This window comes from Ambystoma mexicanum, chromosome 13, assembly GCF_040938575.1.
Source record: "Ambystoma mexicanum isolate Mex_15411 chromosome 13, UKY_AmexF1_1, whole genome shotgun sequence".
NCBI lineage: Eukaryota > Metazoa > Chordata > Amphibia > Caudata > Ambystomatidae > Ambystoma > Ambystoma mexicanum.
In genome coordinates, this window is record NC_090938.1 from 73,407,256 (window position 1) to 73,479,344 (window position 72,089).

At 45.1% G+C, this 72,089-nt stretch overlaps 1 protein-coding gene across 1 annotated transcript; it reads left to right on the forward strand.

The window, feature by feature from the left end:
- The first annotated feature begins 4,122 nt into the window (after nt 1-4,122).
- Nucleotides 4,123-53,602, forward strand: ATP5PB (ATP synthase peripheral stalk-membrane subunit b). Its single transcript, XM_069633297.1, has 7 exons — nt 4,123-4,272; nt 20,907-20,943; nt 28,412-28,557; nt 42,818-42,981; nt 44,264-44,389; nt 52,316-52,495; nt 53,423-53,602. The coding sequence occupies exons 1-7, from the start codon at nt 4,245-4,247 to the stop codon at nt 53,492-53,494; spliced, it is 753 nt and encodes a 250-aa protein (XP_069489398.1). The 5' UTR covers nt 4,123-4,244; the 3' UTR covers nt 53,495-53,602.
- Nucleotides 53,603-72,089: the final 18,487 nt, after the last annotated feature.

The window sequence follows — 72,089 nt, forward strand, 5'->3', positions numbered from 1 at the left end:
GTGTTAGGAAAGATTTCGTAATTGTAGGTAATTTTCCTTCCATGTGGCAACCCCTAAACTTTTTGCTGTTGTTTTTCACCTTGTTCTTGACTTTGCCAGAGAAGTGCAGCCTTCTGCTGCACTCCTCTGGGCTTTCGCTCCTTTTCTTATGGGGAAACTGACATGCCCTTAAGACAGTCAGTACCGGGGAACGCTGTTTCCCGTAGTTTCTTTTATCATGTTGCGGCTTTAGTGCAACATGACACAAGAGGGCACTGTAAGCTAAGTTACAGCTCTCTTGGGTCTCTAGCCTTCTACAGGCCCTAGATACTCGTTTAGGATGGTATTTGATCGGTGCAAGTAATTCAGGGACGGGAATGGTGGCAGCGATCGTTTCTTTATATTTTGAGCTCCTTTTGGCATTCTAAGCACGTTTTTTGTGCTTAACCCAAAATGGTGGCCTGGCTCCCAAAATGGCCAGACCACGAGGCTCCTTTGTCCTGTCCGCTGACCGTCTTGCTCCCTTCACCTTCCCCAGGTCGAGCGACCCGGGGCCTTCCTTATTTGGGCATGTACTTTCCCGCGAAACACGGATGCTTTCGCGGGCTTCTACATGTCTTTTGTGTGCCTCCAGGGTGTGGGCTGGGATGTCTGGTCCCAATACACATCCTGGGTGCCAGAGAGTCTAGGGTGGTGTGAATGCCTGGGACCACCGTGGTCCGTGATTGGTCCACGAATGGTGTGTGTGTTGATGAGCGGATCTCCCATTGGCTCCCCTCCGTTTTGGCGCGAAGGGAACCGTGGATAAGAGGGGGCTGAAAACACCACTACCATGTCGATCTCCTGAGTTCTCACGAATGAAGGAATACAGGAGCCAAGTATCCTGCAACCAAGAGGCTGGACCGAGGAATCGCTGGTGACCCGCTGAAGGACTCCTCCTTTGCACTGCTGTCGTCCTGTGAAACCCTTTCCTCCTTTGATCGAACCAGAAGGCCTGTACTGGTGCTTCGACCTTTGGAATAGCAGGAACAGCTATTCTCGGCGACTTCATTATCTCCTGCCAGTAAGCCTTCGGAAGCGTCTCTGGGCCATCCAGTTGACTGACCAGCTTACACGGGAGTCTTGCTCTGTAACCGCCGCCAGGTTGTGTTGTATTTCGAGTCCTGGTCACTCTCACACGCTTCGTACACTTGGCGTTCCCAAGTCTGAAGTGAGTAGTGTACATTTGGCTCAGATACACACGGCCGCTCCGTTGCCCTGCTGTGGTGACAAAACTGTGCAGGTTTCTTCGATTGGGACGTCTTTTTTCTCTACACGACGACGAGGCATTCCCGGCTCTTCTGAACCTGCCAGCTGCTGAAACTAACGTGGAGAAGCCTGGGTCTGCTTGCATCGGGGACCGGTGAGTAGTTTAGCTAGGATCTGGTCGCCCTCCTGCAGGAGTCCATTGCTTTTCCCCGCTGTGTAAAACAGCACCCTTTTGCCGTACTCGCGCTCTGCTTCTGCCCACTGTGGAGGCTGCGCTTGAGTCGCGGAACTTGTTCTCCTTCATTTGTGCACTGAACTGAACTGCCTGATTTCCTTAGAAGAGACTCCCCTTTTGCCCGTTGGCACCAGCGTGTGCAGGTACTTTTGAGCACAAGGCTCCACTCTTCGCAGGGCTCGGACTTCCATCTAGTTAGGTGCCTCTGAGGCGAACTGAGTCTAAAGCATTGTATCGCACTGCCTGTTTTCCTTCCCTTGCAGGTGGACTACACATTTCGTGCATATAACGCTTGCGACTGTCGTATTTGTATATATATTGTATTGGTATGGTATGTGTTGGCTTAATATTGTGATATTGTGATTTTCTCGCTACGGTCATTGTTTTAAAGGCCTTAAAATAAATGTGTATATATTTTTGATATAACAACTGTTTGGAGTAGTTTGTAAGTGATCTTGCTTTGTGTGCTCATTGCGGGCTTTCAGTTACCCTCACCCCTCTTGAGACCTAGTCTTGACCGCCGCGATCGCTACCTTGATTGGTCTGGCTCGTCCAGAGGTTACCCTGTTCCAAGTAATTAGGTTGGCCTTCTGAACTTCTGCGCCACCAGGACAGAGTTCAGAAATCCGTCTTAACAGCATCAGGGTGCCGCCAAGACTAAGGCAAGGCTGCGGATGAAGGTCTGGTTCCCGGAGCTGGAGAAAAGGGTTGACGACTTTGTGGCAGCCTGCGTATGGTGCCAGGCAGCCTCCCCGGTGCAGAGAGAACCGGCCATCGAAGCCATGCCTCGGGGGACCCGGGCCTGGGAGGTCGTTCATGCGGACTTTGGGTCCACGTCCGTGGGCACCCACTTTCTGGCCATAGTTGATGAGTACTCCCGGTACCCCGAGGTGGAGCTTGTGGAGTCGGTGGCGTTCGAGCATGTGGTAGTCGCCGTGGAAAAGATATTTGCAACCCATGGATTTCCCCTGACGCTATGCTCGGACATCGGGTCGCCATTTCAAAGCGAGCGGTTCTCAGAATTTCTAGCCAGCTGTGGAGTCAAACATCGGAAGATATCCCCATTGTGGCCTCGAGCCAACGGTGACGCAGAAAGGCTGATGCGAACCCTGAACAAGACATTTCAGATTGCGCAAGGACAAGGTCAGCCTCTCCAACGGGCTTTGTATCAATTCCTGAGAGTGTATCGCACCACTCCACATGCATCCACGGGGGTCGCCCCGGCGGAGGCGTTATTCCGGCGATGCCCCCGGGGGCTACTGCCAGAGGTACAGGAGAAAGAACCCGGTGTGATCAATGGCCAGCAGGTTGAGGCCGACCGGCTGGCCAGGATCAGCCAAGAGAACTTGCGCCGGGGTCTTCGTCCCCAGCGGCTGGAACCCGGGGATGAGGTGCTCATCCGGAACCGACATCCTCACGGGAAGCTGTCCCTCCCTTACGAACCAGAGCCCCTGGATGTGGTCGCCGTGAAGGGGTCGATGGTGACGGCCTCAGATGGGCGATCGGCTGTCACCCGAAACGTCAGCTTCTTCAAGAAGTTGGGGGACTCGAGAACTGAACCCCCTCTGGACCCTGGTGTCGCTGAGATACCGGAGGATGATGGGCCCCCTCTCGGTGCCCTGGCCTCTCCGGTTCGAGGAGCTGCTGCTGATGGACTGCCGGTGCCGGAGGTGAGCGGGAGGTACCCCCAGAGGGCTGGGCGAGGGAAACCCGCATACTTCAGCGAGTATGTGTTGGGACAGTTGGAGAGTCATCCGGAGTGAGGGGACCCGGGTGGCTGACATTAAAGGGGCATGGGCTCAGGACGGGCAGTTTTGTTTTGTTGTGTGATGTGTCGTGTTTGAATAATGTTGCAATTGTGTTTCCTCCTGGAAAAGGAGGAGTGTGGCGTTGCCCCGTAAGGGCTGCGCACGCGGCGGCGTGACGTTGCACGTCGCCGCGTGCAGCTTTAATAAACGGGGCGTTCCCGGAAGCCGGCAGAGCGACCGGGGAGCCCGAAGCCGACAGACGTGTGTGAGTGTGCTCTGTCGGGTTGGGGGCTCACGGGCACGCATGGGGGGCCAAGGACCAACCCCCAACAGGTGGGGCGTGTAGGAGTATCCGTGTGCAATTGGGTGGAGTCTTGTGTGGCTATGGGCGGAGCATCACATCAGAGTTTTTGATTTTCAAATGTAGGCAGGTATGGTTCAAGGGTTAATTTATGAAGGTGGCCTCTTGGCTTTCCAATACCAGAAGATCTACACTCTGTGCTCTCGTGCGAGTATCTCGGGTAGAACTGAAAGAAAGATAACGGATGGCTCACATGTAGTAAAGAAAATATGCAAGGGGGTGTATATTCAATTAACCGGTTTATAGTTTAGATGATAATGGATGAAAGTACATGCAATCTACTGTTTAAAAAAGAAAACGCGGTACTATTAAATGATTGAAAAATTAAATAATTTCTGGATCCTATTTATTTTTTGACAAATACGTTTTTAGTAACACATCCAATACCTGTAAAATATCAAACACAAAAGTGTGATGCTACACCTCCTTTCGAGCCTTTCCTTTTTAGTTCACAAAGCCGTTCCCTCTGACTCCATGGCTAAACTTGAGTTCCAAGATGGCGGCTAGCCTGCCCCGCCAGCCTTCTTCGGGTGTAGTCGTCCTTTCTCCATGTCCATGGCGCTGGGCGTCCGCCATCTTGTCTCCCCTTGGCCGGCTCGCTCAGGGACACTGAGGGCGTTGAGAGGTGTCAGTGCGTCCGGCAGTAACAGCAGCACTCAGTGGATTGACAGCCATGCTCTCCAGGGTGGCCCTACGCTCGGGTGAGTACTCCGAAAAGATAACGGGGTAACTAAGAAGAGATTCTGGGAGGGGCTGCTTTGCACAAAAAGGGTATTGAGGTTCACAGAGAGGGTTGGCTTTGTGGGGTTCAATGGGATCACTGCGAGACGACCCTAGACTGACAAGCCATTGGGTGGCAATTTGTACCCATGCAATTCCTATAGCGGGTGGGGGCAGCTCGTTATGTGATGGTCTGTCGGTACTCTGATCTGGTACTGGTAATGGTTCTCCCTAAAGCTGAATCACAGGAACGTTTGGTGTGCTTTCCGGATAAGCAGGTGCTGTTGTAAATGTCAAGCACATTAAGCAGACACAATCGGACCATTGGGCTGGCCTGTTGAAGGAACTCATTAATCTTGAACCTGATGACCCATATCTTTCTATTCATTCTCTTCCGATCCATAACTTCTTTCCAGATGCCTTCGTCTTCAGGAGAAGAATTTAGTTAATTGCCTCTGTTTTTGCACTACTTTCTTCATCAATTCCACGAGGTCGAGTTTCCCATAGTCGAGGTGGTTGGGGGCTGCTTTAAACTCTGGTTGCCAACCTTGCTTTACAGTGTTAAGGACTCCATAACCTCTGTCTTCCGAACATGAGAAGAAAGGCGTGCGACTTCCAACTTGGTATTCTTCTCTCTGCCTGCTATTGTTGGGATTTGTGCAACAATTTGGGGGCTATGGTTGTTTTTGGCTTATTTTAGAATCCAGAGTGCAACAATTTAGTTGGGTATTTTGTGATCCAGAGTGGGAAGTCTTACCCAAAGTTGATTTCCTGACTTGAATGGATCGCCTGATTTATCTAGAGCTACCCGATGACCGTATCACCTTGCTCCCTGTTGAAAGTTTAGGCAACTTTTGTTCTTAGTACCCTCTTTTGCATCACTGTTGTGATTGCTCGATTACCTTGCACGGTAAATTGCGAGGGTATGTTATCGAATGCCTTCTTCTGAGAGGGTTCTAGAGGAGGCAGTTCGTGATGCCAGGAGTGCAGGAGTTGGAGCCAATGTTGCATATGTGGGGTGGCTTATCTCCATTACTTCTTTATTAAAGGAGTTAACTGAAAAACATTGTGCATCCAAGTGGTCTGTGCAACGTTGGCAGTGAGCTGCTATGACTTCACCATCACCTGTGTGTGCAAGCCGGCTGCTGCCCAAACGGCAAGCAGGGCTGGACTGGGACAAGAACTTGGCCCCGTCACCCAAAAAAAGTGGCCCACCCCTTGCCTCAAAAAAGTGGCCCACCCCTTGCATCATGACCCTTGACCTCTAATGACATATCCAAAAGTGATGTCATTTGAACCCAACCCAAAGTGGCATCCTGGGAAGCGATGAAACGCGACCTTTCACCCCCTGACAAAACAGGAAGTGGCATGAAATAGCATTGTACCTATACACTAAATAACTGTGAATCCAAGCAGACGTCCAGGGCCAAATGATAATGTTATTGTATAGCACTTACGCTTAAGCTCATTTTTTATCGAACAAATAGGTATACAATAATATCGCCCAACCTGCGTTGGTACTCATTTATCCACCTAAGAAGGATGAAAGGCTTTTTGAAAAAAAAGTATAATTGTGAGAATTTTTTTCCAAACCGGCCCCCACGGCCGAGGGGCCAATCCGACCCTGACGGCGAATGCTGTTGAAGTGGGGACTACAGATCTTTCTGCGCTTGTGGATATGTGAAGTGCATCTTAATTATACCCTTGTGAGACACTGAAGAGGTACCAAGGCCTCGATGTGAGGTTGGAAGACCCGTTGCAAGAGCTTTGGCTAGAGTAGGGACCTAGCACAAGAACTGCACAGCATAAACAAAAGGAACTCCTTGCCTAGGCACCATACTGCGCTATGGTCCACAAGCGGTGAACACATACCGGTGGCAGTGTGAACTGCGGCCGTGAACGTGTTGTAACACTGCTGGGACAATGCAAGCTGAAAAGAAGGCAACACAAAGTTAACCTGGACACATGCTATTTTTCCCATCACCCCTCTCGGTAAAAATCAAATGGCCCCTACAACGGGGGAAAAAAAATCCTAAATCAACTTTGTGCAGCGTGTGGAAATTGATTCTCTATTGTTAGGACAGTTTTTCTGTAGCCCAACTAAGGGCTTAGTAAAACCATACAACTGAAACAGTACACAACTCCACTCTTAGTATAATGCTGTACTGAGTATTTGGTAGAGCAGCCAGGCTTATCTTGTGAGGGAGTGAGGGCTGTAGGAAAGTACCTAGAACTTGTACTATACCAAGGATTCAATTGAAACACAACTAGAAGTATTATACAAAATAAAGGTTTATTTTAAATAGTTAGGCCAAGTTAAGTCGTGGGGTAGGTACTTGGCATAGTAATAAACGTATTATAAAAACGCCACCATGCTTGAAGATATACACATGTCAAAGCCTAAACCTGATTCATAATACTAACAGTAATTCTAGGGAAGTCAGACCGTATATATAGGGCACACCTATTCATGGGGAGTACAACCAGCAGTTACTTTTAGATTCCTTTACTTTAAGTCAAGGGTAGTAGAGACCCTGTAAGTCATGCAGTGACACTCATTTAAGGAATCAATTAGAACACAGACCCTGTTATCAGGATATTTTTCTGTGTGGAACACTGATTCAAGGAACAGTATAAACCTATAACCACATTCAGGATAAAACTCTGTTTTACCAGGTGAGTAAGAGAGTAAGTGTAATATAAAATTACAGTTACCTCTCAGATAAGTGGAACACAGAGAAAGGTAAGCAATAACGTTCTACAATAATTTAGGATTTCAACAGGCATAACAAGGCCAGCTACACACACAGGACACTTTTTAAGAATGCCACACAGCTATTCTAGGCAGGTAAAACCTAAGGATTAATTTCTTTTCAGATCAGTGGAACACAGGCTAAGGTAAGCAATACCTCTTTAACTTCTTTTAGAGTGGCACACAGCTGTTAAAGTTGTGAAACCTAAGGTATTCTGGACTGCCTGAACAGCAGCTCAGGGGAAGCAAGTTTTTTAATCTTTATTTTCAGCTGATGGTTACATTATGACAAAAAACATTGTACATATATCTTTATGCATAGTTTATGAATACAGATCAATGTAGCCGACCTATCTTCGGTTAGTGTATATCATACAGGGCTGAGCGGCTCATTCTCCTCCTCCGTCTCTTCGTGGGAGGTACTGACGGATTGGGGCCCAAATGTCTTTTGGCCTGCATGTGGAGGACACTTCCTTAACATAAATCTCTTCACATTCGTATATGAAAATCAAGTCTTTAAGCCATGCTTGGGGTGTGGGGGCCATCCATGCCTTCCATCATTTAAGTATGTTCCGTTTGGCCACAGCACCCGCTACCGGGAAGAGTCTACACGATTTAACGGATACTTTTCCTATATCGCCCAGTAGGTACTTCAGCAGAGAAGCCGGGATGTGCATACCAAGCATGTCGCTGAGAATAGTGGCCACCACTTCCCCAGAAGTGCCTGATCGGGGGGCTTTCCCAGTACATATGTATAGAGTTTGCTTCAGGGGTGTGCATTTGGGGAACAGTGCCTGCTTGACGTGGTCAAATTTAGCCATTTTACTGGGGATTATGTGTAGGTGATTCAACATTTTGAACTGTATCAGTCTAAAATTGGCACAGAGGGAGACAGACTTGGTGTAGTGACAATATTTAGTCCATTGCGAATCCTTCATTGTGTTTTTGGAGGGGGTATGTGCCTGTACCGCCTCATATAGCATGGAGATGCTGCCCTTGAATCCCTTCTGTGTCATAATGCCAGTCCGGAACAGGTGTGGGGTTGGCATGGATGGGAAAGATGACCATTTGTTTCTGCATGCTGCTCTCAGGGGAAGATATTGTTGTAGTGTGGTAAATCCAGCCTGAACTTCCTCCAAGCTTACGTACCTCCCCTCAGGAAATGGGTCCCCAAGACACATTTCCTTCCCAGGTACCCATCTTTTCTGTAGCGCTGTGTCTAGCGTAGGTGCTATGTCTGGGTAGTGCCAGAGTGGGGATGAGGGCCAATATGGTTCCATGCATTCCACTCTACGGAGTAGTGCTGCCAAAGCCCGCACTATGCAAGATACCGGGTCTGCCTCTGCCTGTATCATGGATTCCAAATCTATGGGGGCAGCTGCAAATTTCTCTGCCTGTATGTGGGGGTATTGCTCTCTATTGTGGGTCCAGTATTTCGCAAAGTGTGCTTGTGCAGCGTGGAAGTATAAAAAGTCGGGGGCCGCCTGTATAGTATTTTTCGCATAGTTTGGGCCAGTTGATCTCACTGTGCTTCCTCCCCACAGGAAGTTGGAGGCTAGCTTCTGTAGTTTATCAAAAAATGGACGACCGGGCCAAATTGGAATATTACTAAATAGGTAAAATAATTTGGGTACCACGATCATTTTTAGCAGAGCTATCCGGCCATATATAGATATCGGGAGTTTATTCCAGACACTCAGTTTGGTCTTGAGTAACGTTAGGTAAGGTTCATAATTTGCGGTATATAGGGTGTGTTTATCCTTAGCCATTATAATGTCTATGTAGCGAGCTCAGTTTGGGGACCAACGGAACTGCGTTGTGGCTGTTGATCTCGCTGTACCCTGTGTCAGTGAGATGATCTGACTCGGCATGATTTATTTTATAACCAGAGTATTTTTTGCAAATTCATATATTTCTTGCATCAGAGGAGGGAGGTTGGTCTCGGGGTCTCTTATATACAGCATGGTGTCATCAGCGTAGAGCGAGATGAACTGAGGAGCTCCCCTAATGCAGATTCCTCGCCATGAGTGTTTGTGTAGCAAACATGCCGCCATGCCCTCCATGGTAAGGGCAAAGATAAGGGGGGATAGTGGGCATCCCTGTCGCGTGCCTCTGTGTAATGGGAATTCAGGTGATGGGGTCTTGTTAGTCCTGGTTCTGGCCTGAGGGTCTTTATTCAGCAAATGAATAAAGCTCAGAAACCCGGGGCTGAACCCCATCTTCTGCAGAGTAGCGTACATGTATCTCCAAGAGACCGATCGAATGCTTTCCCTGCATCGAGTGCGATCGCCACCGTTTTGCTTTTGGGTCAAGTTACAAGGTTATGGTGAAGAGTCTGCAAAGACTCCGGGCGGTGGATCGTGAGGCGATGAATCCAGACTGGTCTGGATGTATTCATGTATCAGTTTGTTCAACTTTCAAGTGCCTTAATAACGCAGCTCCCCCTTACCTTATGGAGGGAATAGTCAGAAGAACATTGACTCGCCCCTCCAGAGCGGCTAACTCCCACTGCCTTCAGGCACCTAGATTTAGGCTAAAATAAAAAACAGTGGAAATAGTTTCCCGGTAAAAGCTACCCAGTACTGGAATGCACTCCCACTTGATCTTAGAATGGACCAGCCCTACTACAGTTGGACGCAACACTCTTAACTGGCTACGATCCAACTACCAGTACGACTAACCATCATGCACTAGCCCCTTAACCTTCTCCTGTACTTGCTTGCACCTCTGTACCTGGTCCCTGACTGTATTTTATCTTATTTTGATTCTTGTATGTTTGAACTTCAGTTGATCCTCTGATTATGCAACATATGTATGTACCTTACCCTCTCTACTACGTAACTAAGCTTTAAGTATACTTTGTACTCTGTTGCGCCCAGTTACCTAAGGGTTCGGTGCGCCCTACAAATTAATAAACCAACATGTAAGGGAGGAGTCAATTGGCGATCGCCTTAGCAAATATTTTGCTGTCCGTGTTTATCAAGGACAGGGGGCGATATGATGTGGGCTCAAGCGGGGGCTTATGAAGTTTGAGTAGAACAGTTATGATGGCCTCTCTCATGGATCCTGGAAGCTTGCCGGTCCCATACTTCAGCATTTTGGGGGCTAATTCTGCACTATAGCCTTTATAAAGGTCTGCTGGGAGCCCAACTGGTCTGGGCGCTCACCGGCTGTTAGATCTTTAATTGCCTGTCCGACCTCTTCTATGGTAAGGGGGAGATCAAGGATCTCTTTCATCTTGTTCTAGCACGGGTAGTAGGAACGAATCCATATAAAGGTCGAGTTTGTCTCTTGTTACTTGATCTGCGTTTGCATACAGTGTAGAGTAGAACTCCATGAACACCTCATTGACTTTTTGGGCTTCTGTGTGTACTGTGCTGTCTGCCCCCTTTTCCCCCTGTGATAGGCCTTGACCCTTGTTCTGCTTTAATGAGAATAGCCAGGCATCTACTTGCTTTATTTCCCCACCCTATATCTTCTGGGATGTATCGGGTGACTAATGTACAGTACTTCCCATTCCGCTAGTGACCTAAACCTCGTTAGTTGATCCTGCAGTGTTGTGTTTCGTTCCCCGGTGCCCGCGAGTATGCTTTTTCTAGGGACTTCAATGTGTGTTCAGCTTGGTTCAGCTCTCTCCTTGTATCCCGTAGTGTTCCAAGTGAGCGTGATAGTAGATGCCCTCTTAAACCTTAAAGGATTCCGACACCTTGGCCATCGACCTCGCCAAGCCTGTATTACGGTTGAAGAAGTCGATTAGGTCTATCCGCATTAGGTCTATCCGCAGTGGCTCTATCAGCAAGTCGTCCTTCAGTAGCTCTGGTGGTATTTGCCAACATCGTGGGCTTTGGTCTATATTTGCTATCATACACGTATATTCTGAAAGAAATATTTAGGTGAAGCCAACCGCATTACATTTTGGGAAGAGGCACAACCAATTCACATGTGAGTAAAATAACATTATACTTTTCAGAATGGCAAAACACATTCGAAAGTAAGTAAAAACGTTTGCAACTGCTCACTCCAAGTGAAGTTACCAACCAACTCTTTCACAAGTAAGTACACTTTTAAACACTTGTTATCTTTTCCAGACAAAATGCCCAAGTCTTTCCCTATTCTTGGAGCATGAGTGTTCTCAGTAGCAGAAGGGGGTCAATAGGTCTCTAGTGTCCCACAAACAGGTCATGATAGGCACAAAAAGTAGCAAAAGTCAGAGTTCCTAAGGAAGACTGTTCAAACAAGTTAGTATTTCAGTTAATTAGGGTCCAGGGACTTCTGTGAAGAGTGTTGGGACAGTTTTTTCTGAAGTTCAAAGGGCTTAGTAAAACTATTCAACTGAGACAATACAAGACTCATAATTCTGTACCTCCGCAATATATGGTAGCGTAGACAAAGGATCCAATAGAAACACTTATAACCAGAAGTATAAAAAATAAAGGTTTATTATAAATACAAGTAGGCCAAGTCGAGTGGCACAGCGAGTAGAGCGCTCGCTTTGACATCTGTGCAGAGCCTGCTAACGCAGGTTCGAATCCCGGCGGGGCAAAACTCAGCCTTTCATCCTTCTGAGGTTGTTAAATGAGCGCACACAGCGCTCAGATACCTGAGGGTTCGTAGCGCTATAAAAGTGCCAAATTATTATTATTATTATTATTATTAAGTCTTGGTAAGCACTAGTCATAAACACATTTAGAAAAAACCCAACACAATGCTTGAAGGTACACAGACCGTAGCATAATCCTTCTTCAGAATACCCAACAGTAATTCTCCGGAAGTCCGACCATTTCATACAAATTTATAGGCCACACCTATTCATGGGGAGTAAAAGCCAAGTTACTTTTTGATTACTTCCGGTAATGTAAGGGTAGAAGACACTGTCAGTTATGCAGTGACTCTTGGTAAAGAAATGACTCAATCAACCAACCAATGTCAATACCCTTTGCATCGTCCACAGGGCTTTCTGGGGCCTGGTACCGCACTACCTCCACCTTTCTCTTCCTAAACATCTTCCTTTTCGAGCTCTCCGCTCATCCGCCTCCAACTCTCTGAGGGTTAGACACTTCTCCAAGCAGACTGTGGGGGTGGGAGGCCAGATCTCTCTCCTCGGCTGGGACTTGCCTCTCTCAAACTTGCAGAACCACCACCTTTTCCGGAAGCAACTCTTTTCGTTTCCGATTTCTCTCTTCCTCTCACCTGCTCATGTCTCCGGCTCTGTGCACTGGTCGACTGGCTACCCTCTGGACCTGGGCCCAGGCTCCTGCATGTCCAGTTGACCTCATATTGCCTCCGGGGCTCCCACTGCACTTAAGGGTCTTTACCTGCAAACCTACAGTCCCTTCTCTGCGCTCATGAGCCACACACTGGCTGCACTTGAGTGTCCTGCACTTCTCTCCCAACGCCTGCTTCTCTTACTTGTGCGATCTGAATGACACACGGCCTAGTAAGATTGTTCTTTTGTCCTCCCTTTGCTTCCCCATTCTTGTCTCGCCTAGAAACAATTTTGTACAGGCACGTTATAAATATCCTATCGTAACCCTGCTACCAGGATACTTTTCTGACTAGTGCAACACAGATTGAAGGAACAGCATATACCTATAACTACTTTGAAGATAACGGTTATTCTAGGTGAGTAAGGCCTTTTTGGTGCATTATACGATTAGTTGCTTTTCAGCTCATTGAAACCCAGTCCAAGATCAGCAAGAATTCCTTACACTAATTTATGATTGCCCCTGTCAGACCAAGGCTGGCTATGCCTAAAGAACACTCTTAAATAATGGTACACAGCTATTGTAGGCAGGTAAAACCTAATGATGTAATATGCTATTACAGTTGCTTTTCAGATCAGTGGAACACAGATTGAGGTAAGCAATAGCCCTTTTAACTTATTTTAGGATGGCACTCGGCGAACTCCAGTTAAGTAAAACCTATATACTAGGAGCTACCAGCAACTTGAAGGTAGGTGGATCTAGCTTCCCTGTCAAAGCGGCTCTCTTGGTATGCGTTTCCCGCTTCCTTCAGAGTGGAACAACCTTACTCCTGTTTCAGACAGAACTGGTTGCGAACTAATGACATCTAAGTAACTACTCTCAGCTGGACCCCGATTTTTCTGTATAAACTCTACATGTATATCAATCTTTACTCACCTGCCCTATCAATGTATCTACCAGTTTCTATGTATACCAAACCTAACTTGTATGTAATTTGAATGTCGTATGTTTTAAGTATTTGCCTGTACTCTGTAACCAAGATTTAAGTATCCTTGTAACTGCTGCGCCCAGCTACTTAAGGGTTTGGTGCGCATTACCAAATAACCAAACAAACATGTATAACCTAAGGCAGACTTATTCTAGACAGGTTAACATCAAGTCAGGGGAAGCAAGACCCAATTGGGGACACTCATACGTTTATATCCTAACAGGAATAGTAAAGTGAAACCAACAACATTCATTTTGGGGAAGAGGCTCAACCAATTCACAGGTGAGTAAATTAACCTTATATATACTTTTCAGAATGTAACACACATTCAAGGTATTTGTAACTGTTCCATTACCAACCAACTCTTTCACAAGTATTTCTAAACACTTGTTATACTTAAAACAGAATCTTTACTTATGCAGTCCTTCCCTATTCTATTGCACGAGTTCATTCAGGGGCAGAAGAGGGACTCTAGTGCTCTTGGAGCCAGTTGTAGGCAGGGTGAGCTAGGTTTCTGTTGCAGGCAAAAGTCAGAACTCCTGTGAAAGACTGTTCAAACAAGTAGCAGTTCACTTTAAAGTTAGATAGGGTCGAGTGACTTCTGAGAAGACACCCTAGGAAGATTCCAGCAGTGGGCCTGGGTGCACTGGAGGAGAGGACTCCCAATCCCAAGAACACCCCAAAGCTTTACAGAAATCACACAGGCTTATGGTAAGTAAATACCCCAGCCAACACAGTACCTTAGCACGTAGGAAGAGTACCAGCAAGAAGACTTCATGATCTGCAGCCAAAAACCTGGTAGGTGAATTCCTTTGAAGACAGAAGACTGAACACAAGAAGGACCTTTGCAGCAGGGATCACGGGGAAGGTTCTAGGCAAGAGGATCTTTGCATGGTTTACTTGGCACAGAAGAAGAGGTTGCAGCAGGGGAGACTTCAGGATCTGCAGCCAAAAACCAAGTCACAGAATTCCTTGTCATGGAGATTGAAGACGGGACACTGGAAGGGCTTTTGCAGCATCGATCAACTGTGGTTTTGGTGCCCTTTTCAGGAGCCAAAAGAAGATTGGATTCTCGTCGTTTGTAAGGGCCAGCATTCTGCTTAGTGGACTTTTCAGACTCCATTCACGTCCCCGGAGGTCCAGCAGGATGTCCACAAATTTTCAGCAAGATTTGGAATTTGGAAGACCATGCACCGCAAAATGACTTGAGGTCATTTTGGTATTGGAGTTGCTTAAGTTCGCAGCACAATGTTGGTAATTCAATATAGCTGGTCTTCTTGAGTCTAGTAGATCTCACCAGATTCTGGGACGGGGTTGTCTCGTTCGGCATCTCCAGGTCGATTGGCAGGAAGGGTAACAGCGGGCTCTCTGGAAATCGCTACAGCCGTCTTTTCTTCATCTTCCTCTTCGGTTTCAGCTCCAGTGGTCGACTTGTCAGCAGCTTCCAGGGAGCATTTAACAGGAACTACAGCACAACTTCTGCATTCGGGACGGCCAGCCCCCCATTGAGACTGTTTCTTTCAGGCAATGTGAACAAAGGGCTGCTGAGTTTTGGACTCCATCTTTGCTTCTTTCCTTGTCAGGCACTCTGGAACCTTGGTGGGGAATACAAAGGATTCCCGCCGAAGACACTCGCACTGAGGTCTATCTTGCCTAGAATGACAGGGGAAGACCTCAAACTACAAGCGAGCAAGAAATGGCCAAAGAAGGAGCCCACCATTTTAGAGAAATGGTGGCCCTTCTGCGCATTACCGAGGCTGAATTACAGCCTGCAAGTAAAGATGATTTGAGTCATAAAGGTAAAACTACTGCCACTAGCCATTCATGTGAACTTGCAATTGTAACAAAATGTTAACTGGTAAGTAAGAAAGGGGATACAATGTATCCCCCGAGCACTCTCCATATTGTGGGGGTGCTGGCTCACTTATAAAAAATGTCAAGGGGATGACAATCCTGCTTTACTACTTGGGAACAGTAGTTCACCCAAGTACATCAGAAAATTAACAGAGAAGCCCAAAGGGGCAACACAGCCTAAACCCAAAAGTTGTTAGAAACTATAACCTCAACCATACACAATGGAGAGACATAAAAACGTCACCCATAAAGAGTAAATGACTAGGTGAGGGGTAGAAAGATTCACCTTCACCCAGGGACAAGGTCAAATAGTTACCTAGTCAAAGCAAAATGTTCTGGGATTTACACAGGCCAGGTAGATGTATCATTGTTATGATAATCTTACCTAACATCTATACACAGAAATATCTGTCAATTCACTTTTTGGACTTTGAAGAGTATCACATATGTGGGACAGCTCCAGATTTGCAGGATGGTGATCCACCTTTTGAATGCATTGTGAGAACTTCGTTTCCACTTCAGTCCGAAAACTAGCACCATCCTAGAGCAGTATAATTGTGCAAAACTGATGGTAAAACTTAGGTTGTCCTAGAGGGGTAAAGGAGAACTGGGAGATGTGATGTAGAATGCTATGCAAGTGGTTCTTCACAAAGGAGAGCAAGGAGGTTGATTTAAATAGAGATTGAGTGGGAATAGTGCAGAGTGGAAGAACATTGCAGAGAAGGGAGCGAGGAGATAAAAGCCTTTGAGCAGCAGATATGTGACCAATTTGTGATTGATTGAAGTGACAAAATGTTCCATGATGAGTTGTGGCTGAAAGGCGACCTGGTGCTGTCATTCTAGAAAATACACATGGAACGGTCTTGTCTTGTGTTGCCTGGCCTTTAAAAAGGACCAAGTAAGGAGGTGTCAAATCACTGTTCAAATTTGCTAGGAGATATTAGCTCCTGCTCCTAGCTTGAAACCAACAGCTACCGAGAGCTACTTTTGGCTCCACAGGCCAACTGGTGCCTTAAACTTGTGCAATTAATGTTGACCATTAGGGAATATTAATAAAGAAAAATTGGGAACCATCTATTACGCATTTAAAAATAATGGATCATACATAATGGGCAAACAGTTTAAAATGTGCCTCTCCTGTGGAATTTAGATTTATGTTGCACTGCGTCCTGTTACCCAACAGTAGCTCCTGTCTACTTTGGGATGCCCATAACCCAGGAGATTGTTTTGGCTCCATTTCGAACCCTGCAAATGATAAGTGGAGGACCAAATTGCCAAGAAGACGTAGAACTGAGATTCGGAATAATGGGGTGAACCATGAAAGTAAGGGTGGGCAGAAATACCTTTTGCGACAAGGGAGTTCTACTTTTGCAAGCAGTTTCTCCATCTGCGAGCAAATTATTAGGAAGAAAAGTAACGCAAGGTAAATGCTAGCAATGGGTGCATCTTGCCAATTATTGTGGACATTTCCCTCCAGGGGGGATTTCACTCATTGTGCAACTACTCGAGGGGTATTGTTTGTATTATCTGAAGGGCATCCTGATGTGTTAATAAATGCGAGATGTGGTGACGACTGTGTGTGTTGATAAATGTGAAATGTGGTGACGACTGTGTTAGCCATGTGGCTGATGCTGGTGTGAATGGAAGGATCATGCGAATGTTGGCAGATTTAGGTGCTTTAGTGATGTGTTGATATCATGGGTTATTTTTGAGAGAGAGTAAACAGGCTGGTGGATGACCTGTTGTCCCAGGACATAATTTGGACAAGATGGATTTGCTCTGGTCCTTTTGAGTTTTGAATTTAAAGGAAGAACATTTATGGTAAGAATGTGTGACTGTAAAGACGGATTTCTGAACTCTAACCTGGTGGGCAGAGGTTCAGAAGGCCAGCCTAGTTTATTGGAACAACGTAACCTTCTTGACGAGCCAGACCAATCAAGGTAGCATTGGCGGCGGTCAAGACTAGGTCTCAGGAGGGGTGAGGTGACTGAAAGACCTCAATGAGCACACACAGTAATGGACACTTACAAATCACTCCCAGTAAGGTGTGTATATATAAAACCTATATGTACATTTATTTCAAGGCCTTTGAAAGTTAACCACACAATAATAATCACAGTAATACTTTTAGATCAATTGCAATCCTATCTAAATACATATATACAAGACCAAGTGACCTAAAGGGTTAATGTACTAAAGGGGTCCACAACCTAAAAGGGGAAGGAAGCGGGTAGTGCAAGTTTTTGGGCAATTCTGCCTCTAATACAATCCTAACTCAAAGGCAGTCCAGTCCCTAAGATGAGGGTAGCCTATTTCTCAAATGTACTTGCAATGCTGGCGCACGCGGTAGTTCAGATGGGTGAAAACAGGGTCTCTTCAGGGGGCTGTAGCAGCTCAGGAAGGCAGGTGAGGTGATGAAGAATAAGTTCCCACTATTCGAGGAGGGTCTCCCCAACAGGGCAGAGCAGTTTCCAAGACTTGGGAATAGTTCGCTAGTTCGCACTAGCAGGGGAAAGTAGAGGGACCCTCAGGGGCCACTTGTGTAAAAAGGGTTGGATGCGCTAGGGGCTACCGGTAAGGGCTGTTGTTACTTACTGCCCCTAGGGGCACTCCGGACCGACTTTGGCAGTCAAATCCACTTCGGTTGCAGGTTCAAATGTGACAATTTCTGCGGCTCTGGGGCTTTCAGTGGCGAAAATACAGTGATGATTCCCAAACTGGATAGTGGCGATTTCTCTTCTCCAGGTGGATGGATCAGGCCAGTTTCACTGCAGCAGGCTTCAGGGCCAAGAGGGGCACAAATGCAACGCACCTGCAAAGTTCGTCACCACAGCTGGGCGACGCGGTAACCGCGTTCACCACGGTACAGGCTGTCGCTCTTAACTCCAGACCTGAAAATGCCAACCGTACGAAATTCGGTGTGAGAGTGCCGTGAATACAGAGCTAGCGACGCGGTGGCGGCATCAGGGCAAATGTTGTGCGTAAGCTGGTCAGCCCACTGGTTGGCCCAGGGACACTTCAGAGAAGGCTTACTTGCAGGGTTTGATGAAGGTGCAGAGAATAGTTGGTCCCACTATTCCAATGGGGCGAAGCGTCTTCTCAGACCTTCTAGTTCGATCCAATGCAGAGGGGTCCAGCAGGACGACAGCTGCCTCAGGGTGCCAAACCTTCCAGCGGGTCACCAGCGGTTACTCAACTTGGCTTCTTGGTTTAAGGATACTTATAATCCTATCCTTCGTTCAGTGAGAGCTCCAGAGATCGATATGGTATGGCTGATTGGGGGCCTCTCATCGAGTCTACTTCGCGCCAAAACATAGGTGACCCAATGGGAGATCTGCTCGCATACAGGCACACCATTCGTGGACCAATCCCGGACCACGGTGGACCCAGGCATTCACCACACTCCAGACTCTCTGGCATCTAGTATGCGTATTGGACTCAGACAGTCCAGCCCACATCCTGGAAGCACACACACAAGGCATGCAGAAGCCTGCGAAAGCTTGGCGTTTTGCGGGAGAATGCATGCCCAAATAAGGACTGACCTGGCTCGACTCGACAAGGTGAAGGGGCAAGATGGCCGAAGGACCTTGTGGCATGGCTATTTTGGAGCCATGCCACCCTTCTGTGCCAAACGCGGTTTGCATGGCAAGAAGGGGTTAAAAATATATGAAAAGATAAGCTCCCACCACTCCTGTCCGTAGCACATCCGCACTTCTCCTAAAAAATCCTTTGAGAGTATCTAGGGCCTTTGAAAATGACTAAGAGACCCAAGTGCATTGTATGGTAAGGTACATTGTGCACTTGCAACATGTTGCTAAAAAGTTGCAACACTGACAAAGACTGAGGGAAACAGTCTCCCTGCACTGACTGTCTTCAAGGCCATGTCAGTTTCCCCATAACAAAGTGAGCAGAAAAGCCCAGGGGAGTGCAGCATAAGGCTGGGCTCCTCTGGCGAGTCAGACTATGGTGTTAAAAGCAAAAAGTTAGGGGGGTTTACAACTGGAGGGAAAATTACACATGAAATAGAAATCTTTCCTAACGGTGACTAAGAAGGGAGGTCTCTTGGGGTGGAAGGAAGAATAACTTCACTTTAGGTTGGATCGTAATCCCTTGGATTGGGTCCTACAAGCGAGTCGAGGTGGTGGAAGGAGGGATTTTGAAATCTACTTTTTTTACTGAATCGATAAGAGTGTGGTTCATCAAATAATGCTGAAAGATGTGCCAGTTGCCCGAAATTGTTCCTTTTAGTCTTAGGAGAATGTGCAGAATAAATTATTGGACAGGCTTTGTGAGAAAGTGATAATAAAAGGACTGGTGCAGTTGAGTGGCTATTACCACTGGCCGTAGTGTTGACCGTAGGAAATTAAGCAAGTGTCTGTTAGTAAAAGACACCCGTGGCCCAACATGGTGGGTAATGTTTGGTGTGGAAGGGAAAAAGGTGTTCACCAAGCTGGATATAGTTTTAACAATAAAGGCGCACATATAATTTCAGTCATTGCTCTCTGCTAGGTTGAGTTATATTAAGGGGAGGCACAGTGAAACCAATATTTTGAGACGTTTCCCTCACGTCTCACACACTTATAAATACAACAGGTGGCCTTTGTTTCCAATGGCGTCTCCTCCAAAGAAAATTTGTGCACATGCTATAGTCTTGCCATCTAATTCTGATGGGCTCCAGTGTCTAGTTATGACACAAATATCAATCTCAATAAACACTTTAGAAGATTTCTCACACGTGTCATTTTTAATGCAATTACAATTTACTAGTACTGTATTGGAGCCCTGAGTAAGAACAAAGCTTGACACGTGTTGACTCAGCAGTTGAATTCTACAAATTCATAAATGGTAATTGAATAAAAAATTGATAAATGCTTGATAAATCGTGTTTATTGGGAAGCTGGATATGGCTTCAGCTTATCTCCTTCAATTTACACCCAGTCTCGATCCCTCACAGCATTTATCTCGCAAAGATGTTTCAATTTCAGAGAATGCAGTTTGCCTTGCTATCAGCTTTGACTGTTTTTCAAAAGACTAGGCCACATTTGTTTGCAGTAAATGTGTAATAAGTTTGAAACCTCCTCATGCTTGCCAGCAAAGTAGAGTACCATGCAATCAGTATGCGCCTGTCCTAAAGTCTCCTCACCTCTGTGAGCAGTGTAGTAAATAGAGATCCAGTGATGTGTCTTAAATTTGGCATGTTTGAGCTAAATTGTTGATGGCTTCTTTCAAACTTACTGCAATTTTCAAAGTATTACTCAATCCGCGAGCTGGTTCGTGACATTAGGGAGAGCTTCGACTCTCCTCAGTTTCAAGTGAATTGGAGTACAATCGCACTTCTCAGCAGATGCAGAATGGGCAGAACCTTCTTGTTCTCAATGCACGTAGATGAGCTAGACACCACAATGCTATTGTTGATCTATAATCCAATAGTGAGAATAGTCTCACTAGCTGTCTCCCCCTGACTAATAGCAGTCTTTAGTCCCTGTCTTCTACCGTTGTTCATTAAAAATACCCTTGAATGATAAGTGAAAAATAACCCAGTCTCGCAGTATGATGTCTTTCTGCTTATGTCAACTGCTTCTATTGCCAGTAGTATGTCGCATCACAACACAAAGCCTTTATTCTGCTGTTTTTGTTTGAAACGGTTTAACGGTTAGTATTTCGTTTTACAATTTTTTGTTTCATACATTTCCTGAGAGCAGGTTCTGTGTTATTCGATGAGTAGTGTGATACCTGCCTTGAAATGGAGCTATGAGTTTGATAACTAGGGCTGTGTTCTCTGAACATGAATTTCTGAAGTTATGCTTTCTTTTGCAGCTAATGCCTTTAAAATCACAGCACCCCTCACTGTCGGGTAAGTATACTTTGTGTAGCATGTTGCAGCTTTCTGGGCTGAATCTTCTTTCCATTTGCATGTTTACGAATGCCATGGTTTTAGAGACTTCTTACTTGATTAGAAATTTGGCCATCCTGCTTTTAGTCCATCGTCTTGCCCTGTATTGTATGTTGCTCTTTCACACTTTTCTGGTGTCCACCTGCATCCCATCCCCATTGTTTGCCCTCTTGAGCAGGACTATCAAATCAACGTGATAACTTGTCAACTTGTTGGTACCCCGCCACCCATACTTTAACCCATCTTCTATTTTAGCAGAGCAGCCACCACATAGTAATCTGTCTACTTTGCAGCCCCCCCCCCCTTCCATGTACCTTTCTGAGTGGGTTCCTAATTCACTTAATATCTATTTTGTTGTACGGTTACTGCCCTGTCGTTTTCTTTCATTGAAATTGGTTTAATTGGTCGCCTCAGGCCATTAAATTGGTGGCGGGTTGTTATCCCAATTGGTGATAACCCCTCCAAAGGCTATATCCACATAGTGTTGGTAGCGAAATATTTTGGTGGTGAAGTAAAAACGTAACTTTAATAGTGAGTCAGGAACAAGACAAACTCAGTAAACTAAATGTTATATTTTGTAGTGTTCAAATAATGTTGTATTCATAAGTGTTTTAATCATAACCTTTTGTTAATGCATGCTTAACACACTGATGTTTAAGCTGTATTTTACATGGCACCTATATGCAAGAAATTGAAAGCATATTCCCATGTTTTGCTTTGTTGCTGGTGTTAAATAGGATGTTGCTACCAAAAAAGGTTCTCCCAGAAAGGAAATGTCTTGTTGAAAGAGATCTTGCTATGAAGCTGCACTGTTGTTTCCCTGTCTGCTTCTGAAGACTGAATGTTCAGAATTCAGTCCATACCAGTAGTTCTTGACTGCACCCTAAACCTTCTGATTGCCTGAGAGGTCAATAATGATCTGTTTGTTAATTTACACTGCGTACCGCTACCACCTAGGGGCAGGCTCCGGGCGTTCTATGCTAATTAGCCCTTATAGACCTACACAAGATCCTGGACAGGAAGGCAATTTTGGTTACTAATAAGCTGAGATGTTTTCGGGAGTCTTTGAATTGACCAAGTTTGTACTGATCTGGTTCCTCTGTGATGTTGCTACGGTTGCTGTCATCACGCTACTGATTGCAAAATAATGCTGCTGTTGCACAGTCAAACTTTTTAACAGATTTGCCACCTGCAATTGATTGGTCCAAGAAGTAATGACTTGAACATGAGCCAATCCTTTTTGAGTTTGCCAGACCTTTTACAGTCTTTGATGTTTGGCATATCTTGTCTCTAAAATAAATAGCCAAAGCCACTTGCTGAGCCACTTACATTGCATGTGCGTGCTCATGCCGATGACACCTCAGTGGTCCTTTTCCTACATAGAAAATCAGTGTTCAACTGTGTTTAAATTCCAACAGAACATCCTTTCTGGAGTACTGATGCACTCTTAATGTTGTATAACATTGGCAAAACTGAGGTTACATGGTTTGAGGTTCATGGTGGCTTTTTAAAACTTCTTCTTGGCCTAAGTACACTGGAAGTTACCTGTGCCTTACAAATTCATCTTTTTTTACATGTTTTTATTGGTTTTCATAACATCATATATTTAACATACAGTTGTCCCCCTACCCACACCCTCATGAGCCCCCCTCCCCCCTCAAGTGGTGTTGAGGTCCGCTCATTTTGGAGTTTGTCTTATAAAAGGACCAGTATTCTGATGTTGTGTGGGCACCATTGCATCATATAGTCACTTTGGAGATGAGTTATGATTTGTCCACAATCTGTCTGAAAAGCCTCTGGTGGTCCTTTAAGTTTATAAGTTACCCATTCCAGGGACACAAAATGCCATACTTTCTGTAGATCGTGGGATGTGATTTCTGCTTCCTTTGTTGGGCAATCGTCAGCCATGCAGCTGTCACCAGGATCATAAATCCCCCCCGTGCCCCCCCTTACCCACTTTTGTGATTTGGAATGCTTCCCGGGGCCTGGTTCCCACAGTCCAGCCATCCAAACCCTGTCACGGAGTTGGTCTGTTCCTTGTACCATTCTCCCCACCTCCCCCTAGAATTGTTGCAGAGTTGGACAGCTCCACCATATATGCTTCCAATCCCCCTTCATGGTGCACCCTGCCAACCTTTTTCGAGGGTTACTGGATACGTTGTCTGGAGCCTGTCGGGTATATAGTGCCATTGTAGTAGTACCTTTTGCCACATCTCCCTCACTTGCATCGAGCGTGTCATTTTCGGCACCATACCCCATACAAATTCCCACCGTTTCGTTGTGATGGTCTCCACCAATATCTTTTCCCACCTTTTTCATGTAATTTCATTTAACCTCTCTCCTCTGATCATTCAAGAAACTATAGATTCGACACAAGTTTTCTCGAGCCTGTCTGTTGTCATGTATACCTCCAAAGGGTGTCAGTTGTCTTGTGGCTGCTTCTCTTATGAGAGGGGATGTGGCCCAGTGTTTCAGTTGATTATACTTTAATTCATCCTTGTGCGTTAGCCCCATGGTCTGCTTGCAGTTCTGAAATGTCAATAAGTTTTGACCCTGATACATATCCCTAGCCATGCAACACCCCTTTATATGTGGTCTGTCCCATCCCTGGTTGGAAGTCTGGGTTCCCAAACAGTCTGTTAAACGGGACGGGGAGCATCGTTAAAGCCCCTCTTTTGATCGCCCTATCCCACACCTCAACTCCCACTCCCATCGCCTCACTTATTTTAATATTTGTGTGCCTACTGCCTTCTCAGCCATAATAAGCCTGATGGTGGGGAACCCGCTACCGCCCTGTCTTGCCTGGTCCATATGTGCTGTTGGGCATGTACTACCCATTCCTTAATTACCCTGTGCTGCTTCATAGTACTTGTGGTGCCAATCCTCCCTGGCTCCTCAATGCTTTTAGCGTCATCGACACTCTCTGCGGTTTCTGTTTCCAAATGTAGGCCCCTACTATTTTGATAAGGAGCTGAAGAATATTTTTGGCACTCTGATAGGTAGGGCTTGAAGTTTCAGGAGCACTATCATTTTAATTGCTATCATTCTCCCCCACCATGATATCTTCAGAGGATTCCATTTTAGGAGGTCTATTTTAATTTGTTCCAAAAGCTTCGTGTAATTCACTCTAAACATTTGGCTCAATGATGGTGTCAAAATGATCCCTTAATACCTCCTTCAGCCTTATTTAGGTGTAGTGTTTGGGTCAGCCTCTCTACTATTCCGGGGTCCTCTATCGGGTTTATGAACTCCGACTTCTGCCAATTGATCTTCAGTCCCGAGATGGAGCCAAATAGCTCCAACTTGTGCATCCGCTCTGGGAGGGATTGTTCTGGTGCAGTCAACGCTACCAGCATGTCAGCGAAGGCCATCATTTTATGTGCCCCTCTCGCCATTACTATCCCCTTCACCTGTTCCGCCTCACGTATTCTAGCTAACAAAGTTTTCCAGAAATATTGTGTACAGCAGTGGCAATAGCGGGCACCCCTGTTTTGTACCTCTACCCATTGTCGCAGCTTCTGATAGTATTCCATTTACGGCAACCCGCATTACTGGTGTATTATAGGTGGCTTTGACCATTCGTAAGAAACTCGGCCCAAACTCCATTCGTTCCATTCTTTGAAGAGCTGCGACCACTCTACCCTGGCAAATGATTTCTCCGCATCCAACGACACAAGTACTGCTGGCGCTTGAGTCAGTTCTGCTTTTTCAATCAGGTGGGACACTTGGCGTGTTGTCGGATGCTCGTCAAGCTGGTATAAATCCCGATTGGTCTGGGGCTATGAGAGTCGGCATCAACTGTGAGAGCCTTGCTGCCAGAATCTGTGTGTACATTTTTTGCATCTAAGTTTATCAGGGCGATGGGGCTATATGAGCCTGGAAGTAGCGGGTCTTTACCTTGCTTGGGAAACACCACCAATTCAGCCTCATTCATTGATCTGGTGATATGTCCTGTAGCTTTGAAGGAGTTAAATAGCTTTGTTAGTCTGGGGGCAAGAACCTCCCGAAGTTTTTTATAAAAACTATCCGGGTACCCGTCGGGGGCCCGGCACTTTGTTCCATGGAAGGTGTGTTTTTTATTTATTTATTTATTTTCTTAATTGCATCTTTGACTTCTACTATTTGTCTCCCTCTAGCATTACTCTTATCTTAACAGATCTGGGGGAGATTTCGCTTCTCCAAATACTCCCTTTTGTAAGCCCACCCTTGGGTTGTCGGGTGGGTCTGGTAATAGTCCCTCAAGATTTCCCCCATTTCATAATTTTTAGTTTTTCCTGGCCTCTTTGCATCCTTTTTCCTGCAACTGTCTTACTAAGACCTTGCCTGCCTTATTTGCCCTTATATAGTAGTATTGTTTTAGGTATAGGAGTGCTTTTTCCGCCTTTCTACCTCGCAGCGTCTCCATTGTCCTTGCACATGTCTAAAAGCTAATCTTAATTTCCTATTTGGGTTTTGTAATTTCTTCCTGCACTTCCTTCAGCTTTCCTCCTGGCTCCTCCTCCCACCTTTGTCTTTGCTTGTCCCGATTCGCTTTTATAGGTATCGGGTCTCTGCGCAGGACCGCCTTAAAAGCATCCCACACAATATCTTGTGACACTTCCCCTGTATCATTCTCTAGAAATCCTATCTTTTATGGCATTCGCTATTGCTTGGTCCGGCAAGGGATCTGCAGGGAATCTCCAGTTCCTCCGAAAGGGAGATAGAGCCCAGGTCGACATCCTTCACCTTCCCCATCAGTCTAGTGGAAACCCATATATAGTCCACTCTGGACTGGGAGGTGTGGACATGTGAATGGTGTGTAAATGCATGAGTTTGACCCTTAATGGCCCTTCATACATCCTGGAGTGCCAATATCTCCTTTTTCTTTTTCAGGTCTTTAGAGGGAGCCTGTGTTTTCTGGTGTGCTTTAGAGCTTCTATTCACTCGGGGATCCCTGCTAAAATGATTTCTCCAGTCGCAAATTCTTTTAGGGCTGTAAGGAACCCCCCTCAGGAATCCGTCCTGACCCGTGTTGGGAGCATAGACTGACGCTAGCGTTAGCTTCCGGTTTCCAGTGGTAACATTTAAGAAGAGATCGCCCTTATGAGTCCAAGTGGTTCTGGACTCTTAGTATCCAGTCTGTCTCGTAGCGCTATCGGGACTTTGCGCCCTTTTGCCCCTTGGGTTTGCTTGGTATAGTTGTGTTGATCCTCTTATCTGCGTTCCTTATGTCCCCTGATAAATTAAAATGTCCACCTTCATCCCCCAAACCAATTGTTCTACCTTTTTCCTGTTGATGTGGGGTATTCACGCCTCTCCTATTGTATGTCAGAACTTTTAGGCCTAGGGCCTTATCCTTAGCCATATTTTAGGTAATTTGTCCTGCGATCATGGCGTCTCCACCATTGCCTTCCTGCCCCACTCTTCCCTCCCCTTCCCATTACACCAACAAACAACTGCCCTTCCCAACTTGTCCCCATCCATCCCCTTCCCCGTTCGGACGATGTGCCCACTGCGCCTGGCCCTCAATCTGCCTCAGTAAAGTTTGTGGGGAGTTCTAAACCCCACTTGGGATTCCAAGTCCACCCTCCCATCCCCTTCCCCTCGGGCCCCATCTTGTCTAGTTCGTGTGGGAGTTTCACTCCGCCCCCTTCGGGTATCTTTACCTCTGTTTTCATGCATTAGTTCAACCTCTGAATCTTCATTTCTTTAAGAGCCTTGTCGGGCCCCTTCAGTCATCACCTTCCAGCCTCCTGGCTTCCATTGCCTCACGGTCCTCTTCTTCCTCCTGTTGAATATTGAGTATCCCTTCACCTTCCTCGCACGTCGTAATCTATACTGACGCCCTTCCCATGTGAACAGAAGACCAGTGATTAATCTTTAGTTGGTTCCAGTATGTGGTTTCACTTCCCCTTTTTCTTTTAATGGGTGCGTAGCACCAGATGACCCCCTTACCCCCCCCCCCCCCCCACCCCGGGTTTACTGTTGGTGGGGGCGGAGACAGACTATCCCTTCTCTGGTCTCAACCATCTCCTTTCACATCACCACTTCACTGCGTTTGCACTGGTGCCATAGATCATGCCGTTAAGTGGCCGGCCCACTGTTGTATGATCATGCTCGGGGCAGATGCCACACCAGTTCCAATGCTGATCCCAAGTTCCTCCGTGCCCCTGTTGCTACCTGGGTCCGGAGCCTTCTCCCTGTTGCTGGCGGCAGAGTTTCCTCATTGTTGCTGCAATGGGTGTCCGCCGCGGGCTGTTTAATGCGGCGGCCGCACACCCCTGCTTGATTCGGATCTCCCCCTGCTTACTCTCGCACCAGGCATTCATTTCTCTACTTTTCCCCGTTGCTGCAGCGTGTCTTGGGGCAGGGCGCCTCCTTTGTACCTTTATTGTGGCACCCGTTAGTCTGTTGCGCTGCCGCGAGTGTGGATTCAGGTCGCATTCGCCCGCACCTCGCTGTCTCACAACCAGACATTCAGCCTGCACCTGATCTCTTCACGACCGGAGTCTCTCGCTACTGTCATTGGTCCAAAGCAATGCGGGGTGAATTAAACTACACACGCAATGCTTTTGTTTTCTGGCGCGGCCTGGTGGAGAGAGACACCTATGCACGTCCTCTCTTGGCCGCCATCTTGGAATCACAAATTCACCTTTTAAATGTTGAACTCTCTACAACCTGGCAAGTTCTGTTTACTGCATGCTTTGCCACTTTTTCGTATTCGTGATATGAATCAAATAATTGACTGCTTTGTTTCATCTTCCTACACCTGTTCTTCTGCAATAAGTAGGTGGTACTGTTTTATTTTTTTCTCGCTGTTGCAGCTAAATTCCCACACCAGGTGAATTGCATCGACTGGGCTATTTGGAATCCCATTCTTTATCTGATGGGCCAAGTTCTGTGTGGCGTTTGATACCGGATTGTTAGAACTTTGAGCTTATCGAGGTGTAAAAGGGAACACGTATATTTCAGTGATGGGTTGGGGTTAATTGCATTGATTAAGTAAAGCTTGTATCAGTGTTCCAAATATACACAAACGTTGCTCAACTTGGCCAACTGGTAAGAAACTTCATCCACTGCAGTCCATTCATTTATTGTGGTGACTCGCTTCTAAAGTAAACTGCAAAATGGTGAAATTGTACTTGGGTGTCAGAAAAATCCTACATGACTGATAGCCTTGTGAAGATTTAAATATGACTATCACTGGCAAGACGCTGGGGGCTAGATTGCAAACTATATGAATTTGCTTGTTTGGGTTAGAGGCCTTCTTGTATCTGTAAAAATAGTTGCTTCTTGTTTCAGGTGTGCTGCTAGATCTCGATTGCAAATGCTTGCACTGGTGGTCTTTATACTTTCTCCCTAATCACAGCAAATTGGTATGTTATATTTTATGGGGCAAATGTATGGAAAAGTGTGGAAACTAATTAACGTGTCGTTTAAACTCCCACAGTGTGTTGCATGCTTCAAGGCCGCTTCATACTGGGCAGCCTCTCATGGCCCCGGTTCCACCACTACCAGAGAAACCTGGCAAAGTCCGCCATGGATTGATTCCTGAAGAACTTTTCCAGTTCCTGTATCCCAAAACTGGCGTTACAGGTTTGTTTTTTTTACTTTTACTATTTTGAAGCAGCATTCCTGGTTGTGTTCTGGCAGTAAAATAACACATGCTTTTACACTAAAACAGAACATTTCTTGTGTGATGGCTGTTGTGATGAACTAGCAAAAAGAATCTCTCAAAAAATGTATTTTTTTTTTTGTTATTAAGTTGTCTGAATGGAATTTCTAGTACAAGTCACCTGGTGACTCTGCCCAATTGGCTAAACTGTTCAGAATGCAACATCGGCCCGTTTTGAATTTCCTCAAGACCGTTTGGGATTTTCATTACGTTTCCCAGAATGCCCCATCCGGGCTACATTATGTAACCTTACCCCCCCAGGTCCTGTTTTACTCGGTCATGTCCAACATCTGCCACTTCAGTTGCCACTTCCAGTCGCTCTCTCTGGAGTCATCCATGTGTTGATCCTTGTCTTTTTTAGAATCCCATCAGTTTTCTAGCCAGTGGTTCCAAGCTTGCTAACCCCTCCCACACTCTGCTCTACTACTGCCTCCAGGAATTGGGATTCCACCCAAAAAGTGGGACTTTGGTACACTTCAGTCCAGCATGTCCAAAGTCATGGCATCCCCACGACTTCTCCCCCTTGTGCATCACTGCCACGTGTTAGGCAAAGTTTGTATGCAGTACCCTTTGAGACCACTACACCCAACTAGGACTACAGGTGTAAGCAAAGCCAACCTTTGGTATAAGTCTGTACGACACAGTTTTTAGTCGCGAGCTGAGCAGTCATGCTTATCTCAAAAGGTGAGCTTGTAATGAGGTTACACAGAGGTCTACAATTACAAGTATTCAAGTAGACACTCACACTCAAGGTTTCTTGGTAAAACACTTATTAATTTATTAGACAGTCATTTAGAAAACATTCACTAAAAGGGGCAATCAATATCACACGAAAATATCCTACAATTCTTCACATTAACCGGTTCTGAAACATTGAAACTACTTTGAAGTAGGAGCAAAATGGTATTCAGAGCAATTGAAGTAGGAGCAAAAAGGCATAAGTTAATAAAACGAATAGTAGTTACTTTTAAACAGTGCAAATAGTGGAGTTCACCAGAGGAGTTGGTCCAATGCAATAGGTAGGCCAAAGTCAATGGGCTAGTGTCTTGTATAGGTAAAAACGGTTCTGGTAGATAAACGGAAAAGTCTTCGCCGCGGTTCACGGAAGTAGTTCTAGAAAGTTATTTGTTGGGTCACAAGCTGACTAGACCTGCAAGTTGCCAAAGTTTCGAGGTAAGTTCTCTCGGTCGGTTTTCACAGTACCTTATATTGAAGAAAAAGATGCAGCTGAAGACTTCTGTCCCGGGCAGTTCCTACAGATCTTGCTGTTCCCGTTCTTCAGTCGTGGGGACAAGAGGGAGGACGTCGGGGGGACTCCTGCACTGCACAGGGACTGGTCACAAAGCTGGCAAACTGGCAATTCTTTGATTCCGGTAGCTGTCTTCAAGCACACAAACTGGTGTCCTCTCTGGCTATTCGGTTTCCTGCTGCACTCTGAGGAAAATACAACCAGAATGGTGTCCAGGTGGCCTACGAGTTGATTGGTCCCACCAACTCAAAGGAAGAAGTCGTATTTTAAGGGCTTCTGTCAAGATGAACTTGGCGATTCGGACCTGCAGCAGGGCTCCACCGGGCAAACCAACGGTCCAGTAGTTGCAGCAGCCGTCCTCTTCCATGAAAGAACCGAAGACGACTTCGGTTCTTTCATTCCAGTGGTTGACTCTGCCTTCCAAACCAAGAGACTCGCTTTTTAAATAGTTTTCTCCCACATTCCAGCTTAGCTGCCACTTACCCAGCAGGGTGGCTGTCCTTGCCGGACAGTCAGCCAGCCAATCATGCCAGAGTGCATTTGGGTCTCTTATGAGACTAAGGGAGTTTGGGGCACCTCCCTCACTTCCTGGCCACCCCAGACACTCAGGCGCCGGAGGCGGTCTTCATTCCTGAAGCCTGCCAAAGGCATAGAAACACAGGGACCAAACCTAGTTTGGCGCGCAGAGACAAACTCTAGAAGGACCTTTCCAAAAAGAAATGGAGAAACAAAAGACTAGTACCAGTCTAACCAAAGGAGGCTCAGACGCCATCTTGAAAAACATGGCTTTGTGGTCGGGCAAATCATGGTAGTTCGTTGTAAAACCACTGCCACCAGCCATTTCGGTAGGAAAGGGTAGCATTTGACTGCTACATGAGTTTCTAGACACACAGGATACTAGGTAGCCCCTCCAGCACTCTATTGTAAGATGGTGTGTGCTGGATCTAGGAATTTAAAGACACTAGTAAAGTCAATTTAACTTTACATTCTCTGGGAAACAATAGTTTATCCCAGAGAAGGTATTTAAACCTTGGGACAGCCTAGAAAAAGGCTTCCCTGTGTTACTGCACCAAGGGTGCTGTGTAACACACATGAAAAGATGATGCCTATGGAGTTCTCTAAAACTCCATAATCCAAGAACACAAGAGTAAAACACACATCAAAATACACGAGAGAGTGGGGGAAAAAAGGCTCTCTCTCCAGGTAAAGAAATAGTCCTCAAAATCAAGCAAAGTTGCTGGGGGTCTCTAAGGTAAAGGGAATTAGCACATTTATGAGAATTCTCCTTAACACCAAGCAACACCCCATTTACCAGAGCTCCCACTGTTTTTATTGAACCACTGGTCTAAGCTTCTCTTGATTACACAGCAGTCTGTGCCCCCGCCCCACCGTCTAGTCAAATGGCATAGGTAAGGGACTGTCCATACCTGGTGCCATCTTGGATCACATTTTCTGTGGCGATGTTTGATAATAGGTCATTGGTTTCTCTTCTTCTGGTTCACAAAGGATGTCTGGCTTTTTTTTTTCTTCTGCTTCCATCAGCGAATGAATGCAAGAAGTTATTTTACTACTTATATGATAACTTGATTTAGGTGCTTCTTCAACTGTTGTATTGTTGTGCATTAGTTCCCGGAAAAAATAAGCACATTTTTGTTTGAGTAAATGGAGATTCCATATACGGTTTAAGTTATAACCTGTTTTTCATAGATGTGTTGTCACTTTGCTGCCATCTTAATCTATATGTTGGATCTTTATTGAAGCCCTGCGTTGATTATGAAGTGAAGTTGATTTTCAAACGGTAACAAAATGGATTGCCTGATATGATAACATCCATTAATGATCTGAGACGCAGTGTGTAAGAATCGTTTGGTGATGCAGATCTGGGTGAAATGACTTTCGTTGAAGAGGGTTTGAAATTATGGGGAGCAGGTAGCTATTTAGCTCCTGGTTACAGTACAAGAGTGCTTGGCTGGCTTAAAACGGCTACCAGGAGCTACATTGCGCTCCACAGGCCAACTAATGCTATACAAATATATCCATATGACGTTAACCATGTGCATTTATGAATGTACACAAATGAGCAGCAGGACACATCCAGGCGACATTTAAAGCCTAATGCGTGATATTTAATTGACAAGTTATAGTTTGCATCTCATGTGGAAATTACATTTGCGGCATGCTATGTAATGGCTCCTGGTTTCCAGAGGTAGCTCATGCTTACTGGGTGATGCCGGATACCCAGCAGCTTCTTTTAGCTCCTGATAATCAAATTCTTATTTCAATCTCTGTTGAAAATTGTCCAAGTTAATGGGAGGGAAACTCCGGTTGATTGTGCAGTTCAGAATCTTGAGCTGGTGCCCTGATCGGCCCTAAACTGGCATGGGTAAATGGACAATTATTGTTGTTAGATCGTAGACGGATCTAGGGTAACAAGTAGTCCTGTTAAAAGAAAATACCCAGAGAAACAAGTTGTCCTGCGTTTCAAGTAATTAAGCGCTTGACTGCAACAACATCACAAGGAAAAAGCACCCAAAAATAACTAGAATAATGCAGTTTTGCGTCTCTTTCTGACGGCTGTTCAGTAGCAGCACGTGACATTGATGTGAGTAATAAAGTAGGAAACTTAAAACCTTGCTGGAAAAGTGCTAGTGTGGTAATGTCAGTACCCTTACAGCAAAAATAACTAGTTTAATGTACAAACAGGAATGAAGACCTTACTTGAAATTTGAGTGTCTAAAGAATGTTTAAGTGACCTGAACTTAAGCTCCCTGTCTGACTCCTGACATGGGGGTAGGGAACTGCCACTGCAGCTGGGCGTCGTCACCCAATGTGTGATGTGCCCGGGGCTGTGCATGGGGAGCCCCCAGCCCACCATGCCCCAGTCTTTTCACTGTGGATGTTCACGTTGAGCAGAAAGCTGCCCATTTTAAACCCCTCCCCCCCCCCCCCCCCCCCCCCCCCAGTACCCAGCATGCATGGTGCCCCACAGGTGCCACATTCAATATGCGTGTATCACAAAATGACAACTACTCTGTAGGTGTAAAAGGGATGAATAGTGTGGTTAAAGCGCCTACTATGCACCTGCGCTACTACTAACAGTCATCCCAATCATAAAGGTGAAACTTGCACAGCAGTCTACGTCCTTCGCCTGTTTTGGTCATTTGGATTGAATGCAGGTCATACAGGGCTGTGAGCTTGAACAGATGCAATACAAACAATCGTACAGTGGGATCTAAATAAATGAATGTCCAATCAAGGATTTAGAAAAATATGTACTTTAACACAACAAAACTCCCCCACCTCTGTGAAGGAAATGCAATGAATGCAGGCTTTGAGAGTAAAGACACCCTGGGTGAAGACGGGGATGCAGTCAGTTGATTTGAGCAGAACATTTAAAAAGTACTTGAGTGTCTAAGGAGTGGGATCTTAAAGTCACTTGGTTCCTTAAGGAGGACCATGGATACAGGACAACTGCAGACAGCTTTTATTGCCTGTTATGGGTGCTTGATGGTGTTGAGCCACTTCTTGGAAGTTTTTCTGCTGTCAAGTTGGTGTCAAGATGGCTACGTCACATTGCTCCAATGACAAATAGACTTGGAGACCTGTGCTCTCTGTGGATTGAATCTGTGTTTGAGACTGGGGAAATCAGCTGTTGGCCCAGGAAGATGCTTCTGTTGGTTCAAGTCTGCACTCTTGCTATGACGAGTCAGGTGCTTCCCCAGTGGCAAGCTGGCCGTTAGTCACAGAGGCAACGCACTTCAGTGGGTTGATGTTGAGGCAGCTTAAAAAAAGTTAAGTGGTTTGAAATTCGCTGAGTGCCAAAAGCAGCACCATAGGGTCCTAAAGTGCCTTGAAATGAGTCGAGCCTCTTCTAGGGTGCCTCAGAGTTCTTCAGGGAAAAGGTGAGACCTTTGTTATGCACCTAGACGCCAGAGGATTGTCTGGCACCTACGGGAAGCTATTCCCCCTCCTGTAGCGGGGTGCTAGGTCCCAGTGCCTAATTGCAGTAGGCCTTGTCCACTCAGCAGTTTCAACCCAAATGTGACCCTCAAATGTGGTTGCGTTGCCTCTGTTTTTGGAGTCTGACAAACTCCATAGGCATCTACATTTTGTATGGTGACGCACTGCACATTCAGTGCAGTGTCACAAATTTAGATTTCTCATAAGGTTTAAATACCTTTTCTTGTGTGAACTGTTACCAAGAATAGTAAAGTGATACTGACTACTTATCTTTTCTCTTTGTGGGTCCAGCACACACTATCTTATGTGGAGTCCTGGTGGGTTATCCTACTTACTCATGTAAAAATGTTTGTTACCCTCACTACTTTAAATGGCCGGTGATAGTGGTTTAATTTTCCTACCATTGTGCTTTTCTACCGCAGGCTGAATCCTCGGTTGCAGTATAGCACCAAGGGTGACATGGCCCTGGTCGTCTTTTTTTTTTTTTTCACAATTTTCTGTTTGTGAGGTTTTTCTTGGGTTTTACTCTGTGCGTTGAGCCACGTTTGAGCTCTTTGTTCGTTTTGCCTTTGACGGGCTTCAGCCCTGAATCCCGCCTCTGGCTCCTGTGACTGGAAAGGCATGATGTGAGGGAGGTTCCCGAAACACCCCTGTCCTTTGTCTCTAGGAATGCCTGACTGCAACTAGTCCTGATTGGCTGGATGTCCTTTCAGGACAGCCACCCTGCTGTGTGATTGACAGCTTAGGCTGTGCATGAATGGGCGAAACCTGTTTAAAAGGCTAGGGTTTTGGGACTAGAGGCAGTAAACCACTGGAAGAAATACCCGACAAACCGCAAACAAAGCTTACTGCATCCTCCTGGACCTTTGAATTGCCCGGTGAAGCCCTGCTGCTGTGCTGAAACTCCTTTTTCTGATCGACAAGAGAAGTTCTGGAATAGCTCTGGAAGGGACGACTTCGTCCTTTGGGTTAGTGGGACCAACTAACTCCGAGACAAACTCAATTGGACCAGCTTCTCCGACTGGCTGTACTTCTGCTGAAAAGAACTGAGTGCTAGGGGTCGAGAAATATAGTGCAATGTCTAAAATCTGCCTGGAAGCTCCAGGAGTGTAAAGACCCTCCAGAAACAGGGCGACCAGAGCACGAGTCCCCTCACTAGAGTGCAGGACCCAAGGAGTGATGGATGCTCAACCGGTATCCAAGATCTGTGACAGTGCTGATTACTAAGCGCTGAAACTGCAAAGTGCTGTTGAACCAAAGTCTGTAGCTGCCGACAACCTCCACTACCACCGCAGGAGCCCTCCAGACGTCCTCACTCTTGTCCCCATGACTGAGGCTCACGAACGCAGGGTCTGCACCACTGTAACGGGGCAGACTCCAGTTGGACCACTCTTCAAACCAGAGGTACTTGGGATACTTACCTCATTGTCTTTTAGCTGTCCTTGTCTTAGTTGGGAATTACAGTGGCTTAACCTTTAGAGTTGATTCCAACTCTTCATTTCACAAGCTTAACAGCTTGTGACACGACAAGTGATTTTATCAAACTATTTAACTTTGTGCAAGACTTTGATTCTAAGTGGTGCCTCAGCTCCATAGGCTGTTTCGAATTGACTTTGGCTGTACTGGCTCCCTGCAGACTCTTCTAGCCCATCGGTTTTGATATTGCTGTTCCTCATAGGTGGTAACTTGTTTTAGACTGTTACTGCTGGGAAAGGCTTGTCTAGATTTCATTGGGAGATCTAAGTGTCCTCACATATACTGAAAACCTGCTTCCTTCGTTAAACGTTTCCTTTCTGCAATCTCCAGAATCTGCACGACTAGTGTGATAAATGCCATTACTGTCCTTGTAAGTAAAGTCATCTCCCGGTGTAGGAAGTGTGTAAGAAACCTATCCAAAGAGTATCCACTACCTTGTTCTGATTCTGAAAATTATTTTTTAGTATATTTTTGTTACACAAATTGCCTTTTTAAAGAATGCTTATTTTAATCTTGTTAGATAAATAGCTATTTACAACTGAAACCTTGTGTAAGTGTAACTTGGCTACTTGTATTGACGAATTGTATTGCTACAACTCGCATGTACTCCTCTTGAGGTAGGCCTGGCTCTCGGTCCCACTACCAACTTGTGTAGTACAGACCTATACCAAAAGGTGGGTTACCTAATACAAAGCAGATAAGTTTTGTGTAGTTTCACTATACTGAATGTGTATGCTTTTGTTTGACTTCCCTCAAACTCTGTATGGTGTTCCAAATAAGGTTATATGCTTTGGTCTGTGCACCTTCAAGTATAGTTTTGTGTTTTTATATATGTGGTGATATATAATGTGGTAGTACTTATTCCCCCCTCGCCCCCAAGATTTATCTGGGCCTACTTGTATTTAAATTAACTTTTTATTTTTACAATGCATAGTGTTTCAGTGTTTGGACCATATGTGTTAGGCAAGATTTGGTGCAGTACCCTTTGGGTGCATTACAACAATCGTGGCCTCCTGGCAATAGAAACCCAACCTCTGGTATACGTCTGTACTACCACAGGTTGGTAGTGTGGTTGAGAAACAAACTTATCTCAAGAGGGGTCCATGTGAGCAGTAGGGTTTTTACTTGGAGATTCAGTGACAAGTATCCAAATAAACACTTACACTGAAGGTTTCTTAAATAAACAATTATTAATTTATCAGTCAGTTGAATAAGCCTTCTCTAAGTCACCAAGTTGGGGATTTGCACAGTCACTTCCTACACCCTCTTGTGACTTAAATAGCTAGGACACTGTGGACATTAATATATCACTTGTACATTTAAAGCAATACTGAGATGAGTGTCGAAGAAAGGGGTTATCGAATAAAACAAGAGATCACACAAATATTCTGCAGCAGGTAAGTACTTGTGAACCCCCCAATGCAAAGTAAATTAACCCTTTCCTGGAGGAAAGGTAAAACGCAAAGTCCGAGGTAAGAGACTTTCAGGGAGCCAGGACAGCCAATGTCAAAGCAAAAGTCTAGGTGAGCTGAAGCACTTCTTGCAGGTAAGTAAACTACAAAAAACTGAAAGGATCCCACCAACGAGATTAAGAATGGAATTCAAGAAAGAACTAGATATGCGTATGAGCAGGGCTGGATCTCAGACAAGCAGGAACTATAGCGCAACACCTCGGAAGGCAGGATACTGGTGTTTTGCGCCCTCCCAAAAACCCATAAGGAAGCCACAGATCCTCCAGGGAGACCCATAATCTCAGGTTGTGCCTTAATACTTGAGCCTCTGTGTAAGCTCATTGTTAAGCTCATTGTTTTTTTTTCTCTCCCTCAAACCACTAAGCCAGAGGGGACACCATGTCCACAATCACTACGTTTGAAAACACCCATTGTAAGAAAAAACAGGAACTACTAGTGACGATGGACTTAAAGGCTCTGTGCATGAGCGTGCCACAGGAGGCTGCACTGGAGTGCATTAGAAGCCATTTGACCCACCACATGAGTCCCAATCAACATTATAATAGAACTACTCGAACTGGCCCTAACCAAAAATTACTCTCATTTGACGAAACCTATGTACAGATTTGTGGTATAGAGATGGGGGCTGCCTTTGCCACTAGCCTGGCATTGATATATATGGCAGAATATGAAAAGAGCTAGGCCCTTTCCACCAGGAACCCCTTTGCCAACCAGATCACCCATCAGCACTGCTCTATTGACAACATCCTCTTCATATGGCAGGGGAACGTGGCAGCACTGATGGATTTTTTTTTTCAACTGGTTTAACCAACAAATGCAAGAGAAAATGTACTACCTCCAGCAGTTCAGACTCCATTAACTTTCTAGATCTAAAGATTGAGGCACAAGAAGAAAAACTCACATGCACTCTGTACAAAAAAGAGAGAGATCGAAACACATTACTACATTACAGAAGTAGCCATCCCAAAAATTTGAGAATCTTCCCTATGGGCAATATTTTAGATTCTGTAGAAATTGTTCTCATACACCATGCAGCGGGCCTAGAAGCCAGACTGAAAGCCTGTGACTACCCTAAGAAACTGAGTAAGAACACCAGAAAAGAGCCCTCTGTACCCCAAGAGAGACTCCCCTGTCGCCCAAAATTAGAACTACAGATCAAGACAGGATTACAAGTGTTGCCACATTCAGTCCTGATACCACAAAGATTAAACCTCTTATTAAACAATTCTGGCCACTAGTACAGGTGAGCCTCCCGGACGAACCACCCCCTAGGATGGCACTCGAACGGGCCAAGAATCTCAAAGAACATCTGACTCATGCTAGACTACAAAAAGCACCCCACCCAGGACTGTGGAATCTCCGGTTCACCATCCGTTTGGGACCTGCATGGCCTGTAAATTCACTACCAAGACCAAGTCATTCGACATTGAAGGAAAAGACTGGCTTCTGAAATATTTCACCAACTGTAAAACCTGCAACATAATCTATATAGTGAGTGCCCCTGCAGCCTTAGATATAGTGGGCAGACATAGACGTGTCAACAAAAGAATAAGCGAGCCCAGATCACGTATCCGCTGCAAAAAAATGCCCCTTAGGTGTCCCATTTCCAGGAGGGCCAACATGGTCCAGATCCCAAATGGTAGGTCATAGACAAAATCAATAACACTTGCAACACAAATGTTCTCAACCACAAAGCGTGGTGGATTTTCAAACTTTTATCTCCAAGGGTCTCAATGAGGCAACTCCCACCTTCCAACCGCCCTGACTGAGTCCAATACATGCAAGATGCCAGGACCGCTTTGTACCATACATTTGTGGCCACCCTCTGCCTGCAGAACAGATTCCGGACATCCTCTACACTTTCCATTCAGGAAATCTAACTACAGCCTACACCGGACATGGATTTTGGCTCATCTGTCCCATGCTCCTCGCATTCCACATTTATCGGTGGCTCCCTTGTATGCCGTGTGGATCTAAACACATTGACATCCTAATCCTGCTTCTATAACTGGGACTACAACACTGGGAGCTCTTAGTCCCCATTCACCTTGCCACATGCACCACATGTTATCAGCTAGGTGTGCTTGGTCTGACTTTTTGTACCCCAGTCTATTCTTTGATTATCCAACATACCCTTCAGGAGACCTTCACTTCAGCCGCGACAAATAGGCTTCCTCCAAATCATCAGGGTGTCCTCGGCACGATCAAGAATGCGTGACATGACTGTTTCCTTTGTACAAGCTGTCCTGTCAACAGGCACAGTATAAGCATTTCCCTGACTGGATGTGCCTTTCGCTGCGCTACAACTTGCATAATCTAGATAAAATTACGGCCAATAACTAGTACACAGTCTACTGTGTCCCTATGGTTACCAGCCTAACAACGCACTCTGAGCATGCAACGGTTCCTGATACACTGCTCTCCAGCGCATGAGCAGTGCACATCGCTACACCGCTCCAGGAACTCGGGACCTGCTGCTTGTGTACCACGGCTCTGAGGTGCATTCTGTCATAGTGCTATTTCTCCCCTCGGGTACATACATACTACGGCCATGACATTCACCCTTAACTCATGTCCAAACGGTCCATGTTTAGGACATCTCGTTTTAGGATGTACGTTCTCTTTCGCCACCCTCTCATTTGCCAACTCTTCTTTCTTCAGTGGACGCTGCCACCATTAGGCAGCAACTAGCGGGTGCCTTGCCAGCTGCATCATTCAACCCTATCTCCACTACCTGCTAAGCCTGGCTGACCAGTGAAATCCACTTTTCTTCAAAGACTAGCTTAACTCTGAGTCCACTACACCACCAAACTCGGGTAAATCCACTTTAAAAAATCAGGAACCCTTTCGTCTCCCTGACTCTCACTGCAAGCCAACTGACAGAACTTTATTCTGTCCATGCTCCCCCTTTCAGTACTCATGCCCTCCCTAATCTGTTACGTTTCAGATTCTGCGCATCTTATTAGACTCTTATGCTCCCGTATACAAACATTTCCAGCTAAGCAATGCTGTAAGACAAGAATCTACAGTGGAGGAAGCCACCACCTTCACTCCCTGTAAGGCAAGGCTGGTTTTACTCGCCCCTACGTCCCCCTGGACGCACCAAAGGTCAGTGCGTTTCCTTCGATGTTGCACTAACAGAATATCTATCGTTGTCCTCCTTTTAACATCTACCCACACTTGCAGAGAAATCTCTTGCAATGTCTGCTCTCCCCGCACCCCCCCCCCCCCCTCTTTGGTTTCCACAAACCTTTTTAAAACAATTCTTTCCTCTCCCCACCAAACCCCTAGAGAGACTCCCGAGGCCTGGAAGAAAGCTTACCCACTAAGAGCCGAAACGCTGTTGGACACAGTAACTCAACTGCCATGAAGCCCATAATCCATTGGGGATGTCCCCATTCCCCCCCCCCCCCCCCCCAAGGCATAGACCTACGGTTTGGTCTTCTCTGACTCCCATTTGCTAGGATTGACCCTTCGACTGGTCACGTCTTCATCTTTACTTTGTTGTTAATTCAGGCACTGACTTGTTAACAGTGTTGCACGCTATCTCAGTTTAAATCTCCAGAAATTCCATTCATGCCCTTTTTTTTTCTTTTTGTATGTGCAAATGACAAATTGCTTTTTTGTTTACTTTTCAACGTAACTAAATCTTTGTGTATGTGCACCATGCCTTGCATTGTACTCTCAATCATTTTGTACTGTTAATATAAAATGAAATTGATTTAATCACTAATTAAGCTGACAGCCAATTTAATAAAGCTGTTTCACAAGCAAACATTTGTTTGAGGATACCTGTGCAGATAGATTCCACCTATCCGCAATAGTATATAGCTTGGGTACATTTAGCAATGTGTTCAAAGCTATTAGACTTCCAAAAATTATAATTGACATTCCATGAATAATGTACTGTCTCACATTTGACCTGTGGTAGGATATCCTTTTGTTTGCTAAGTAAAAGTCTTGCACAGTATTTTTAGAATTTTGTAGAAAAAGTAGAATTAATGTAGAGCCACAAGCTTGTAGGCTTGTGAGGGGTAGAAGATGCAAGCAACTCTACAGGAGCAACTACAACAACTTTCAATTGAGAACAAGTATAGATACCCAACAAGAGGTAAATCCCCTTAGTGTTACAGTATCTTTTGGTTAGAAGAAATGGTTCCAGCTGGCTTCAGTTCCTGTGCAGCTTTGCAGATCCTGTTGTTCCTGGCCCTCAGTCGTGGGAACAAGAGGGAGGACTTCTGGGGACTCCTGCTCTGCAATGGGACGGTCAGCGGCATCAATGGTGCAACTTCAAATAGGTGGTACTTTGCGGTTCAGCTCCTCGTGTCTCAAACAAAATGGCACCAATGCGGTTCTCGGATATCACTAAGGACTTTCCTCGAATCTGGGGTCCAGCACTCTGTTAAGGTGGCTCAGGCTTGGTCAGTCCTGCTTCCTGGGAGCTCGGAGGATCTTCTTGGAACTCGGGTCTGACTTAAAAGCGATACTCAATTTGGTGTTCCTCTCCCTGGCACTTCGGTTCCAGCAGCAGTGGAAGTACAGGCCGGTTCGAGAGGATGTCCAGACTAGTTACTTTGGAGTTGATATTGGTTGGTCCCGCCAACTCAAGGTGAGAAGTCGTCTTTGCAGGGCTTCTCTAGTCAAGGCGGATTCAGAGCTTCAGCATAGCAACAGGGCTACACTGGGCTTACACAGTCCAGGAGTTGCAGCAGGCGTCTTTTCCAACTTCTTCGGATTCCTTCGTCCAGTGGTCGACTCTGCCTTCCAAGCCAAAAAGCCTTGCCTTTTTATGCTGGTTTCTGCCATTCATTCCAGCCTCGCTGTCAATCACACAGCAGGGTGCCTGTCCTTGCTGGATGGCCAGCTGGCCAATCTCCTTTGGGTGCATTCTTGTAACCAAGGGGATTAAGCACAGGGAGTTTTGTGCAACTCCCTCACTTCCTGCCCCTGCCAGACATAATGGAGCCAGAGGCGGGCTTCACTCGTGAATCCTGCCAAAGGCAAAACTAACAAAGGAACCAAACCTGGTTTGGCACGCAGAGAATCTCATGAAGGACCATTGCAGCAAGAAATGGCAAAAAAAGACTGGGCCATTTTGACAAAATGGGCACCTATGGGTGCTGTACTGCAGCTGTGAACACAGCCTGCGGTAAAAACATGCAACGGTAGTTAAAAGTAAACCACTGCCACCAGCCATTAATTGTGTAAAGGGTAACATAAAAATGTTAGATGCAAAACTAGACAAAGGGGATAGTGTAAGATAGTGTGTGCTGGATATACAAAGTTACAAATTTAAGTACATTTCACTTCACTGCTCTTCGAAACAGTAGTTTATCCAAGAGAAGGTATGTAAACCTTTGGGAAATCTGAAAGACTTCCCTGTGCCACTGCACTGAAGGTGCTGTGTGCCACAATGTAAAAATATGATGCCTATTGAGTTTTGTCCAAAAGAAAGTGTTCAAATCACATAAAAATACATGAGAGATAGGGAAAAAGGTCTCACTCTCTTAAAGTCCAGCAAAAGTGCTGGGCTAAGGTGGCAGAGAATTAGCACATTTTGAGAATTCTCCCTAACAATATGTATGATACAATTTCCTTCTACTGATACTACAGCCCTCTCTCCCTCCTAAGATCAGCCTGCCTGCTCTGTCACACTACCATATACTCTGGTGCTACAGCCTTATATTAAGAGCAGAGTCTAGTACTGCCTCAGTTGAATGGACTTCAGAAAAACTGTCCTAACATGGATTACTTGAACTGAAATGTAAACATTTGTAAGTAAAGTTGTGGTGTCTTAATTTCAGAAAATTTTAACTTGTGATTTACTTTTGGTGAGTAAGAAATGGTGTCCTATGTGTATGTATAGAATTGAGATGGCTACTGACTTTTTATGGCTGGCTAGTAGTTTGTAATTTTGAAATGTTTACTTTTTTTTTCCTCCTAGACTTCCATGTACATTGTTTGCTTCCCACTTTGTCTACGTTCCTTAAACCAGATTTATTTTTTCTCTTCCTTTGTCCACAGGTCCTTACATGCTGGGTACTGGACTACTATTGTACATGCTTTCGAAGGAAATCTATGTTGTGAACCATGAAACTATTGCTGGTGCTTCCACTCTTATTGTACTAATTTACGCTATTCGAAAATTTGGGCCACAAGTTGGAGCTTTTGCAGACAAACTGAACGAGGTAAGAGTTGGGAAATTTTCTGAAAATTAATCTGATGGTGTTACATGCAGCATACATAGTCTTCGAAATGACTTCACTCAAATTACATGACACCAAATCAATATTTATGTATTTAGCAGCTACTTCTGTGTAAGAGAGGTTTTTGAAGCTAATATACTGCCTGCCTGTTAGTTTAATAGGCATCTTGCTCTATAGAGAACACTGGAAATTACTAATCTAGAATCTGAGCAAGACCTGTCATAGGAGTGTGCATTTGAAGGCACATAATCCATTATTTTTCTTTTATAACACGCTTAATACTGCTACTGGTTTCTAAACGCGAGACCAGGATTTGAACCTCTGTTGCATGCGTCGTCCTCCTTCCAAGACAAACGCGTTGCTCACAACCTATCATGCGTTTACTAAAAGAGTAGACTTGCTTTTCACATTCTTTGGAAGACTATTTGTGTTGTATGTCGATGGTAAACTACGCGTGTTAACCTGCTGAATCTGGACTTCAGGATCTCATTAATAAACTCTATTGTGCTGTTATATTTCACTTTAATGAATGTGGGTCCTTTGTACATTTTTACCAAATTAAAAGTTACTACCCTACTAGGCAAAGATGTCCGTAGCATTAAAGCACTCTCCACAGTACTTAAGGAGGCCAACATATTTAATTTTGAAGCCTACCCCCCACAGAATATCCATGTCAGTGTTGCCCTCAATAGGTAGCTACCCCGTACTTTCCTTAAACGTTGAGATTAATATTTAAATTTGCAGTGGGCCAAAACCCTTCACTTCCATCATTATTAATCTGCTCTTCTGGGTTCATCACTTTCGCTGCTCTGAAGGAATGCCAGTCTTTTTCCACTGTTACACTTGTATTCGTAAGATTGGGGGATGGTTGAATTATATAAAGGGTGGTCAATAATCCATGCTGCTAAACCTATATTTAATACATGATATGTTATGGACTATATTTCTCCTTGAAAGTTTGGCTTCTTTCTGTAATCTGTGATCACGTATCACTGAAATTCATTGTGGTCCTGAAGTGCCAACAGATTGGGGGTGTGGGGGGGACTCTTGAGTTACTTTTGGTATGGGTTCTTTTTTTTTCTCTCCTGCCATCACAAAACGGATTTTAGTCTCTTCCCCCGCCCAATTTATTTTGTCACTCCCGGAGACCTGATTGCAAAATTGTACAGAAATTATGCTTTTCTTAATGTGCTACTTATGTGACGCATGCTCTGAAGTGTAAAACAGCTTGCAGTCTAACCTTTATTTTCCATGTTCTTTTTAGGAGAAAGTTGCTAAAGCTCAAGAGGTGAAAGATACTGCAATCAATTCCCTTAAGCAGGCTATTGCTGATGAGAACAAAGAACAGTGGCGTGTTGAGGGGCGCAATTACCTGTTTGATGCCAAGAGGGTAAGATACTTACATTTGGGACAGAAGGGTTTAGTTTGGAAGATCAAGGTTGAATAAAAGTAATCGTTTTTTCCCCTTGTAATTGTATTACCGAAGATCTCCAATACTGGCACCTTCTAGTGGCCATTTAAGTTATGATAATAGTTTTGTTCCGCCCCCAAAGTGGCCCAATATCACAGGCTTGTCTGGAAAGAGGCGTATTGTGCCCCTGTCAGCGTGTCCAGACCTTTTTGTTAGAGCAAGTGTTCCCAAAGTCCACTTTGGAGGTAGACTTTACAAAACTATCCCAATGGTTTGTAGAGCCTCCAATTCTTAGTATCAATCTGTACTACTCGTGGAACCTTGGTAGAGTGGCAGAGCAGTCAGGCTTATCATTGGAGGAAGATGTGAGCTGTAGGTTAGTACACTGAACCTAGCTAGTAAAGCACTTTGAAGAAATGCACATAAATGTATATTACGATATAGAAGTATATTTATACAAAGATATACTTTTAAATGCAATACTTGTAGATACTTTTCAAAGGCCACTGCTTAGTGTGTAGTTGCTTGCTGTTACAATTTTTAGAGAATTTTGACACTGACAGTTCTAGCTTACTATTGGTAATAACGCGCACACAAAGATATACAGTAGTTGTATTTAGTTAGCAAAACCACATAAGATAGTATTTTCGGACTGAAAACGGTTGGTTTGGTAAATACTATCCGAGCTTAAGTTTCTAGAGGTAGTTTATTCACACAGCAAGGCAGTTGGGTAAGAATTGGTGCAGTCACACTGTGTGAGACTACACATCACTTGTCTGCTTGGTATTAGGTAACCAACCTTTTGGTATAAGTCTTTACTACACAAGTTGGTAGCGTGACTGAGCAGCCAAGCCTCAAGAGGGGTAAATGTGAGCTGTACAGATGAAATGGTCAATACAAGTAACCAAATAACACTTAGAGGTTTCAGTTATGAATAATTATTTATTGAACATCTGTTTTAAATGAGCATTCTTTTAAAAAGGCAATTTGTTGTGTACATTCAGGTAGGCTTTTGGAAATACTTTACAGAATCAATGAAGCTGGTAAATATTTGGATATGCACAATACACTTCTCCTACACACTGAAGTGATTTCAATTACAAGGATAGTATTTGCATTTATGTATCACATCAATATACTGTGTAGATTCTGTGTTGCAGAAAGAAAGGGTTAGGAAAAAAAAGGTTAGAACCGTTTATTAAAAAGGCGAGGACAACTGAAACATCCAATGAAGTCTAGGTAAGCCTTCCCCAGCAGGAACAGTATTTAATAAGCTGCAACATATGGAGGGACAAGCAATGCTAAAGTCAATAGATTTAGAACAGTGCCTTAAGGGAGCCAGGACAGCCAAAGCCATGCACTTCACTTCTTGGATAAATGTCTTTCACTAAAGTCGGATTGTTAAAGAAAACACTGTAGGCACACAAGCTGTTAAGCCTGTGCAAAGGGAGTTGAAATCGACTCTGATAAATAGGTGCAAATTTCAAGTGAGACAGCACAACGTAAGGCAAGAACGTAAGTACCCCCAAGCCCAAATAGTACCTCTGGTTATAGTGGTCCTGCTGGATTCCGTCTTGCTACAGATATGCAGACCCTGGTTCCTGAGCCTCAGTCGTGGGGACAAAAGGGAGGGAGCCTGGAGGGCTCCTGTGGCAGTACTCTGGGATGGTCGCCGGCAGCTACAGGCTCTTTTTGATTCAGCTGAATAAATCTCTGTTTGGACTTTACTTGCTCCCTCTGTCCTGGACTCTGGTGAGGGGACTCTAGATCGGGATTTCCTGCTTCTGGAGTGTCCTTGGGAGGTTCCTAGAGCTCTTGGCTGGATTTGTTCCGCGGCAGACTTTGCACTTGACTACGGACACTCTGCCCCTGGCATTGTGCTTCTGCAGCAACAGAGGGGCACAGCAAGTTGGGGATAGTGGAGTTCGTCTCAGGGTTAGTTGGTCCCACTAACCCAAGGGGAGAAGTCATTCTCTGCGGTGAAAAGGGAGGTAAGCACAGCAGCAGGGCTTCACCAGGCAATTCAAATACCAGGAGGATGCAGCGGGCTTCTCTTCACGGTTTCTTCAGATGTTTCTTCCAGTGGTCGACTCTGCCTGTAGTCACAAAACCCTTACCTTTTCTAGCAGGTTTTCCCATTCATGCACAGCCTAGGCTGTCAGTCGCACAGCAGGGTAGCTGTCCTTTTAGGCCAGGCAGCCAACTAATTGAGACTGGTTTTGTGCGGGACCAAGGAAAGGATTTTTAGGAACCTCCCTCACTTCCTGCTCTTCCAGATACACTGAAGCCCGACAAAGGCAAAGCACAAAAGGGCTCAAATCTGTCTCAAAACACAGAGTAAAAGCCAAGAAAGACCTCACAAACAGAAAATGGCAAAAAAAGAAGACTCTGGAAAGGGGGGTAGTGGGGTATTTTGACAAAATGTTCACCCATGGGCGCTGTACTGCAGCGGAGGGTTCAGACTGCGGTAGAAAAGCACGATCGTAGGAAAAATTAAACCACTGCCACCAGTCATTTAAATTAGTGAGGATAAGGGGCTGCTAAGTAACCCCCCAGCACTCCACATAAAATGCTGTGTGCTGGACCCACAAAGAAAAAAGGTAAGTAAAGTCAATTTCACTTTACTGTTCTTGGTAACAGTAGTTCACACAAAGGTATTTAAATCGACACTGCACTGCAATATTATGTATTATTGTATTGAGCTAGCTTCGGGAAGCAACGGAGCGCTTTACAAACGTAGGGTGAAGAAGCAGAGCAAAAAGGAACAGGGCTAACTGGAGAAGGCAAGGGTGAGTGTTAAAGTCCACCCACAGGATGGGTAAACTATGCCTTGAGCAATACAGAAACTCCAACTCTTAGTATAAGGCTGTTGGGTAAGATTTTCATAGCAATTATAAATCTTCCTGACCGGTCAACCCCAGAACCTTTTTGCTCTATTGGTGGATTATTTTCCCTATACCTCGGTGAGTGGGAAGCTTTTTCCACACTCACTAGTGTCTTACTCTTTAAATGGGTGTCATTTTTAAGACTTTCCGTAGTGTCTTTTTAATTTTCATCCTCTTTGACAACTTTCAGTGTATATCTTTTTGTTGTTGCAGGGTTGCACTTGGGGCACCCCTTTTAACTTTCTTGTGCTAACCTTGTGAGAACTACAGTTCCCATGGGTAGAAAGGATCTTTGGATCCCTTTTTACATTTTGTCAGGTGAAACCAGCCCCACCCACCTTATTTGGAGTGCTCAGAGATATCCCCTTTCTCCTTTTAACTGTAACATTTCTGTAACTGGGCACGATTACCTTTTAATGGCTGGTGGCAGTGAGCCTTTTTTTCTAATTGGTCCACCTTTACCGCGGGCTGTTTCCACAACCCCGGTAAAGGCATCCATGGGTGCTAGACCAAAATGGACCTGGTCTTCTTTTTTTGCCATTTTAGTGTTCCTTGTCCTTTCTTCGTCCTTCGCCTGAAGTACAGGGAGGGAAAAATCCTTTGTTAATTTTGACTTCGGCAGGAATCCTGTGGATTCCCTGCCCCGGCTTCAGAGTGTCTGTGAAGGCAGGAAGCGAGGGAGGAGTCCTAAACTCTGCAGTCCTTTATCTTCCGGCCTGACTGCGAGAATCCAGTTCAAACAGGGAGGCTGGCTATCCTGAAAGGACTGCTAACTCCCCGAAGTTGGAAAGTTGCATGGCTGTTAGGCTGGGTTCTTGTATAAAACTCAGATCCTGGAAGCTGAAGAGCTAGTGGACCATTGGAACCAAATCCTTAGAGGAAGATGAAGAAAATGCAGCTGAGATGATTTCCAGTGATGGGAGAGCCTGCTGTGTAACCAGAAACTGATGTTGCCCTTCCTTCCAATCGACCTGGCGATTCCGAAAAAGACGACCCCGAGTCCCACTAGGCTCACGAAGATCTGCATTTTGAGCCATCCCACGCTGTGCTGCGACTTTGCAGGGCTGCAATACCCTGGGACCTCGAGCCACTGTGCGGTGCACAGTGTTGGAGAGAATTCTTGTTTCTGTGCTAATTCCCTTCATCCTTACCGAAGGGCGTAATTGTAACCCTAGAGTAATTGAGCCCTTTTTCGCGCTTCCTTGTGTGTTCTGATTTGGATTATGTTTCCTTGTTTTTGGAGTCGACAAATTTCACAGGCATATACTTTGTATGGCGACACACAGCACCTCCAGTTCAGTGTCGCAGCGAAATCCTTGATTTCTCATACGGTTTAAATACCTTTTCTTGGGTTTAGTACTGTTGATGTTACCTTTTTCTCTTTGTGGGTCCAGCACACACCATCTTATGTGAGTGCTGGGGTGTTACTTAGTAGCCCTTTATCCTTACTTCTCGTGACATTTTTTTTTTGTTACCCTCACTACTTTAAATGTCTGATGGCAGTAGTTTAATTTTCTTACCATGCTCCTTTTCTACCACAGGCTGAATCCTCAGCTGCAGCTTAGCACCCATGCGTGATCATTTTATAAAAATGGCCCTAGATGTCTCTTTTTCACCATTTTCTGTTTGTGCGGTCTTTCTTTGGCTTTACTCTGCGTGCCAAGCAAGGTTTGAGTCCTTTGGTTGTCTTCAGTACTGAAACCCGCCTCTGGCTCGAGTGTGTCTGGATGGGCAGGAAGTGAGCGATGTTCCCGAAACTACCTTGTCCTTTGTCTTTAGGAATGCCTGAATGCACCCAGTCCTGATTGGCTGGCTGGCTGTCTTTGCAAGACAGCCACCATAGCACCCTGCTGTTTGAGTGACAGCTAGGCTGCGCATAAATGAGAGAAACCTGTTTAAAAGGTGAGTGGTTTTGGAACTGAAGACAATCGACCACTGGTAAGAACAACCTGATGAAGAAAGCTTGCTGCATTCTCCTGGACCTTTGAATTGCCCGGCAAAGCCCTGCTGCTGTGCTGAAACTCTTTCTGATCGACTCTTGAAGGGGCGACTTCTTCCCTTGTGTTAGTGGGACCAACTAACCCAGAGACAAACTCCACTGGATAACCTTCCCTGACTGGCTGTACTACTTTGCTGCTGCAGGAACTGAGTGCCAGGGGTCGAGAAATGTGTAGATTAGTGCAACGTCTGTGATCTGGCCAGAAGCTCCAGGAGTCTCTGCATAACCCTCCAGAAGCAGGACGACCAGAGCTTGAGGTCCCCTCATCAGAGTGCAGGACTCTGGGTGAAGGAAGCCCAGCCGGTATCCAAGATCCGAGCGCTGGAAACGCGAATTGCCGCTGACCTGAAAAGAGCCATAGCTGCTGCCGACCTGAATTACTGCTGCAGGTGTCCTCCAGACATCCTCCCTCTTGGAACCCAGGATCTGCATCACTGCAGCCAGACAGAAGCCAGCTGGACCACTCTTCTAATCAAAGGCACTGTTTCAACTTGGGGTACTTGCCCTCAGTGTCTTTAGCTTTGCTCTAATCAGTTGAGACTTGCAGTAGCTACTTTGCTAGAGTTGATTTAAGCTCTACCCTTCGCATGTGTAACAGCTTGTGGCCCTACAGCAGTGGTCTACAGACTGTGGGTCTGCTCCCCCTAGGGTGGGTCTCCAGCAGGGGGTGTGAGGCTCTTCCAAAAAGGAATAGTGACTGATTTTTATAGAACATCCTAAACAGAAATGACATCTAGGGTGGCTCAGCATAATTATTCTTACGGAAGGGGGCCTCTGCAACAACATTTTTACTCGGGGGGGGGGGGGGGGGGGGGGGGGCTCGGCAACTTTGTGCAGCCTCAGCTCCATAGACTGTGCTCCAATTGCTTTGGCTGTCCTAGCTTGCTGCAGCTTCTTCTAGGCTATTTGACTTTGATGTTTGCTGTCCCTCAGAGGTGATAACTTGGTTTTAAAGTAATATTGCTGGGAAAGATTTTTGTCTAGACTTCATAGGAAGTGCTGACATGCTCTGAGAACCTCCTTCCCTTAACCATTCCTTTCCAAACCTCAATCTACAAAGTGTACTACTGATATTTAAAAGCCATTACTGTCCTGGTTGGTGAAGTCCCCTCAGGGTGTAGGAAATCTCTAAAGAGTATCTACTAGCTTTGTGTTGATTCTGGAAAAGTATTTTAAAGTATGTTTGATTGTTACATTTGCGCTGTTTTAAAGAATGCTCATTTAAAAACTACTGTTGAATAATTATTTATAACTAAAACCTTGAGTGCAAGTGTTACTTGGATACTTGTATTTGTGGATTTTAATGCTGCAGCTCTACAGCTCACATTTATCCCTCTTGAGCTGCCTGGCTGCTCAGTCACACTACCAACTTGTGTACTTGTGTAGTACAGGCCTATATCAAAGGTGGCTTACCTAATACCAAGAGGACAAGTCAGTTCTTGACTAACAGGCTCTGGTATTCGGTAAACAAAAACAACCAGCACGTGTTTTGACTCTGCCTTTCTCAAGGCAATTGGGGTTTTCTATAAATTGCCAGGTAAGTGGATTGAAGCGTTCTTTTGAAAATAGGTATTTGTCGTTAATGTTAAAGTAACCCCCCCCCCCCCCCTCTTTGGAGTTAGTGACTTGGAGCGTTCTTTTGAAAGTAAGAATTTGTGGTAGATAGTATTACAGCAATTATCTCCCTTGTTGGAGTCAAAGGTTTTGAGTGTCTGTCCTCCAATCCACTTACCTGGCAATTTATAGAAAGACCCAATTGCCTTGAGAAAGACTTTCGAGTGAACACACGTGTTGGCTGTTTTTGCTTACCTAATACCAGACAATAAACTGGAATATCAAACTTTTGAATACTTTGGGATACTGTATATATGGACAATTGTTGTTAATTATATTGGCCAAGTGCGGAGTGTGAGTGGTTTCTCATCTTAGACGTATCTGTGCATTAAGGAGTAAAAGGGGGTTGGTGTTGGATCCCTCCACCCAAGCAATAACATTAATTTAAATAAATGTAAAGTCATTTCCACGATTCAATTAAAAAACATGGAACCGTTGTCATTAAAGCTACTTTCCTGCTGACGGCAGGTGAAAGGGCACTTGAAGCTGGTGGGACTGACATCAGGTTGCGCAAAACTACAGATCTTCAACTGTGGTAAGAAATAGAATTCAGAAGCCAAGTAAACTGGCATCACAGCATGAAATGCAATTCCGCAGAGGGGGCTGGCAGAAAATAGGAATACATTGAAACAAAGCTAATGTGCAAATAAAAAATGCTACAGGCCTCACAGTGCATAGCTAACTCAACACAATCTGCCTTTGAAAGATTTCGTTAAATGAGATCCTGTGACTCCTAAATGTGTATTGCTAAGAGGCTTCACACTGATTCGCACTTGCACATTTTCAAGGACTTTTTGGATCTTGATCTTTCTATTTTTAATTTCCTTCTTGATACACACATACTCTTGCTCCGGCACTTCTCATTTGTGTTTGTCACCTTGCACTTACTTGATCTCCATATTTCCAAAGCCTGTAAAGAGGAGTAACTTCACTTTGCCTTGGGGTGCTATCAAGTGGCTGTACTTGTACTTTGTCTCTTGCAAAACCTCAATTAAATATAAGCTGCTGTCCTTTAAAAAAAAATGTTTAAAAAAACCTTCTTTGGTTGTTGAAAACACTCTTATGGCCTATAGATTTCTGCTTAATAAGATCTGTTTATGTGCTTTGTTTGGACCAATAATTTTATTTACAAAAGTTTGCCATAAATCTGCAACTTGTAGAATAAATGACAAGTCATTGTTGATATTTTTCTTATATGATGCAACCTTTACTAGTGCAGTTTCAGCATTTTCTTTTTTTTTTTTTGCTTTATTTTCCCCCGCACTGAAATTTGAGTGGGGGAAGACCAAAGGGTTTTGTTTGACTAGTTGAATCGATTTTATATTTTGCTTTTAAAGGCGGCTTTGGAGTGAATTGCAAATCGTTTAATATTTCAGCTACTAACTGCATGTTTTCTTAATTTTGTAGAGTAATGTTGTCATGCTACTGGAGACCAATTACCGGGAGAGGCTCCTTCACGTCTACGAAGAGGTGAAGAAGCGCTTAGACTATCAGGTCAACCTGCAACATGTGATATTCCGCCGGGAACAAGAACACATGGTGAACTGGGTGGAGAAGAATGTTATCCAGAGCCTTACTGCACAACAGGTATTCCACTTTAGTTCCGAAAAATTGCATAAATTGACCTCTGAAATCCTTAATTTGTCTGAAAATGGAACTGCTTAGATGGAAGTGTATATATGTACCTTTAATGTACTCATCACTGATATAGTATTCGAAGTTGGGACCATAAATTCTGTAATTATGTGGATTTAGCAATGAAATAAGTAAATCTAGTCTTTCTGGCTAATGCGCTTTCTTTTTGCCACATGGAGGGGGAGACGATTTGTCTTGGACAACACTGAAGGCATAATGTATTCAGTGTCCGCTCTAGAACACATAACGATGGTATTCCAGAGTAGTCATTGAATACGGTATGGCTGCTTTGTTAGAGTATTAACCTTAACACATTATATTTCAGTTCCTTACCTTATTGGTTTAGCAGCAGATACTACTTGTGTGCTCTTGCAGAATGCCAGCAAATTGATCTGCCTTTTATCTTGGATTGTGTTTGTCGTAGACTCTGAATTTATTTAACCCTGGTTGTCCTTTGGGTGCATGTCTATGCCATAAAATAGTTTTGTACCGACACATATATAGTAAATGCAGTTTTGTTTTTAGGGGAGCAAGAGTGAGCGTCTTCTTTTCAATGTGTCATTGGCACTCAGGTTAATACTTGAGCGCAGATGTTGATTGCTGGTAAACAACTTTAATGTCAATTAAGTGAGCACTAAGTAGAGAAGAAAAATCACATTTCTTTTTTTAATTTTTTTTTTTTTTTACATGTCCCGTCCTAGACTAGCATCGTCCATTCCAAGCTATGATAAAGCCTTTTCATTGTGGCATGTTCATGTATCACTTTTTTTTTTATATATCCTCAGAAGTTTAAACAAGGTGCCATGTGTGTGATGGGGTATGTGCAAACATGATCTAAATACAAGCCTAACATATCACGCACTTCTTTTTTCAAAACAGGAGAAGGAGAGCATCGCAAAGTGCATCGCTGATTTGAAGGTGTTATCCAAGGCCACACACGCCAGCTTGTAAATGTGAAAGATTTTGTCTTCAGAAAGAGTATTTCTGGACTTTACAGAGATTCAACATAAATCTAAAACTGTGCCCCACACTAATCACAATAAAACTATTTCTACATAATTTGCAGTTCAGTTTCTGGAAGCTGGAAATATAAATGAAGAATCATTTTTGTTCTGGATTTTAAGATGGCTGCTGGATGCATCCAGGCAGCATGGAACCAAAACATTTTTTTTTTTTTTAAACAAACTACCTCAACAATAATGTGTTAGAGAATTTTCATTTCTGTGGCAATTCCCTTAAACCTTGGAGCCCCCCAGCTCTTATGCTGGACTCAGGGCTTTTTTAATTATAACATTATAACTCCTGAATGAGGGGGGCCTTTTTCTCGCTCACTGGTGTTTTCCTGACTACGATTTTCTATGTTCATTACTGTTTTATGGAGTCTGGTAAACTCCATAGGCATCTGCTTTTGCATTGTGACACACAGCACATTTTTTGCAGTGCCACTGACCAGTCCCTTGGACTTTTCTCCATGTTTAACAACATTTTCTTGGACAAACTACTGGTCCCAAGAATAGTAAGATGACCACTGTCTTACCCTTTACTTAATGGGTCCAGCACGCACTACCCTATGTGGGGGGCTGAGGGAGGGGGGGTAACATGGTAACTCCTTTTAACCTCTTTCTTATGTAACATTTGTTTAAACTAACTTACTTGAATGGCTGGTGGCAGTGGATTCTTTTTTTTTTACTACCAAGGACATGCATCTGCAGGCTGATGCCTCAGCTGCAGTGCTGCACCAAAGGGTGACCTATTCACAAAATGGCCGTCTTCTTTTTTTCACCATTTCTTCTTAGTTTCTTCTGGGCTTTTACTCTGTTGTTTGAATCAGGTTTGAGTACTTTGTGTGTTTTGCCTTTGGCGGGCTTGAGCCCTGCAGCCCGTCCAGGCTCCAGTGTGTCTGGAAAGGCAGGAAGTGAGGCAGGGTCCCGAACGTCCCAGTCCTTTGCATCTAGGCGTGCCTGAAATAACCCAGTTCCTTTTGGCTGGCTGGCTCTCCTGGAGGACAGCCATCCTGCTGTGTGATTGACAGCTTAGGGCTGTGAATGAATGGTAACTTGCATAAAAAGCAAGGTTTTTGGGACTACGAGCATAGTCGACCACTGGAGGACAACATCCGAAGCAGAAGACGCCTACAGCACCCTCCTGGACCGCGAAGTGCCCAGTGAAGCCCTGACCCAGTTTTCGAATCGACAGGGAAGACCTGCGGGACGACTTCCTCCCCCAGGCTGGTGAGACCAACTAGCCTCGAGACCAACTCTATTTTGGCGCAACCCCCGACTTGCTGCGACTTTCCAGTGTTGCAGAAGCCGGGCTTCCTCAACATCTGTGAGTGCCTTGTCTTCCGAATCCAGCCAGATCTTCGTGGGCATCCAGAGGACCCTACAGAAGCAAGAAATCGGTGTCCAGAGTCCATGATCGAGGGATCAAGGAAATCCTAACCAGAGCTTTTCGTTCTTCTTTGGTACTGAGAAAAAGGCGCCAAAACCACAGAGCTGCTGAATCGACCGGAATTCATTGCTGCAGAGCCCCCTCTCTCGACTGCTGCCGCACAGCCCACCTCATTACCACGACCAAGGACCAGGAACATGGGTCTACAGCATTGCATCCAGCTGGAACAACTTCTTAATTTCAAAGGTACAGGGGTGTTTGGGTTGCATTATCCTTTTGCCATTTCGGGTGCTTACAACCTTTTCGGAGTGCGGTTTTAACCCTACACTAAGTTGACCTCCACTTACCTGCCACTGGCTTTACAGCTTGTGCTTTCTAAAGGTGACTCCTCTTGAGTTGCGGTGATTATCTTTTGGAAAATATTCTTAAGAAGAGCAGCATCGGAACGGTCTCTTTACCCATTGACTTTGGCTGTCCTGGCTCCCTAAAGGCCTCCTTCTGAACCTATTGGCTTTGGCAGTGCTTGTTCCCCGACAGGTTTTAAATGTTGAACAATTTAATGTTGGGATAATAATTGCCTGCATCCATTTGGGAGAATCTAACTGTTCTTAAAACCTATCAGTGTTCTGATCTAACCGTAACCTTTCCTTCCTTAAATGACTCGATACTGCAAAGGTGATAGAATATAAATGTTATACTGACCTCGAATGACGTCACCTCTGGGTGCTGGAAATTGTGTAACATATGAATGAATTACTCACCTGCTTTATTGTATACTTTTTTTTTATTTATTAAATCCTAACTTGGGATTAATGTTAGTATTAGTGGGTGCTTTTTAAAGAATGCTTGAAAATATCTGTGTATATATAAATATTTATATTATAACTTTAAGTGTCCAAGTGTTTACTTGGATACCTGTATTTACTGATTATTCTACAGCTCATAATTACCACTCATAAGATGAGCCTGGCTGCTCAGTCACACTAACAACTTGTGTAGTACAGGCCTATAGTAAAAGGTGGGTTACCGAATACCAAGAGTAGTTTTACTCTTTGAATAATTGCTCCAGGTTTCAGTTTATTCACTCCCCCTATACTTTTTATGCAGCCTACGTCGTAAGGACGTGTGGGCCACAAGCTGTCTGGTATTTTGGCTATGTCTTACTTCCAAAATGTGGATGGCGCTTCGAGCTCCATTGCCATTCTCTGTGGCACTTCCTGGTAATGAATCTGTAATCAAAATGTTACTCATTTCAAATGCCATCTCCTTTTCTAGTCTCATCACCAAACAACTCCTGTTACTGTTGTCAATCTGCACCCTTCTGCAATTATTGCTCTCCGCACCCTCCCCGTGTCGTCACTGCTTTGAAACACTTGTCTGTGCATAGGCGCTATATAAATAAACATTAGCATCCACTGCATGTACTACAATCCAATCCTCTCGTGCCAACACTGCCTCAATCTCGATGGACACTACCATTCTCTCTGGCTCATCCAGTGATGTCTTTGGTCTGAACAAATATTCATTTGGTACCTGCCATACCTTCCCTGCGATGCCTGGCATCCCTGCAATGGCAATGTCTGGCCCATATTGAAACAATTCTGGGTCCACTGGCACCCCCCCCCCAATCTGTACCGTAGGTCCTCAATATGCCAGAATGATCAGTTTCACGTTTATCATGTATATTTCCGGTGTTGAGCACACTATGCCCTTGTGGGTGAACGAAATGGTTATGTTTAGTCTGCTCATGTCTAGTCCCAATATCTTTACAGGTGTCTGAGGGTAGAGTAAAGGTAGTGATAAGTCGCGGTCTCCTATAGATGGGGAGATGTTATCAGGGAACCACTTCCCGCGCCCCAGAGAATCTCTGAGTGTTCACGGCATCACCTGACAATGCAAATGTCCTTTTCCGAATACATGACCTAGTCGCCCGAGTGTCAACAAGAAAATGTTTTTTTTCGCCCATCGCCACCCCTATGCGTGGGTCCTCCGCAGGATTGGGTGTGATCGACAGGATGGAACACATCAAGTTAGTCTGTGGGCTGTCCTATTGAGGTTACATTGATTATCCGTTCCCTGTGAAGAGGTTCCCTACCATGGTGACCCCTCCCACTTGTCGAACTGGTACTGTTGCCACTCTGTCCATGGGTTCCTGCATGTGCTAGCTGCAATTGAGCTAGTTGCTATTGTGCTAGCTGCTGGGTATTTCCCCTGATCTGTGGTGGTTGTAAATACTGAGGTAATGGTGCTGCCATCTGTGGAACCTGCGTCTATATCTGTTGCGCTGGTGCCTGTGGCCCTTGCTGATGGGTACCCTGCGTTGGGCCCTGTGATTGTTAAATCGTGTGTAGTAATCGTCTTGGCTGCCCTGATATTGCTGTTGGTCTTGCCCTCCCCAATTCTGCTGTGCCCCTCTAAGTCAACATGCTCTTGAAATATGTCCTAACTGTCCACCGGTCCAGAACTGAGGTGGCTCCCTCCCTTGTCCTGGGAAGTCCCCTACTCCTTGTGGAGTTTGTTGCCCATATCCCTGAAACCCCTCTGGATTATGATGCATCTGTGGCCTGAAGCCACGCCCCCTTTCCAATTTTCTCCAACCTTTGGTGTTCGTCTGTGCAGTCTAATTTGTCGAGCCCCTCTCTCGTCCTCAATGTCCGTGTATGTATCTGCTGGTTCCAACTTGGGCACTCTGGTGTTGTCATCATAAGCTCTAGACAATCGCCCTCTTGAACAAGCCATTGATGTCTCCACCCTCCTAAGTCCTGGGAGGTCCCTTAACCTATTGACGTAAGTATTGTGTGTGTTGCACCTGTCGCTCATCTGCTGTTTGCTCATTTGAATCGGCCCTCCTTCTCCTGGCTTGTCGGTCCTACATTCCCATGACACCCACTGGTCTGTCCTTGTAAACTGTGGTCTGCTCTGCACCCCCCTCTTGTCCCCACTATGGTTATAGTCATTGCCAGATCCTGTGTTCATATTACTATAAATATTGTCAGCAAAACGTAGTCTCTTCGATGTGGAGTCTGTTAGATTTGGTGCTAAGATCGATGTCCACCAAGCCATACCTGCTACCCCCAATCCTGCTCCTCTCCCTTCGGTTGTGTCTTTTCCTCACGCATTTGTACTATGGTTCAAGATGCCCGTCCCCCCCGCTCCTCTACATTTCTGTCCAACTCCTCCCTCCTGCCTTTATTGCCCACTCATCCTCCCTGCACGCTCGTTCTCTTGCCAGTCGGTCCAATTGCAACTTCCTCTGTTCCCTTTCTGCCAACTTGGGTTATTCCTGCTCTGTTGTCTCCTGTCGTCTCTACACCTTCTCTAGCTTCTCTCATTTCCTGTTTCGCTCTCTTCCTTTCCTTGAGCTCCCTCTTTCTTCTTGTTCCTTCTTCTAAAGTTACCTCTCTTCTTCCCTTGTCCTCCCGCTCCAGTTTCTCCTCTGGCCTCACGCTCTAATCTCCTTTCTGTCCTTTTCCTTTCTATCCTCGTCCATTAGTTCTGCCCAGTCTGTCGTGTCCCTGTCCCTCTTCAAAATCTTTTGCCTCGGTTGCCCCTTCTGCCTGCCCAGTCGTCTTTTCCCTTAAGCTTTAAGAGCACCTATGCTGCTATCCGCTTCGTGCTTATGCCCTAATTTCTCCTTTGCACTCTGTAGCCCCTCATTGCTTGTACCACTAGCTGGTTGCCCCACGATCTTCGGCTTATCCTCAGTGTATGGTGGTGGCTTATATATTGGATTTGAATACCCCTCGGCTGCCCTTGGTTCTCTTATTGGGTACATTACCTATTCATTGTCTGTCATTGGATGCTACTCAGAGGGGCAGGAGGGGGTGCAGAGGGATGGGTTTCATCACCCTTCACCTCTTGCTAACTTGGCATCAACTGATGCCTCGCGGCCTCTTGGAACATGCTCAACAACTCGAATATGGTAAATTTCTTCCCCTTATAGGCACCCTGTATGTGTGTTAATAGTGATTGCTGCACGTCCTTGGAGAAACTACCACATGGTGGCAATGGCTTTGTTGATTTACCGTCTGTACCCCAAGACCATTCTATGATATATTTGCAAAGCTTCTTTGTATGGAGGCAATGTCTTACACAAATGCTAAAGAGGGGTAATCCCCCACCCACATGCTGGTTTGGTGCATTGCAATACCTCTTTACCTGACCTCAACTCAAGGCTTTCAATGATCCGCTGCTTGCGATAAAGTTCACAAATGCAATAATGATACGTTCCAATTTCTAAGAGCCTCTCCGTCCCTGCACCTTAACAGGCGAGCTCTGCGCATAGCCCTTCCTTCACAATCACTGCCTCTCCAGCCACACAATCACAATCCTGCGCATGCGCCTTCCGTGCCCCGCCACTGGTTCACCTCATCTGCAAATCCTAAGTCCACAATGCTGACTCCTCACCCTCTCGCAATTCTCTATCCTATGCATAAACCCTAAGGGTGACGTCACCAGACTATCAACACAGCATAGGTAGTTTGAATAGCGTGCACATACAACATAGCTGTTACTGCCAGAATCCCACAATGACCCCTACAGCTATCTTCCCACTCTCCAGATGGAGTATACTTCTATTCTCTTGTGACCGAACTGCACCTGTTGCGTTGCCTAACGTGTGAAATCCCTCTCTCCAGAAGATGTCTATTCACCTTCTGCAATCTAGAATAGCTCCAGCTAACCCTCATGGGAATACTGTCATCTTTGACCCGAGCTAAAAAGCCCAATACACAGGAATAACTTAATATGCAATACTTCAGTCATCCATGCCCTTCCGAGTTGCTATTTTCATTCACCAGGCCCTTTTACCTCAAAGACCGAAATGTGCCCCAACTGCGGAATATGGCACTTCTACTTCTGCCCCTGGCCCTATACAGTGCAACACTACTAATCGATATCACAACACCAATAGGCAACACCTCTACCATACTCCATGATACTCGGCACTCTTCCCTCACACCCACAATTACTGTTGGTCTGGACCACTACTTACGTTCTGTGTTGTGATGCTCTACTGCCGGCTCCCTGTCCTGGTCTGCTTGGACAACTCGCCGATCTCGGGCGGGATGTTTTCCAACCGGCTCCTGACTGCTTTTAAACAGATACGTGCATCTCCGGCTCTCGGAAGTATGCGAGGGTCCCACAGCCTCTCCGGTTCGGTGGCGAAGGAGTCAGCTTAGTGCCGGGCTGGTGCAGCGAACTGTTATTTGCTACCAACTTGTTGAGGATAAACTCCCAGATCGGCACACGGGATATTGGGAGTCCACGGAAAGACTCTTGGAAGGCCTCAACACCTTCCTTCTGCAAAAAGAACGTAGACCCAGACAGCAAGTTCAAACTGCGGTTTATTTCAGCCAAAACCAACAGGGATCCATATAGGGATGAATAAGATCCAAGACCACCTTGAAGTTCTGTGGCTCCCAGGCCAGTTTTGCGGGCACATTGCGTCAATGTCACAACCTGGGCCCCCCTCCAGCAAATGTATCGCACCCCAGGATTGGGCGCTGCGTGATAGTCCACCAACAGCGGACCCTATACATGTTTTTGTGTGGCTCTTGCAGGTCAAGTGGCTGGCCTTACCCATCAGCAAAAGTAACTACTGCTACAATGTTGCAGTGTGAGGGTCTTACCATTGGGACTCGCCCGTTGCTACCCACCCCTAGGTTACGGAACTGTGATTCGCTAGAGCTTCCCCCCCCCCCCCCCAGCCCTGGAATTCAAAATGATTCTCAGCTCTCGATGTACCTTCCCAAGGTATTACTAACAATTATGTGTCTGCATAATAACTTGTGTGTACCACCATTGTCTGAGTGCCCGCTCATATCATGCAACGTTTGTCTTCATTGTAACATCTTTGTTGCAAGCCATTGTCTGGTGGCGTGAGACTGCTTCTAGTTCCCAGCTGCAGGTTTCGGTTCATCATCTGAGTCGGCTGTGTCACATGTGTAGGGACTGATTGGGGCTTCTGCAGTTCTGAATTATGAGGATTTATTTGCATGTACTGTAGCTGGTGTTGGTATCATTCAGGGGAAGGAATGTCACTTGTATCTGGTGCCCTTGGTAGCGGGTTCTGTCTCACACACTCGCTCTTCAATTTAGCCTGAATTCACCTCACTGCTTGCTGGAGGTCTGTGGTCTGCTGTAATTTTCCTAAGCCATGACATGGCGTCTACATTGCTTGTGCTATCCTTTGGTTTCCATATGTTAGTCACACTGGACTGTCAGGTCCCATAAGTACTCCTGCAGTTCCATGGGGTTAATGGCATATAAGCATCTGCAAACTGTATTCAGGATCTCTTGATTCTTGCAGTTTGTGGGTTTGCGTTGAACTAATGACAAAATAATAAAGCGATGACCGTATGTATATGTATCTGTCCTCTACCTATCAAACTGATGCCTGTGTTCTTCGTGCATTCAGGTGTGTTTGTGTCCCCATATGCGGGTGGCATGTGTGCTTCCTGTGTAACGCATCTATGTCATGGTGTCTCCACTGACGTCGGAGGCTTCTGCTTCTTGGAGCTTTAGTCAACACTGTCAATTGAAGTCTCCTTAGCTGTAGCTTGAGGGTCTTTGTCAACTCTGGGTAGGGTTTGTACCACAGTTGTTCTAGAAGGTTGGCTTTGGGTAGCTCTCGCCATATCAATTATTGGTGCACTAGGAATTGATCCGAAATAGTATGGTCGTTCACAATATCTTCTGTTCTTCTGACTTGCTAGAGGCTTTATGAGAGGGGGAACAAGGGGGCGATTTTGGCCATCCCTCTTCAATGGGTATTGGGACCGTTTTCTGAAGTCCTAGCAAGACTTCATAAAACTATACCGGAGGCAATACAGAATCTCCAACTCTGTTTAAAGCTGTACCACCTGAGTATTTGGTAGCATTGACAAAGCAGCCAGACTTATTTTAGGGGGGAGAGAGGGCTGTTGATAAGTACAAAGAAATTGTAGTATACATATTGTCCAAAGAAACACTGATGCACTGTATTATATAAAATAATGGTTTGTTTTATATACATGCAGGCAAAGGGAAATCTTTGGAAAGGAAAGTACTATTTATTAATGAACAGAATTACAAAAACCAGTACCATGGTATGCAAACCAAAGTATAAATTTATTGATAATAGCAGTATGCAGTTCAAGGGGAGTCAAACCTAATGTAACACATTTAGAACGGCATGAAGTTATTCTTGTGGAGTAAAATCAGGTTAGTTAGAATTTAGAAAACAGTAAATAATTCAAGGACAGCAGACCCTATTGGCATAACCTACAGTGTTATTCAGGTTCAAGAATCATCTAGTCAGACCAACACGGTTACAAGCATACAACTTCCAACATAACCGACCAGGGTCACACTAGATAACCTGAGAATAGATGTTACCTACCCAGTCCCACACCTGAAGATTAACCTCAGACGCACCTACCAATCTAAAATATACTCAATAGGATACAGTTGGATCAGCGCATTACCACCAAAGCGAGTCGGCCCACGAGGAACCATCAATAACCCAACCCACAGGTATACAACTCTAACAGAACCATAAGTACCTGAATCGGGATACAGACCCCACTAACCCAACCCTCAATCTTCTGCATACTTAAACCCACACAACCATCTCTCGCCCAGCAATCCGCACGCACTTTACCACACTGCATCAACAACACATAAACTGCACCCACAGCACTCGAGGCCTCGCCCGATCCTATACTGGCACCAAAGCCCAGCACTCGGTGTATACCGAGCTGAAGCTGCCAATAGCACACCACTTCTCCCACTCTCCTTCTCCCCTCTTCCCAACTAACCCTACCTGCCCTTCCTGTTTACAGATCCAACAGAGTGCCTGTGGACCAATTCTGTTGGTGACGGTGCACTATACAAGTACCGATAACATAACATGCCAGTCTGGAAGCCAGCTGTTGGTTTTGGGATGCTGATCAGCTATGTTTGAGTCTTCCTCTCTACCATCTGGGAGGGAAGTTTGACTGAAGTGGCACTGAAAGTTCATGAATGAGGCCAGAATTGCAAAGGACTTGCAACTTCATTGAAGTCTTGCCTTATGAGATTAATGGCCTGCTCCTTAAGGCCACAGCCATGATAATACTTAGTCAACTGGACCATCAACTGACTTCATTACTCTTGCATGCTGTAATGAACCCAACCACCATCTGCTGAGCACTCATTTTGAAATGCATTCCTGTAGGTTTTAGATTTGGCAAATTAGTCCGGAGAGGATGGGGCAGCTTTTCTAAAAAATGTGTGTGCTTAATGATTTGGCTTCAAATGTGTCAGTCTTGCTGTTGATTAGGTTGACACTCAGTTCTTATGAGGATGAAACTCGCGTCTGATGAATGTTGTATCCATGGTACGTGTGGAAGATGTCACATTGGTATTTTATTAGAAAAAAAGGTTATGGGATGATTGTGACAGTTAAATATTGGTGATTTCAGACTGCATTTAAAAAAAAAATCCATTCTCTAACAAATACCCCTCCCTTTCTCACCCATCTGGCATGCCATACATTCTAGTGGGTGACGGTAGTTGATGTGCTGCTCTTGGGCACATGATACAGTATTACTACAAAGTTGGTTCAACACCATAATTGTTTGCAATTCATTTGACACATAATTGTGAAAAATAGCATGTGTCCTAATAAGCTTCACTGTGTTAAAGTTCAACTTAGAAAGTATTCCCTAATAGCGTCACTGTGTTAATGTTGAATTTAGAGGGTATTCCCAGCATCATTGAGTGTATTTTAATAGCATCACTGTGTTAAAGTTGAATGTAGAAAGTGGGCCCTAATAGCGTCACTGTATTAGAGATGAATTTAGAAGGTATTCCCACCATTCACCGAGTGTGCCTGGTTGCATACACTTTACTGATTATCACCTTCTCACACTACTGCGCTTACTCTCTCCTATACACCACCATTCAACTAGAACACAGAAGTACTAGGACACATTTGTTAAAGCTGTTCTCATACTAACTTGACCCATCAAACTACCCATCATCCTAATAAAACACAGCTAGCTAGCAAGTACCAGCTAGCTTAGGCGTCTCCGCAGGCGTAACGCAGCCAGAACTCAGTCTGGATGTTCACCCTCCAGAATGAACACATTCAACTGATCTCCTCAGCACCACACCTACCACTAAGAAGCAGCTATCATGCAACAAACACACCAGCTGCACACATACCTGGTGCGCCGACGTACTTTACGACTCGCTCTCTCAACTGACTTGAACTGCGGTTCCCGAGGGCGTTCAACCTATCAGCGCTTTGAGATCATACCAATGATACATAAGGCGCTATACAAATGCAAAATAACATATGTAACTTATTCTTGTGTTAGGAATGGATACAGTTACTCCAATATTACTTTTTAGAACCCAGTTCAAAGAACGTAAAATACCTCCATTTACTTTTCAGAGGAGCAGTCAGCTACTCATGGATATGTAAAAACACAGTAAGGCTGTTTTAGAATGCTTTAAGCAATTCAAGGTAAGCATAACCCAATGGTACAATGTAGAAGAGCAGCAGCTATTCAAGATGAGTAACGCTATTGGTTATTAAACTACAACACTTTCTAATACAGGAAAAGACAGTTTACCAATGATACTTTCAAGAAGTGTGGAATACAAACCTAAAATAAGTGAGAACTCAGGCTATTTTACCCTCCTCCTTTATCTCGTTCCAATACTGCTCTTAATCTGTTACACACACTAACACAATTACAAGTAAGTATTTGATGACACTTTGCAAGACCGAGGCTTATACATAACTCATGCTGTAGAATAGGGAAGGACTTAACTCAGAGGGAGAACAGGGACCCTGGTGGTCTAGAAGCCGGCAGTAGGCAGGTCAGGATGAGGCTCAGATGCAGGAAAGTCTAGTTTCAGTCTCTACCATGACAGGACTTCTCCTTTTCCCTTCACATTTCTACTATTTCCTGTTCTTGTCGCTTCCGTCTCTGCAAAGCTTGTTTTTTTCTGTCCTTTGGCGCTACCAAACTCCTGATCTCATCTTATTTTTTTCTTGCCTTTTTACTGTTCTATTATTCTTTTTGTTCTTCCTCTCTCGCTTGCCCCACTTTAGTCCATCTTCAATGCTTCTATTCACCTTCTCTACCAGCCATCTCCCAGTGACTTCATTTCTCAATCTGTCTTCACTTGGCTGGCTTTCCTTCTCCTGTCGGCTCAAATTGAATTTTCTTTGTATTGTCTTCAAACCTGTCTATGGTCTTGCTTCCAGTTATTTGTCCTCCTTGCTCTCTTTCTATGCCCCCACGCGCTCACTTCGTTCTCAATTTCTATTATCTGTCCTTCGCTTACACTAACTCCCAAACACACGAATCACCCACTCAGCCATACAGGACTGATGCAAGACTAGTATTACCCAAGCAAACACAGTTCCTCAGCATAAAAGAGCTTCTGGATCTATGCCTTTACTATGCAGCAGCACAAGACCCTCTCAGTGGAATCTCGGTCTGGTGACATAAAGAAAGGTACACTGGATGGGAACTTGCAGCAGCAGTTGACAGCAGAGGCTCCGACAAAGGAATCTTTAATGCTTCTTGCAGCTCTGTGGGTGTGACATCCTTTTACAGGAACCATATGAAGAACGAATATTGCTGGTAAGATTCTCTTCACTCTCTCTCTGGGAGCACTCTTGTGAGGGGACTTCAGGCATTAAATCATGTCTCTAGAGATCCAGCAGGAGTCCACCAAGTTTCGGCAAGACTCGTACTTAAGAAGACCTTGCACAGCACTCTGGATCCAAGATCCCCTTCTATTGGTGGTTTGCACTCCAGCAAGGTTGCAGCACATTGAGGGATGGCTCGTTTTGCAGGTCGTCTCGAGACTAGTGAGTCTTGCCAGCCTCTGGTTAGGAGTTGGCATTGTTGGGGAACCACAGGTGGCTGGAATGGAAGGGTTATAACAAGCTCTGGTTACACAGCAGGCTCTCTGGTTGTTGTAATTAGTTATATATGACTTTTCTTCATCTTACTCTTTGGATTCAGTTCCTGTGGCCGACTTGTCTTCAGCTTCCGGAATCAGACCTTCATCCAGGAACCCACACACAACTTCTGAAAACTCTCCCTGCAGCTCACATAAAGGGGCAGTGGCTGCCCAATCGGGACAGCCAGCTACCCAGTAGGAACTTGTTCCTTTCAGGTAGACTGAAAGAAAAGGGCTGCAAAATTTCAGACTCCTCCCTCAGTTCCTGCCGTCAGACTCTTCTCAGCTGGAAACACAAATGGTTCCAGCAAAAGACAAAACCTCAACCAGGACCTCCCCCAGCTACGACGGCACAGGAAGACCCAAGAAACAACAAGCACACTGCAAATGGCGAATAAAGAAGGCGGCCACCATTCTAGCCAAATGGTGACCCTCCTGTGCATTACTGCGGCTGATTTGACAGCTGTAAGTAATATTAACTATAAAGTCATTAAGGTATAAACTCTGCCACCAGCCATAAGTTAGCTTGCCAAAGTAACGGAAATGTTAGTTTGTCATTGAGAAAGGATATACCATGCATCGCCCAGCACTCCACATAAGGTGGGGTGTGCTGGTCTCGCATATAAAATGTAAAGGGAATTAAAATCCCACTTTACCCTTGGGAACAGTAGTTCACCCAAGGCATTAAGAGAAAATAATAAAGGGAAGCCCCAAAGTCAATACAGCAACACTGCACATAAGATGCTGTGTGCTGCCATAGGAAAAGGAAGGCAGCCATAACGTTATAGGGAACTATAAATCCAAACCTACACTATGGAGAGACTTAAAAAGGTCACCCATTAAAAGAGTAAAATACACAGAGGGGGGGAAAAAGGATTCCCACTCACCTAGGAACAAGGAAAAATAATCGCCAAATCCAGTTCTGGGTTGACACAGGTAAGCAAGATTGACCATAGCAATGAAAATTTGACCTAACAAGCGGTTCTTCAAAATGGGGCCACAATACCTTCAACTCTTTCTTCCTAAGTATCTTTCTTCTCTAGCTCTTCGCTCATCTGCCTCCAACTCCCTCAAGGTCAGTCGCTTCTCCAAGCAACGAGTTGGTGGTAGATCTTTCTTTGGCTGGGGCCTCTGTCTGGAACAGCCTCCCTGCCTCTCTGAAAATTGAGGAGATGTTTTCTCTCCTCCTCTCCCCTGCTGAACTCCTGGCTTAAACTGCACTGGTCACCTGGCTACCCTTTGATTTCGGCCCAGGTCCCCTCCCTGCCAGTTGCACACCTGCACTGCCTCCCTGGCAACCCTGCACTTTGGGGCTATTTCTGTATCCCTGCCAGCACTTGACACCTGATGCCTGCACTTACCCTTGCACCTGCCACCAGCTGGCTGCACTTTATTTATTGTTCCTATGTATTTACTGTTTATATCCTATGTACTGCACTTCACCTCCCCCTTGCCCCTCACACTTTTCCCCTTCACCCTCCCTTGCACTTGTGCGATCTCAATGTCACCTGGCCTAGTAAGAACGTTGTCTCTGTCTTCCCTCTGTTCGCCTCCCTTGCCTCGTCGCACCTTGAAACACTTGTGTATAGGCGCGTTATAAATGCCATATCATATATCATACCATACCATTTGGCAATTCAAGGAGCCACGCAAGAACTAACGGATTATGATCACTTTTCGGGTGCTTGTAAACCACAAAATCTCTCACCCTCAGAAGGGAGTAACAATCCAAACAAACGGGCTCTAGCACCCGACTTAAATGTAGGCTTATCACCATATCCTCTCCCATTCAACTGCACCAGAGAAGTATGGAGCAAAACTGAGTTTAGGAGAGTCCCACGCGGGTCCCAGGTTAGAGTATGGTTCCTCTTTGGGATACCACAAGCAACTTCCAATAGGTTCCGAGCATTGTCGGTTTCTGCATTTCCACCCAGTTTAGCATTCAAGTCCCCAATTATAATTACACTTGCATCACTGGTGGTTGCAAGCAAATTTGCTAACCAACCGTTCGATGATGGAGCATTTTTTCGGATCCTCTTTTGGGTGCAAGTGGACAATAATAATACGAATCTTATAGTCTGCCCCACTGCTAGGGGCAACCGACACTGCTAATGCTTGATCGGAAGGAGTGGACATAGCCACTGGATGCCAACTAAGGGCCCTAAGGACTAGAAGTCACAGGCCCTTTTTTTGATTGCCTGGCCCCTTGCGAGTTACATCACAAGCAAATACCCAAAAGTAATTCAAAGAGTTTACAAGTAGAGCGTTTTCTTCCAGCCATGTCTCTTGCAGACACAGAACATTTCCTACCTGGGTTGTATTCATATCTGTTCCTGCAGCACCTAAAGAGACTGTCAGAACGACCTGCGGACACCTTATCCTGAGCTTGTTTTAGAGAGGCAACATTTTGATGAGGCTGGCTGAGACAGTCTCTGCTCCAATTCCTATCTAGTCAAGTCTATAAGTGGGCGATTTAGATCCACAATTATATCAGAAGACCCCTTTAAATTGACCTGCCTGGGCACAATATACAATGCCAGCTAATTCACAGGGGTTTAGCAAGTATGTTGATGGCAGATATGGGACCCAACGTTCTCCTGTACCTCAATTCTTAGCAAAGCTTCATGACGATCTAGTACACAAGTGCAGAAGAATTGTTTAGAAAAACAGAAACCAACATTGCAACCTTTACAATACATAACAATCTGGTAAAATGTGCACATTTGGAAAAACTTAAAAGAAATCTCATTGACACCCATAACTTCAGACATGGCTTTGACTAATGTTCTTTATAGGAGTTCTTGTTGCCATGAGTTAAGCCCTTAAAGCACGAAATCAGATGACTTTCCCTCCACCCAATCAGAGAGTCGTCGCTATGGACAGCCTTCCTAGTATCGGATTCAGTCGAAGCCATATGCAGACTTTGGGAGCTCGCTTTTGTAACCTGTGGTGCTGGCTTGATAACATTTAATAGGCTCACAGCTCGCAACCGCATGCGCCATTCCTATTATTGTCTCAGGAGGATAGCTCAGGGGAAGCGTGCGTAGCAACACAGGTTCCATCCCTGGGTCCGCGCTTAGGAACCTCTGGGTATTAAGCGTGTTCTAAATAACCAATTACAATTAAAAAAAAAAATGTATGTATATTTAGCTCCACACGCTCAGGTGGAACAGGATTTATAAGCGAAGGGGCATCCCTCAATTAAGGTCTCTAGAACCAACCAAAGCGGTGTCATTAGCTCTGATTTTAGCCAGAAGGCCATCTGGTTCCCCATAACACGTTGGCTCAGCAACAGCCGAGCCACCGTGACAAAGCCCTTGGCATAGCCCAGATCAGTCTCGTTAAGCGTTTTGCTGGCAGATGCAGACACTACTAGATCATGCCCGTGCGGATCTAGCGGTTCATTGGCTCTGCTTAGCATGGTCGTCTGAGACCCAATAATGTCCAGACATTGGTCCATCTTTTCAGCGTCTTTTGATCTTGGGTCTTGAAGCACGCAGAAAGAGTTCCTCAATTCTGAATAAGCAACAGTAAGACGATGTATGCAATCCTCCAAGAAACGTGAATTGCCCAATACGCTCGCAGGATCGTCTGAAGTAAAGATATCCGTGGATAAAACGAGCAAATCTGGAAAGAAATTGGACCGAGCTGATCCTGGAAAGCCATCCTGCAAGGCCATCATTTTTTCAACCGGTTGACCTGGCTGGCCACAGGAAATGGGGTGCGATTCTGTTGGTTGACACAGAGGAATTTGCCTCATCCATGCTGGTCTTTCTTGTGGCCCATCACAAGTATTACCAGAAGGATTGTCCAAACAGTCCACTATCACATTGGGAATAGTTGGATAGCTTAAAGTGACCTCTTGCCAGCATGTCCGCCAGCCAAAGGGAAAATCTAGCATGCAGTAGTGTTAAGAGCCACTATTTCGGGCAATACCGACCTTGGCGAAGACTTGTCAACAAGTGTAAAAGCCACGTCCACACTCATGCACTGTCGCTTCCTCGCTCAGCTTAGAATTCTCTTCATAATGTCGAACAATTGAGCATTCCAATGCCTTTAAAAAATTGGGCTATTTGAGGGAGCAGCAGAGGGAGGAACTCTTTGTTCAATTGCAGTGCCTACACTTGGCACATGGACTCTTGCTGAGGTACTAAACACCCTAAATGGAAGCACAGCTGCCTCTTGAGAGGGTGTAAATCCACTGTGGAAAGAGGGATTGTAGCCTGTGGGTGACCCGTTGTGGCTGAAGTGCTGATTCAACAGACTCCCTGGGCTCAGAAGAGCCTATTTCACCTAAAACGGGCCAACTACGGAGAGCCTGTTTAATAGTTTAATTTATTTTATTGGGCATTTTTAAGGCACTTGTCTTGTACATCAAGAAAATTGTGTTGTAAAGCTGATTGCTTTATTGACTATCCGGGTCTGCCACTTGAGCGCTTAGACCTTGCTTCCCCCCCCCCCCCCCCATGGCACTTGTGAGACACTTTTGCTGGGGTTTCACCATAAACCCAAATGGCAAGCTCAAACGCCAAACGAGTGAGTAACACTACAGCAATGGCCCCACCAGAGTGCGTGGCCACTACGAATTGCACCCCACCACATTACACTTCGGGCCCCAATCCCAAGAGTTCAAAAAACTGCCAAAGAGATATAGATGGCCGAAGAGAAGCACCAAAGAGAGTTGAGGGACGTTCTTTTGGGCCATTTTGTTGTTGTATTTAGTAGGATGGTCCGGTAGATTTAGGTTTTGGCCTGTGGACATTTTTGATTCGACATCCTGATGACCGACATACCCCTTAGTTGGTTTTGATAGCTGGGAATACCCATATAGCAATAGGGCAAGATAGGCATTTTCTTATTTTAATAAAAGTTAGAGAAATGTCCCAAGTGTGTTTGACTCCTTCTTCCGACCCACCACATTGGGCTCTGAAAACCTTTCTTCAAATTATTTTACTACCTCACACATTGTGGCATCTTTTTTTGTTTTACGAAGTTACCATTATAGGGATTTTTTTTCTTTTATCACATAGACCATTATATTTATTTTAAAATGTGTGAACACTCTCCCATTGCTTTATACATGAAGGTGTGTACTGTAACTGTTAAGGCCACTCAACCTCCAGAGAGTTGTGCCTCGTTTAAACTCTGGTCAACCACCCCTGCACAAATGCAGCTGCTTGGGTATCCTGAGCTGTTTCTGCATGCTTAGTGCAAATGCAGCTTTCAACAGGTCTAGACAATTCACAAGAGTCTCGTATTTCTTTTGTTTACTGTCTATTCCCCCTCCCCAACCACCATCAGTTTTACAGGGGCACACCGTGGCAATTTCCGGTAGTCCTGCATCTCTTGCTTGAACTGCTTGAACCAATTGACTTGGGCACACATTGGGACCCTAGCTTCTACTGTCCCAGACTATCACGCGCTTGCCAAAAATAGGCACATATGCATATAGTATAAATTTGTAGAACTGCAATTTATTGGCTTCTGCAGGACTCCCATGGATAATCTGACTCACCATCACTAGAACAATTTCCATACATTTTAGAATTAAACCTATATATAATGCATGCAAAATGTAATTTCATGATCACAATGCATTTTCATTACCAACTATCGGTGCTGCGCCATGTCACTGCATTGTTAAATGTTCTGTGCTTGGCGGCTGCTCCCCTACATTTCTCAGCCCTCTTGTTAGTGAGTGGCCCTGATAGTTTATTTATATAGTGCCTATACACAATGTGTTTCAGAGCGCTTCACGGCAAGGGAGGGAACAAGGGAAAATAAAATAACATTCTTTCAAGTCCATGAACAACAAGAATGTTAAGTTAACTATCGTACTCGGCCTGGCAACATTAACGATAGTGTAAGAGCTAAGACAAATAGGAAGAAAATGGGAACAGACAGACGACTACTGTACTAGGCCTGACGACATTTCTGGTAGAGCCAGAGATTTACAAGAGGTGAGGAGAAGGGAGAGGAACAAAACAAGCGACTATCGTACTAGGCCTGATGACATTTCAGATTGTGCTGGAAGAGGGGGGAGGGGAACAAACAAATTGTTGCTATCATACTAGGTCCAGGGAAATGAGAAACAGCTAGAAGGTGTACTTGATCTGGCCTGGGAGTGCCTCTTTCAGCTTACCTTCTGATGGACCACGCTGATGGTCTTGCAGACGAAGAGAACACAAAACCCGTCCCATGAGGG

What these genes read in the sequence shown, in the direction of transcription:
- ATP5PB (XM_069633297.1), top strand. Translation starts at nt 4,245, where the DNA reads ATGCTCTCCAGGGTGGCCCTACGCTCGG. An exon ending in ACCTGTTTGATGCCAAGAGG is followed by an intron (nt 44,390 to 52,315) that starts GTAAGATACTTA and finishes TTAATTTTGTAG; the next exon opens with AGTAATGTTGTCATGCTACT. An exon ending in AGAGCCTTACTGCACAACAG is followed by an intron (nt 52,496 to 53,422) that starts GTATTCCACTTT and finishes TTTTCAAAACAG; the next exon opens with GAGAAGGAGAGCATCGCAAA.